The sequence below is a fragment of the Crocuta crocuta genome, unplaced genomic scaffold (genome assembly GCF_008692635.1).
Source record: "Crocuta crocuta isolate KB4526 unplaced genomic scaffold, BGI_CrCroc_1.0 scaffold322, whole genome shotgun sequence".
Lineage (NCBI taxonomy): Eukaryota > Metazoa > Chordata > Mammalia > Carnivora > Hyaenidae > Crocuta > Crocuta crocuta.
The window spans coordinates 5,538,183-5,610,271 of record NW_027532592.1 but is presented as its reverse complement, the minus strand read 5'-3'; positions in this window follow the sequence as shown (position 1 = coordinate 5,610,271).

Here is a 72,089-nt window from a genome sequence, read left to right as displayed (position 1 = left end):
CAGCTAATAGCTGAGACCTGTAAAATACCGAACCATGTCCTCAAAGCTAAATGGTGGAGAAATTGGACTGACCATGAACACTTCAAATTGATTGCTTAGTAGTGGGCTATTTTTCCTGGAAAGACAACAGAGTAAATCTGAACTATTGATTCTGCCATGGGTGCAGGCTCCCATGTAGAGGAAAATAAAGCAAGTGTGATGAATTTTTCATTTGGCCTTCTGCCTGCTTGCTTGCTTTTGGCTGTGCACTACCTGCTCACATTTTTATTCTATAAACCCTGACTAAATGATCCAACAACATTGCCCACATGGCAGAAAATCTGCCATCTTAACCTATTTGTTACCAAAATTTCAGCAAGTATGAGGTGGCCAATAGCTTTTTTGAGAGGATGCCCTGGATCTTAGCTTGGGTTTCAATCATTTTAGGAAACATGAAAAATTCAGTGAGAAGAGGCCATACACCATCTGCAAAGGCATTGGGGCCAGCATTCAGGCGACTGGACACACACACACTAAGCAGTGACAATCAAGTGTTTTCTGAGGTATTTATTCCTCCCCTGGTACCGTTATGTAAAATAGAAACTGCAAACACATTGTGCTGCCTTGCGTTTTGAGACCTGCCTTTTTTGGGGAAGCACGGACTTTTGTATACTGCTGACACCAAACATTTGAAAATAAAACTTTTTCCCCTCTTCTCTCTCTCTCCCTCCTCCACTTTTGGCTCAGTGTATCCTACGAAAACATACTTCATAAGACTTCTTTATAGAAAGAATGTTTCAAAAATATAATATTTCCATCTGTTATTTCAATAATACATGCCCTGGGACTCTCTTTATGAACCATTTTCCTTTCTTTGCTCTCATTTAGATGTATAAATATTTGATTCAAAAGCCCTAAGGAATAGTCAGCCAATCGGGTCACGGAATTGCGCACATTCCTAACCCTATAATTGTGTCTGTAGCAGGGGCCTCCCGCCGTGGAACTAAGTGCTAGGGGATTACAGCAATGTAATCCTCAGACTGCCCCCTCTCAAGGTTACTCTCCAGTGGAGAGAAGGAAGCAGTTCTAATTTTGATAAAATAAACTTTATTTTGTAACTTTATTATTTGTTTTTCTTTCTCTTTTCAACACTTCATAATAGACGTGGCTGGTAATTTGAAGTGAGCCTCCCTGGTTGAAGCACCCTAGGCCACCCCGTATTCCTGTAGCTTCTTAAAGAGAGAGCCGCACAACATTTGGTCCTGTCACTCCAACGTGCAGAACTCGAGCTTTTTGAGCTTTTTCCCTCCCTCGGCTGCACCATACTCTGGCTTCTATTAAACATGCCCAAATGATGTCTTACCGATGGGTGACAACACAAGATGCAGAAGCACGGTTATGCCACTGAAATACATTGGAAATGTCACACCTTGGGCACAATTTTAAGTTACTTTTCTACTTGTTAGACTTTTCTCACCAGAGCTCTCCTTCAGCAATTACTGAAGCATTACAACATGAATTTCATGGGAACTCCATCTTTGATATAAACTCAAACATGTTGCTAGGAATAAAAGATCGTTATGGATGAAATTTAATATATTTTGAACCAAGCTCAAAGAGATTTTTGCTGTGTGTGAAGAATAAAATAAAAATTCCTTTTATAAATTTTATGGCTGGTTGATGGGTGGGGAAAAGTATTTTCCAGGATACAAATATTTTCCTGATACTTCTTAAATTTTTTTTAAAAACCCACAAAGTTATAGATACACTTTATATAAAGTTAAAAAATTAAGCCTAATTATTAGCATGTAAATAGCTAGATTTTTCTGGAGACAGTAGAGCAAAAGTGTGGCAGTACTTTAAAATGTCTACAACTTTGACCAAATGACTACAACTTCCCTTCAGAAGTCTACTCAGGAAATAATCAAGAAATCATGACACAGAAGTGTACATCCAAAGATGTTTATCATTGCATTATTTGAAAAAGTAGGCTATGTGAAGAATTTAAATTTAAAAGCCCATTAGCAGTCTAATAACAAATCACATATATTTAATGTCATTTTAAAAAGATCATTTCCCAGTATTATTCCTAAGTATTAATTTTAAGTTTGTCATTGCTTAGTGTTAATGAAGTACACACTGTCAAAGAGTGTTCAGTTCAATCTAGATTTCACATGTTAGGATGATAATCTTTAGAGGAGTAGTTAACTTTCACCTCCAGTCATGCCAGAATAGTTTGGATGTGATCAACATTTCAATAATAATTTGAACAGCTGGATAAACTTAAAAATGTTTGATGACACTGGAGCTAGAAATGGGGGGCTTAAGATCTTCAAGATAATAGAAAAAGAAAGAGATGAGCCTAATATTTGATGCTGTTTTTCCCATTAAGGTATTTCCCAATTTAGAAGCAGACAAAAAATTGAGACAATGAAGCAGTTTTATGGGACCGAAGGAACAAAAATTAGATATTGGAGTCTGTGAAGGTGTTAAGGATCTGGTAAATAACCAAGCTTCAGTTGGGACCCCTAAAGGGCTACAAACCTGGAGTGAAACTGAACAGAATCAGCCCTTACAGAGACTAAAACTCTAAAGTTCATTTAATCCCAAATTAGAATAAAGTGATCTACTTAGGCTAATGGCCCACCAAAAGCAAAGTAAATGCTTTAGCCAGGAAATAACATCATTGAAAGCTTCAAACTATCTTTAAAATATTTTATACACAATCTAGTATTACATAAAATATTATCAGATATTCCAATAGGCAAGACCAAATGAGTAAAAGTGCAGAGAAAAACAACACTCAGAGGGAAAAAAATGAAAAAGACCTACAGGAAAAACACTTATTAGAGTTATCAGACATGGGCTTTTAAATTTCTATGATTAATATTTTCAAGAAAATGGAGGACATGTTGGAAAGTTTCAGCAGAGAAATGAAGTCTATAAATATAATTGAATTGAAATCTTAAAAACCACAATAATGGAATTTAAAAATCGGTAGAGTTTAAAAACAGATTATACATAGCATTTTAAAATAGAATTAATAAATTGGAAGCTTAGTGAGTAAAAAAAAGCCAGAATAAAAAATATAGAAAGACAAAGGAAAATACAGAATAGAAGAGTCATATAGCACATAGTACGAAAGTCTAACACATGGGTAATTGTTGTCCTAGATAAGAAAAAAGAGTATGTGGAGTAGAAGCAATATTTGAAGAAATAATGGCTGGTAATTTCCCTAAACTGTTGAAAAACATCAAGCCACTGATTAAAGAAGTACTATGAATGCCAAATAGGAGAATATGAAGAAAAGTACACCAGGGAAATTCATGACAAAACTACTAAAAGCCAAAAAGAATTTTTCAAAGCAGTCAAATAAAAGATTTCAGTTTCAAAAAAGAAACAAGAGCAACTTCTCAGTAGAGATGATAGAAGGCAGTAGATAGTAGAGAGAAAGCTGAGAGAAAAAAATTTCCTACCTCAAATTTTGTACCTGGTGAAATTATCTTTCAAAATTAAGTTAAAATAAAGATATGTCAAGGCAATGAAATACTGTGAGTCTTCATTATTAGCAGAAGTTCACTAAAGGTAATTCTAATGGGAATTATTTAGGCAGAAGAAAAATGATCCTAGATGGAAGCATGGAAATGCAGGAAGAAATAAAGAGAAATTAAAATGGAATAAAAATAAATGGAAAGATTTAAATAAATTTTAATAATGATGATGATGATGATGATGTCTCCTGAGGTTAAGGGATACATAAAAATCAAAACACATGACTTTAAAAGTGCAAAGAATAGATAGAGGCAAAGTAGTTAAAGTTCTAAAGTACTTGCATTTGGAGGCACCAGGGTGGTTCGGTCAGTTAAACATCCAATTCTTGGTTCAGCTCAGGTCATGATCTCATGGTTCATGGTATGGAGTGCTTTTCCAGTTGAGCCATGCTGACAGTGCAAAGCCTGCTTGGAATTCTCTCTCTCCCTCTCTTTCTGCCTCTCCCCCACGTTCTCTCTCTCTCTCTCTCTCTCTCTCTTTCTCTCTCTTTCTCTCTCTCTCACTCCTCTCTCTCTCTCCCCCCCCAAAAATATTTTAAATAAATAAATAAATAAATGAAAGTACTTGCATTTGTAGGAAATTGCAAAAGTATTCATTTGTATCAATCTTGACACAGTCTAATACCAGAGTAACCACTAAAAATAACGGAAGCATGCATAACTAATAACAAGAAAAAGAAAAGAACAAATGGTAAGTTTAAACTCAAATGTACCAGAAATTGCATTAAATATAAATGGACTAAATAGTTTATTTAAAAGACTAAAATAATCAGATTTGTATTAAAAGCACACACAACTTCATGTTGCTTATAAGAGGCACACATTAAGTATGCAAAAGATTGAAAGTAATCCAAAGATATATATCATGCAAGTTACTTTATATGTATCTTTAAATTCTATCTTTACTTGAAAAAGACCAGAAGTAAAAATCATACATAATACTTTGTGTGGTTTGTGGTGTGGTTAATGCAAGAGAGAAAAGTTTAAATTGCAATCAGTGGATCCTAATTCAAAATAAAGGCCTTGGCCTTCTGTCAAAAGATTGCAAAACAAATGAAATTATTGCAATCAGTGGATCCTAATTCAAAATAAAGGCCTTGGCCTTCCGTCAAAAGATTGCCAAACAAATGAAATTCACACATGTGCACGCGCGCGCGCGCACACACACACACACACACATACACACACATACACAGAAAGTGAAGAGAGCCATTATCAGTATTTAAAAAAAACTCAATGCTATTTTTAAAGTGTAAAAATTAGTTAAAAGTTTAGACAGATATATAGTGGTATTGTTCATGTAAGTGTTTGTAATTGTTACAAAATTTATGCATATTTTAATTTTTTTAGTTATTGTTATCCATGGTGTTAACAAAATAATTGTGTGTATATTTTAGTTTCTGATGTCTTTGTTATAACCAAGTCTTAAAAATAACATATATACTTGAATAGGAAAGACACTGGGTACTGCTACCATGATGCTGTTGACTTCATAGCTTATTAGTTGTGATTTCTCTTGTGTAAAATCTGGCTTTAATTGTTGTACAAAGATTCTTAATGTCCTATGTTATGATGGCTGTATCTTTTATTGCAGACTTGTTGGGTACTATAACAGATTAAACTAAAGCTGATTCTATTATATCATATATATTAGCTGATGTTTACCTATAAGTGGAGTTGATTTTCATTTGCCTGCAGTGTTATAATTTCAGTCATGGCTGGAGATGGAAAATTGAACTGAGTAAACTTTTTGTTTCCCCTTACACTGTGATTGTGAGTCAGATCTTTGTTATTTCATGAAAAACATACATGGATTAAGTAAAACAAGACTACTTCCTTTATAAGTATATTTCCCCCAACTTCCTCATCCTTTTGAAAGCAAATGGAATATAAATAAATACTAGTTTATTTGCTTTTTGGCTAAAAAAGTATTTTTTACTTAAAATAAAATATATGTATTTGTTAGGGCTGCCATAACAAAGGTTTGTGGTGATGATGGATCTGTGATCTCTGCAAGTATGTTTGCATGGATTAATATATATAAGGAGGCAGAGAGAAGAGATCTAAGAGTGAAAATAAAGTGGGCAAGAATGGCAAGGAGAATGGTAAATCTTCCTTCTTATCTGTCTTCATGAACTAGATTTTGGTTTTCTTGTAGAGAAATGGACCAAATTTATAGGATTTGTTTTTCAGAAAGATTGGAAAGGACTCTGGGCACAAGCACAACTACTATGGGTTACAGTAACAAATTGTAACCCAAAATAGGGTAGAAGAACTCTCTCTGTCCCTCATCTTACAGTGTAGGTCCAGTGCTCTGAGACTTAAAATGTTCATCAGTTTATATCACTTGGCCCAATAGGGCAGGGTACTGTCAAAGACAGTCAACTACAGAATGCCTTGACATCTTGCCCTCAAGATGTATGAGCCTAATTGTTCCTCACACATGTAAAAGCCTCCCATGGGGGCCCACAGAGATAACTGGGAGAAATTGTGAAGCTTAAGGTATCTCAAAGAAGAAAGAGACAAGTTCTAAGAAAATTGGTAAGATTCCTAGTTGTCTCCTCGACATTTTTTTTTTTTTTTGGCCATTGTATGATGAAGAAATGTGTCTTTATAATTTGGGATATTAACTTAAGAATTTTCTTGGAAAACTTCTTGTATATATGTGAAAAAGATTTGTAATGCATGCTGTGGTATGTGGCCCAGCATCCACTTCCCCATGTCCTCTTTTAGGTGGGAAGGACTTCTTTTCCTAGCTGCTGAGAATGCCGCTAACTGAAAACTTTTATGTGTCCTTTCTTGGAATCCCTTCACTAATGATCACACTCCTTTTCCAGGGCAGCCCTTTGTCCAATGAGTATAAAGGTCCTGCTCTCATCTCAAGTTGGACAACACTAAAGGAACATTCCAATTTCAGAGCTGCTGAGTTCAGATGAGTTCTTTGTTGTGATAGCACTGCAGTGTATCTCCATCTGCTGTTATGTTTCCTGTTCTTCTGTCACAAGTACTGATCCCAAAAGCATTCCCTGATGAACTTCCTACACACTGTCTACCTCAGACTCTAATTCTTAGGGAAATTGTAACAGGTTTGTTCACTAACTTCCATCTTTATTTATGTTTTTTCAAGGCATCAAAATGGACTTAGCTTTATTGAGGGAAGGCACTGTGGCTCACTGTCATAGACCAATCTTCCAGACCAAGTGGCAAAGTATCCTAGGGTTTGCCAGGGGGCATTACAGAACAGAGGAAAATGTTACCCATAATTTTATCTCATTCTTGACTAATAAACTGCACTTGTTTTTGTGTTTTTATCTCTAACATTTGTCCAAATTTATATTAACTACACATGCTTAGATAAAGTAAGAGAAAACCATTTAAATTAGATAGAAAATAGGGATTATTGTAGAATGTAAGACTGCATCACACAAGCCAAGGGGGGGAGAAAATGACTAAAATCCAAGAATGTGAAATAGGGGCATTTCTAGGAATATTATTGATCTTGAGAGAAGATAGAGGTTCTAATTAATTTACAAACTTGGATGTTTTTGCCTGTAAGTATGTTTGGTTGGATATAAACCTCCTCTCTCTTTTCTGCTCAAGAAACTTTTCTGTGGCAAAATTGGAGACTTCCTATGTGTTTTTTGAATTCTTAGTGAAGATTTGCATTGGCTGGATGTGAAGTTACATTGTGACTCCAGCAACTTGAGATGTAGAATCTTTGACCCTCAACTTGCTTTGTCCTTTCTAAGAGCCTGGGCTGCTTTCAGGTCAGGGAGAGACTCATAGAATGAATGTTTTTGTCACTTTTGGGAAGTCCAATTAGCTCTTGGATTTAAAAACTCAAATGCAATTTTGAATATATACTATACATCTGGAGTATTCATTCATTACAGATTTTATCAGCATATGTAGAAACTAGAGCTTAGAACAGGATCAAGAACCAATTTTGAAGGTTAAAATGAAAAATTCTGTCCATCAAGAGTTACTATCAAAGAAAGTGAAAAGACACATCATAGAATGGAAAACATGTATCTGTCAAAAGACTCACCCAGAATGTATACAGATTACCTATAAATTAAAAAGACAGAATACCTAATTAAATATGACCAAAAGGTTTGAACAGCCATGTTGAAGAGACTCAAATGACCACCAAACATCTCAAAAGTGCTCAAAATTAATAGTCCTACAGGGAAATGCAAATTAAAACCTCAATATGAGCCCATTACACAGCCACCAGAATGTATTGGCAAAGAAAATGAAATTCTCATACAATGCTGCTGGACTTATAAATTGGTAAAACAGTTAGAAAACTGACACCATGTATTAAAGATGGACATATGTATATCCTACAACCTAGCAATAAAACCTTAGATTTATACTACTAGAAGTGCATTTATTTGATGACAAAAGACATGTACAAAATGTTTTAGTAGAACTATTCAAGCAAAAATTAAAAATAACCCAAGTGTCCATCAATAACAGAATGGATGAGTAAATTGTGTTCTATATATATAATGAAGTACTAAAATAACCATGACAATAATCTAACTACAGTTACATGCATCAACAAGAATGAATCTCATGTAACATTATGTTGAATGAAAGAAGGAAGACACGAAGAATATATATTGAACATGGATATGTTTAAAAAATAGACAAAACATACATATGATGTTTTAGTAACTTAGTAACTGGAAAGAAGCACAAGGGGGGTTCTTGGGGTTGTGATGGTTTCTTGCTTTTGATCTGGCTCCCCATTACATAGGCATGTTGATTTTGAGAATATTCATTAAGTTGTGATGATTCATGTGTACTTCAATAAAGTGAGGGGGGAAAACTCCAGAGGGAGTTTTGTTCACATTATGGGAAAAATACATTTTTTCCCCAGTAAAGGAATGAGAAAGGAATACAGAAATAGCTCATTTGAGTTTGACTTCCTTAAAAGGTATTTTTTAATAATTTGAAGGATACTCCATGGAGTTTGGGGATTTTTAAAAAAATCAAAGCCTAAGGATTATAACCCTTTTTATGATTTCTATAACTAGTATTTAATCATGACATCTGATTCTTGAGACTGTTAGCATGGATACTTTTCTTAAATGAAGCATTCATCTTGACCAATAAAGAAAAATTTAGCCGTTTACATGTGTCTCATTGTAGACTGTGATTTAAAGCAATGGAGAGTCTCAAGGATGGATTATTATTTGAAAAACGGGATAGTTATTTAACCCTACCTCTGCCTCATGATGCATAGACCCAGAAGGCAAAGATGCAGGTAGCAGGTAGACACTAAACTTTCTCAGAAACTAAAAAAGTTTAAAACTCTGAATACAAACCTTGGGACACTCTGGCTTACTGTGAGGATGAAAGGGGTCAGGGAAATAAGCCTCTAGAAGGAGACCCCAGAGAGGGAAAGCTGAACTCAAAGCAATCCATACCTAGGAGACCCATTCCAATAAGAATGAGCCCATAACAGAACATTTCTCCCTACCTCCCTTTTTTGCTTTGAACATGTATCTAAAAGCTAGGACTCTATTTCAGTTGGCAATCTTCTTCTTAAAGCATAATTAAAGGTGGAATTCTCTTTTTAGAGTTACAGGTTACTATCTAAAGCCAAGAAGCAAGGTAACTGACATTGGAAGGGCTCTATGCTACAGTTATGGTACTTTTCCAAAGCAGAATGAGTCTCCAATGGAATGCAAGACAGAGTTTCTTAATTGTTTTTTCAGTGACTTTTGTATATTCTTAGAAGCTAATTAACATGGTCAAATGCTTATTTTTCAGATAGAAATTTCAATGATGCACCACAAATATTTTAATCTCAACAATGGTCTTTAATAAATCTGGCATTGTTTTTATCTTTGCACAAAAAAATTTTACAAACAGTAGAGCTACCTGAATACTTTTTAAAAAAATTTTTATAGCTTATTTATTTTTGAGACAGAGAGAGACAGAGCATGAGTGGAGGAAGGGCAGAGAGAGAGGCAGACACAGAATCTGAAACGGGCTCCAGGCTCGGAGCAGTCAGCACAGAGCCCGCTGTGGGGCTCAAACCCACGTACTGTGAGATCATGACCTGAGCTGAAGTCAGACGCTTAACGGACTGAGCCACCCAAGCACCCCATGAATATTTTTGAAGCAATTTATATTTTCTCTATAATTTTTCCCATCTTTTAATGTAATGGTGGCAAAACAAGTCCTTCAGGAAATGAGAACAAAGAAAAATAAGACTGCGTCAGATTTACCTTTACACGTTCACCAGTAGACATGAAATCAGTGTGACAACTCAAAGGGAATGATGCATTTGTGATACTGTTTCCTTGATGCTTTTCATGAGACCCATGGGTCAGTTCCATAGGACTTACAGCATCTTCAGAGTAATTAATACATTTCTTTCTGGAGCCATCCTAATAACCAACAATTGGCAGGCATCACTGACAGAATTATTCCATCTTCTTTCTTAAGAGACATGAATTCCAGGGGTTCAGGAAAGATTAAAACTCACTTGGCTCACAGAATCATGGGAAATTTAATAGCCTTCAAAACGAAAGTGGCATCCTACTGAGTGACATGCATTTTGATAAAGGCCTATATAACTAAAAATTCTTTCTTCATTTCAACAATTTTATAATTCCTTCAAAATTTGGACTTTCTTGCCCATCATTCCACAATACAGGCCACATTATTACTGGACTGTGAAGTTATTTTTGTGGGTTTTTTAAAAATAAACTTTCTGTTCCTTCTCTACGTTACAAACCTTGTCCCCTGACCACAGGGTTGAAAGTTAGGTATCTCAGGTGCACATCCATTCATCTCAGTGATTGGATCAAGGGTGGGCACATAATCCAAGAAAAGTCAATCACAATTTTTTTCTAGAAATAGTATATTTTCTGAGGTATCCAACACAGGAGGATATGAACCTAGGGCTGCTAGCAGATGTGGAAAGGATGTCTTCAATGAATGCAGCCAATTTAGAGGCAATCATCATAGAGAGCCAGAAGGAATTTTGTTGCTCTGAGTCTCTGGCTGGCCTTTAGTTAGCTGACTTTTTTTATATCTTCTCTCAGGTCTATAAATTGCTCAAATATGCTCAAGAGCTTTGTGAATAAAGGAATTCTGTTTTTTGCACAAGCCAGTTAGAGTTGGTTTCTATCACTAGAAATCAACAAAGTCCTAATGAATAAAAGGACATTATCAGGAGTAATAGGAGGGCCCCAAACTGCCAATTGCTTTCTTAGAACTATTTATTCCCATCATGTTATACAAATATATTCTCTTCTTTGTATGGGGCCTTGGTGATTGGACATTGAATACCAGCTGTGTATGTAGCGAAAATTTCCAAATAGTGCAGGCACTCTTCTCCAAGGCCAGTGCTTCTCAAAATTCAGTGTGCTCTCAGGAGTTAAAAATTTGCTTTGCAACAGAAAGTGCCTTTCTGTTGTCTAATACTTTAATACCATGATGTTTTTCAGTAGATTTAGAGGCTTCTCAGGATTAATTCTTTATTTACCAGTTTCATAGGTGTTTCTATGATTACAAAAGTAATATATCTTCTCTATAAAATGCCTATAACTTACTGAAAAGCATAAAATAAATCCCCTGTAAAATTCTGTCATTCAGAGATAACAACTGATAATGTTTCGGGTGTAGACTTTCAGATTTGTTTCATGCATGCATACATTTATGTATATTTAAAAATTGAATCATGGGGCACATAGGTGGCTCAGTCAGTTGAGCATCTGACTTCAGCTCAGGTCATGATCTCATGGTTTGTGAGTTCGAGACCCATGTTGGTCTTCTGTGCTGACAGCTCAGAGCCGGGAGCCTGCAGAAGCTTTTTATTTTGATGAGATCCCAATAGTTCATTTTTGCTTTTGTTTTCCTTCTCTCTGGAGAAATGTTGAGTAAGAAGTTGCTGCAGCCAAGGTCAAAGAGGTTTTTGCCTGCTTTCTCCTCAAGGATTTTGATGGCTTCCTATCTTATGTTCAGGCCTTTCATTCATTTTGAGTTTATTTTTGTGTATGCTGTAAGAAAGTAGTCCAGGTTAATTTTTCTGCATGTCACTGTCCAGTTTTCCCAGCACCATTTGCTGAAGAGATGGTCTTTATTCCATTGGATAGTCTTTCCTGATTTGTCAAAGATTAGTTGGCCATACATTTGTGGGTCTATTTCTGGGTTCTCTTTTCTGTTCTGTTGATCTGAGAACCTGTTTTTGTGCCAGTATCATACTGTCTTGATGATTACAGCTTTGTAATACAGTTTGAAGTCCAGGATTGTGATGCCTCCAGCTTTGGTTTTCTTTTTCAAGATTGCTTTGGCTATTCGGGGTCTTTTCCAGTTCCATACAAATTTTAAGATTGTTTGTTCTAGCTCTGTGAAGAATGCTGGTGTTATCTTGATAGGGATTTAATTGAATATGTAGATTACTTTGGGTAGTATTGACATTTTAACAATATTTGTTCTTCCTATCAAGGAACATGGAATATTTTTACTTTTTTGTGTGTGTCTTCTTCAATTTCTTTCATAAGCTTTCTATAGTTTTCAGTGTATAGGTTTATCACCTTTTTTGTTAGATTTCTATCTAGGTATTTTATGATTTTTGGTGTGATTGTAAATGGGATCAATTCCCTGATTTCTCTTTCTGTTGCTTCATTATTGTATAGGAATGCAACCAATTTATGTGCATTGGTTTTATATCCTGCAGCTTTGCTGAATGCATGGATCAGTTCTAGCAGTTTTTTTGTGGAATCTTTTGGGTTTTCCATGTAGAGTATCATGTCATCTGCAAAGAGTGAAAGTTTGACCTTCTCCTGGCTAATTTGGATGCCTTTTATTTCTTTGGGTTGTCTGATCGCTGAGGCTATGACTTCCAATACTATGTTGAGTAACAGTTCCAAGAGTGGACACCCCTGTCTTTTTCCTGACTTTAGGGGGAAAGTTCTCAGTTTTTCCCCATTGAGAATGATATTAGTATTGGGTCTTTCATATAGGGCTTTATGATTTCGAGATATGATCCTTCTATCCCTACCTTCTTGAGTGTTTTTATCAAGAAAGGATGCTGTATTTTGTCAAATGCTTTCTCTGCATCTGTTGAGATCATGTGGTTCTTGTCTTTTCTTTTACTGATGTGATGTATCACATTGATTGTTTTGTGAATATTAAATCAGCCCTGCATTCCAGGTATAAATCCCACTTGATCATGGCAAACATTTTTTTTAATGCATTGTTGGATCCAGTTAGCTAGCATCTTGTTAAGGATTTTCGCATCCATGTTCATCAGGGAAATTGGTCTATAATTTTCCTTTTTAGTGGGGTCTTTGTCTGTTTTTGGAATCAAGGTAATGCTCGCTTCACAGAAAGAGTTTGGAAGTTTTCCTCCCATTTCTATTTTTTGGAAGAGCTTCAAGAGAATAGGTGTTAACTCTTCTTTAAATGTTTGGTAGAATTCCCCTGGGAAGCCATCTAGCCCTGGACTCATGTTTTTTTGGGAGACTTTTTATTACTAATTTGATTTCTTTACTGATTATGGGTCTGTTAAAATTTTCTATTTGTTCCTGTTTCAGTTTTGGTAGTTTATATGTTTCTGGGAAATCTGTCCATTTCTTCCAGATTGCCATTTTATTGGTGTATAATTGCTAATATTCTGTTATTATTGTTTGTATTTCTGCTGTATTGGTTGTGATCTCTCCTCTTTCATTCTTGATTTTATTTATTTGGGTCCTTTCCTTTTTATTTTTGATCAAACTGGCTAAGGGTTTATCAATTTTGTTAATTCTTTCAAAGAACCAGCTTCTGGTTTCATTGATCTGTTCTACTGTTTATTGAGTTTCAATAGTATTGATTTCTGCCCTAATATTTATTATTTCCTGCCTTCTGCTGGTTTTGGTTTTATTTGCTTTCTTTTTCCAGTGTTTTAAGGTGTAAGGTTAGGCTGTGTATCTGAGACCTTTTTGCCTACTTTAGGAAGGCCTGGATTGCTATATACTCCCATCTTATGGCTGCCTTTGCTGCATTCCAGAAGTTTTGGGCTGTGTTGTTATTGCTTTCACTAGCTTCTATGTACTTTTTAATTTACTCTTTAACTTTGTGGTTAGCCCATTCATTCTTTAATAGGATGGTCTTTAGTCTCCAAGTATTTGTTATCTTTCCACACTTTTTCTTATGGTTGATTTTGAGTTTCATAGTGTTGTGGTCTGAAAATATGCCCAGTATGATCTCTATCTTTTTGTATTTGTTGAGGGCTGATTTGTGTCCCAGTACGTGATCTTTCTGGAGAACTTTCCATGTGCACTGGAGAAGAATGTGTGTTCTGCTGCTTTAGTATGAAATGTTCTGAATATATCTGTTAAGTCCATCTGGTTCAGTGTATTATTCAAACCCATGTTTCCTTGTTGATTTTCTGTTTAGATCATCTGTCCATTGATGCAAGTGGGTTGTTGAAGTCCCCTGCTCTTATGGTATTATTATCAATGAGTTTCTTTGTGTTTATGATTAACTGATTTATATATTTAGGTGCTTTCACATTTGGAGCATAAATATTCACAATTGTTAGATCTTCTTGGTGGATAGACCCCTTATGATATAATTCTTCATCTCTTGTTACAGTCTTTATTTTAAATTCTAGACTGTCTGATTTAAGTATGGCTACTCCAGCTTTCTTTTGGCGACCATTAGCATGATAGATGGTTCTTCATCCCCTTATTTTCAATCTGAAGGTGTCTTTAGGTCTAAAGTTGGTCTCTTATAAACAGCATATAGATGGATCTTGTTTTCTTATCCATTCTATCAACCTATGTCTTTTGATTGGAGCTTTTAGTCCATTGACATTTAGAGTGAGTACAGAAAAATATGGATTTATTGCCATTTTATTGCTTATAGAGTTGGAGTTTCTGGTGGTGTTCTCTGGTCCTTTCTAGTCTTTGTTGCTTTTGCTCCTTTTTGTTTGTTTATTCTTCTTTCCCCCATCTTTTATCCCCTCAGAGAGTCCCCCTTAAAATTTCTTGCAGGGCTGGTTTAGTGGTCACAAACTCCTTTAATTTCTATTTGTCTGGGAAACTTTTTCTCTCTCCTTCTATTTTGAATGACAGCCTTGCTGGATAAAGAATTCTTGACTGCATATTTTTCTGACTCAGCACATTGAATATATCCTGCCACTCCTTTCTGGCCTGCTAAGTTTCTGTGGATAAGTCTACTGCAAACCTGACCTATCTTCCCTTGTAGGTTAAGAACTTTTTTCCCCTTGCTGCTTTCATGATTCTTTCCTTGCCTGACTATTTTGTGAATTTGACTGTGATGTGCCTTGTTGATGAGTGGTTTTTATTGAATCTAATGGGAATCCTCTGTGCTTCCTGGATTTTGATGTCTGTGTCTTTCCCCAGGTTAGGAAAGTTTTCTGCTATGATTTGCTCACTTAAACCTTCTACCCCCTTTTCTCTCTCTTCATCTTCTAGGACCCCTATGATTCTGATATTGTTCTTTTTTAATGAATCACTGATTTCTCTAGTTCTTAAATCATACTTTTTTGCCTTAGTCTCCCTCTTTTTTTTTCTGCTTCATTATTCTCCATAAGTTTGTCTTCTATATCACTGATTCACTGCTCTGCTTCATCCATCCTTGCCGCTGTAGCATCTATTTGAGATTGCAGCTCACTTATAGCATTTTTTATTTCATCCCAACTAGCTTTTACTTTTATCTCTGCAGAAAGGGATTCTAATCGATTTTCAACACCAGCTAGTATTCTTATTATCGTGATTCTAAATCAGACATTTTGCTTGTATCTGTGTTAAGTCCCTGGCTGTCATTTCTTCCTGTTCTTTCTTTTGGGGTGGATTCCTTTGTTTTGTCATTTTGAAGGAAGAAAAGGAATTAATAAGGTAAAAAAATTAGAATTAAAAAATTAAGAACAACACACACACTAAAAAATCAAATAAATGATGCTAGATCCTATGTGTATTTTGGTCTGGTTGTTGTAAGGAGCTTAATAGATTAGGAGGGAAAAAAGGGAAAGATAAGAAAAAGAAAAAAAGGAAATGTTTGAAAATTAGAAAAAGTGAATACAGTGAAATAGAATAAAATAAAATGGTGGAAGTAAAATAGAATATGAAAAATTTACATAAAAGTAAAACATTAGTAGCAAAAGTTAAAGAAAAATATTTTTAATAAAAATGGGAAATAAAATTGTTTTCTCCGTCTGTATTCAAGAATAATAAAAGTAAAATTAAAAAAATTAAACAGATAGACCAGTGAATAGACTGAAATAAGATTGAAATTAAATCAGTTTCCCCTGCAAGTCAAACTATGAAGCGCTTCATAGTCCATAAACTAAGCAGGCTGAGAGACTTGTGGTGTTCCCAAAAAGCGAGGTTAGCCCAGTTTGGTGGGGCTTAGTGTAATGGCTCCATTGTCCACCAAATGGCATAGGTTAGCTTACTGAAGTGGATTGTTGTAGTGCATGTAGGTGTGTAGATGCCTGCCCAGGAGGGGTGAAACTAGCATCACCCAGCTATTCAGTCTCTAGTATCAGAAATCCGTTTTCACGACCAGCAATCGGACACCCCTCTTTTGTCTCCCATTTCCATTCACTCCCCGCTTCTATACTGCCTGTGACCAAGCTGTTAGGTGGCCAGGCAGTGTCTCCCTCCTGGGGGTTTTATCTCAGATGCAGCTGTGTTTCCCCACCCCTCACTTCTAAGGGACTGTGGCTTTGACCCATTCTGTCCCTCTAGGGGAGGATCCCACTGATCAATGGCCAGGTGCCAGCCACAACCAGGAATCTTCACGGGACCATGCTGTTGCCGATGCCCAGAGACTGTGCAGTACTTTTTAAATATCAGATACTTCAAGATACATACAAATGACCTTGATTGGCAGAAATAAAATAGTCATAACATCTGCTATATTCTAGACACTGTGCTAGGCAGAATTTTAATGAATTTTAAAATGATTTCAGATCTCAAGTTGCTGGTAGGCAGAAGTTTATCTGTAAAAGAAATCATATACTGAATTTATTATTAATTAAAGTAGGTATAGCTGATACAAACAGTAATTTGGAAATTAAGAAAGGAACAATCATTATGGGCTGAGAATTCTAAAGAGATGTGGAATTTGAGCAGAGTCCTTAAGAATAGAAAGGCTCAGGTGAAGGATAAGGCTTTTCAGAGAGAAGAAATAGAGACAAAGACTCAGAAAAGAAAGAATGTAGATCTGTGTGCCTGAAATGGAAGCTTGATGAAAATATTAATCCTATTCCATTAACCATTTGTTACTGTCTGTCTTTGTTGATCATACTTTCCAATTGTGATTTCTTAATGGATTTGGATGTGAGTGAAAAGAGAAAGCTAACCATCCCATCTGGAATTCTCCTTGACACATGGTCCCTAAAAGCATTTTTGTATGCTCCTTTTCTCTATGGCATCCATGGGCTTCCTTTCTGATCATTCATCAAAGTAAGAGGCCATCTGCTCTGTGCTCCGTCTGCTCCATGAATGAAATGAAGGCATGTGTTATGTGGCTCTATTCCAGCTTCCCCTTCTTTACATCTGCTGTGCCCCTTTGAACAGCCCATGGGGCATAACTGATGTCTCACCTTACTACAAGGTACATGACCCCTTTGCTTCCAGTCCTATTTTACTTTGAAAAACACCTACACTTCATGCTGTTCAGGTGTTATTGTAGAAACCCTTACCATACACCAAATCACTAGTTGTTTAGATATCTTTGGCAGTAACCCATTTTACCAATGAAAGGTACTAAAACATTTCATTAAAGGAAATTCAACATTTCAACCAATTCTTCTATTACAGGAAGAATAACAACTTTCAATTTATGTATCCCAATCCTTTTGAAGTACAGTATTGACATTTGCTAACCAATCTCCTGTATATCCTTGGGCTCCTCACCTCACAGGAGAAGATTTGAATCTAGAACAACCTTGAAACTACAGAGTCTAAAATGAATGAATATAGTCCTGGGAATGAAGTCACAGAACTAGAAAGAATATTGCAAAGGCCTTCCAAAAACTGTGGTGTGCATATGTGTATATATATTTGAATATGTAATTGATAAATGCTCTTTTTTCCCAAACTAGGTAGCCAGAAAAAGACCTGTAGATGAATAAGAGGAAGAAATTTTAAAATTTTATACTTTTGTAGACAAAAATCACTTTTCCAATAGTTTTTGTGTTCTAGCTAAATAAAATTGAGGAAGTATTTAACTTCTCTGATCCTCACATTGCTAATCTGTAAATTGATGATAATAAACATCTGCATAAAAGAATGTTTATAAAGGACTAAATATGGAGCTTAGTGCCTATTATGTAGTAGGCTCTCAAATAGTAATCACATTGCCTAGAATATAGTAGGAACTCAATAATTATCCCTTGTTTAGAAGAATAAATGAGTGAAGGAAAATAATACATAGAAAACTTCTTGTCTTCCAGGCACAGAGTTGGTATAATTTGGTGACTCTTATGCTCCTAAAAAGATATACTTCCACCATAATTTCATTAGTGATTAATAGCTCTTTTCTTAGCCTTTATAAAACATAAAAGCTAGGCTATAGAAATTGTCTTAACCAACAAATAAATGACACTGGTAACATTCCTAAGGCCTTTATAGGCTAGAGTCATTCTTTTTTAGAATTTCAAACAAAAAGTAAGTCTGAGAGAAATTAGTGAACAGAAAGCAAAGGTTTATTTTTTTTAAATTTTTTTACAAATAGTTTATTGTCAAATTAGTTTCCACATAACACCCAGTGCTCATCCCCACAAGTGCCCTCCTCCATGCCCATCCCCCCTCCCCCCTACATCCATCAGTTCTCAGTTTTTGTCAGCATTCAAGAGTCTCTCATGGTTTGCCTCTCTCCCTTTCCCCCACCATTTCCCCCCTTCTTCTCCCCCTTGGTCCTCTGTTAAGTTCCTTCTAATCCTCCTATACGTGCAAACACATGGTATTTGTCCTTCTCTGCCTGACTTATTTCGCTCAGCATAACACCCTCAAAGTCCATCCATGTTGCTACACATGGCCAGATTTCATTGTTTCTCATTGCCATGTAGTATTCCGTGGTAGAGATAAACCACATCTTCTTGATCCATTCGTCCGTTGATGGACACTTAGGCTCAGAAAGCAAAGGTTTAATAAAGAATCTACTTGGGGGCAGTGAAAAGGCAGGTAAACTGAATTGAAAGAGATAGATGATATTTTAATAGCTTTATTGAGATGTTATTGATATCAACAAGCTGCATATATTTAAAGAGCATAATTTGATAAGTTTTGGCATATGTATATATGCACAAAATCATCAGCATAATCAAGAGAGTTGAATCCAGCATATGAGTCATTCACGGGGTATCCTCTTGCCCCTTTATAGTCCCTCTTCTCCCTGCTCCCTCTCTCTCTGGCAGCCCAGGGGGCTTTTTTCCTATGATTACAAGTTAGTTTAAATTTTCTAGAGTTTTATACAAATAGATTTATACTGCACACATTCTTCTTATTTTGAGATTCCCCCTTATTGTTGCATTTATCAAGTTCATTCCTTTCTATTTCTGAGTATTATTCCATTGTATGGCTATAACATATATTGTTTATCCACTCTCCTGGGTTGTCAGTTTTGACTATTATAAACAAAGCTGTTATGAGCATTTGTATAAAAGACTCTGTGTGATATATGCTCTCATTTCTTCTTAGGAGTAGAATGGCTGGATAGTCATAGATATATGTTTAGCTTTTTAACAAGCTTCCAAACTCTTCTGAAATGGTTCCATGTTTTGTATATCCATCAGTAGTTCCCAGTTCCTCCACGTCCTCACCAGTCTTTGCTATGGTCACTCTTTTTAGTATTAGCCATTCTAATAGGTGTGTAGTGATATGATGTTAATTTGAATTTCATGACTAATGATGTTGACCATCTCTTCATGTACTTACATGGTGGATGTATATTTTGGTAAAGTATCTGTTCAAATCTTTTGCTCTCTTTTTTTTTATTTCTGAGAGAGAAAGAGAGAGAGAGCAAGAAAGAGTGAGCGAGCGAGAGAGAGAGAGAGAGCGAGAGCGAGAGCTAAAATGAGCAGGGGAAGGTCAGAGAGAGAGGGAGATACAGAATCTGAATCAGGCTCCAGGCTCTGAGCTGGCTGTCAGCACAGAGTTCGATGCGGGGCTCAAACCACGAACCATGAGATCATGACCTGAGCTGAAGTCCAACGTTTAACCGACTGAGCCACCCAGGTGCCCCTCTTTTGCTCATTTTTAATGGGGTTGTTTGTTTTCTCATTACTGAATTTTAAGTGTAGTTCATAGGTTCTGGATACAAGTTTTTTATGAGACTTATTATTTGCAAATATTTTCTTCTAGTTGGTGGCTTGTCTTTGCATGTTTTTAACATTGTTTTTCAAAGAGCAGAAATATTCCATTTTAATGGACTACAATTTATCAGTTTTTTTTGTTTGCTGGTTTGATTTTTGTGTCCTAAGAAATTTTTTTCTTTAGAGATTTCAATGGTTTTAGAATTTACATTTAGGTCTATGATTCTTTTTAAGTTTATACATATGCCTGTGTGGGTCACAGGAATGCTTGGCATTTGGGTATCCAGTTGCTATAGCTGCACTTATTGAATACTATCCTCTCTCCACAGCATTGTCTTGGCATCTTCATAGAAAGTCTTTTGTCTGTAAATATGTGGATATTCTTCTGGATTCTATTCTTTTCCATTGATCTATTTTTCTATCTTTATGCCAATACCATGCTGTCATGATTAATCTAACTGTAAAGTAAGTCTTTGGTTTAAAGACTTTATTCTTCTTTTCCAAAGATGTATTGGTTATTTTATGTTCTTTGAAATTCCATATGAATTTTGCAACCAACTTGTCCTTTAAAATAAATCTGGGATTCTGAATCTGTTGAATCTATAGACCAGTTTGAGAAGAATTGACAACTTGACTATATTGAATATCTCTGCCCACAAACACAATGTGTTTCTTCACTTATTTGGGTCTTCTTTTATTTTTCTTAGCAATGTTTTACAATTCTTAGTGTGCAGATTTCATAAATCTTTTGTCAGTTTTATCCCTAAGGATTTCATATTTTCTTATGCTATTATAAATTGCATATTTTAAAATTTTCAACTTCTAATTTTTTCTTTCTCTACATAGAAATAACACTGANAGAAAAAGAAATAACACTGATTTTTGATATTGGTTTGTATCCTATAATCTTGCCAGACTCACTTGTTAGTTCTAGTAGGTTTTCATAGATTTCACTGGATTGTCTACATAGAGAATATATTATCTGTGAATACAGTTTTATTTTTTCTATCCTGTAAAGATGCTTTTACTTATTTTTCTGGCTAGAACCTCCGGTATAATGATGAATAGGAGTAACAGAGCAGGAATTTTTGCCTTATTCTTGAACTTAGTCTTTCATCATTAAGGATGATGTTAGCTATAGGATTTCATAGATGTCCTTCATTAAATTAAGAGATTAATCCTCTGTTACTGAGAGTTTTGATCAGGAATGAATTGCATTTTGTCAAGTGCTTTTCTGGCAGCTGAGATGATTGTTTGATTTTTCTCTAATTTAATATGAATTACGTTGATTGATTTTATGTGTAAAACCAACCTTGTTTTGATGAAACAAACTCCAGTTGTTAATGATATATTACCCTTCTTTAGTATTGTATTTACCTAGATAGAATAATATTTTGAATTTTTACATCTTGGTTCATAAATGATATTAGCCTATGATTTGCTTTTCTTATAAAGTATATATCTGATTTGGTGTTCAAGAAATACTGGAACCAAATAATAATTTGGGAAATAGTCTCTCTTCAAATTTCTATAAGAGTTTGTGCAGAATAGGCATTATTTCTTCCTTTAATGTTTCATAGAATTCACCAAATCAACAACTTAAATGAAATGGACCAATTCCTTGGAAAACACAAACTAGTTCATTTGGGAAGAAATAAACAATATGATTAGCCTTAAATCTTATGAAAACATTGAATTTGTAGTTAAAAATCTTTCTGTAAAGATTATTACTGACTCCGTAAATATAGTTTTTTTTCACATTTCTTGTGCTTAGAATTAATTGAGCTCCTTGGACCTTCAGGTTTATAGTTTTCATCATGTTTTTTTAAATGGCCATGATTTCTTCAAGAGCTGTTTCTGTCCCCTATAATCCTTACTTCAAATATGCCCATATTAGGCTGAAGTTATCCCACAGCTCACTGATACTACTTTATGTATGCTTTCTTTTTTCTGTGTGCTTTATCTTGGACAGCTTCTATTACTTTATTTTCAAGTTTGCTTATCTTTCCTTCTGCAAGATCCTATCTGCTGTTAATTGTATCTGTATATTTTTCATCTTAGACTCTGTTTTCATCAGTAGAAGCTTGATTTGATTTTTAAAGATTTCTTTTATGTTCCTACATAACTTTTTGAACATATAGAATGCAGTGACAATAACCATTTTATATCCTTTTCAGCTAATTCAAATATCTGTGTCAGTTCTTTGCCAATTTCAATAGATTGCCTTCTCTTAACATTATGGATCTTATTTTCCTGCTCCTTGGTTTGCCTGGTAATTTTTTTATTATGAGCCAGAAATTTTGAATTTTATATTTTGGGGTGTTGGATATTTTTGTATTTCCATAATAGTTTTAACTTTCTTTTGGGATGCAGTTAATTTACTTATAAATAGTTTGATGTTTGGGGGTACCACTTATAAGATTTGTTAAATGGGACCAGGGTGTTTCATGTAGGACTAGTTATCCCCACTACTGAAGCAAATCTCTTCTAAGTACTCTTCCCAATTCACTGCAAGTTATGAAGCTTTCTAAAGTGATGAGAACAGATTCTCTTCCTGGTCCTATGTGATTGATAGGTATTATTGTTTATTTATTTATTTTTTTAATAGTTTATTGTCAAATTAGTTTCCACATAACACTCAGTGCTCATCATAGGTATTATTGCCACTAAACTTTTCAGGTAGTTCCTTCCTTGGCTCAAGTGGTTTTATTATATGCATGCATGTAATCGTTGCACTGATCAGTATTCCAATGAGTATCCAAGGGGTACATTTTGAACTTCTTTGGAATTCTTTCTCTGTGTAGCTCTGTATTGTTTGTTTCACTGTCTTGTGACCATGAGCTGCTTTGATCTCCCTTGAATTCTCAACTCTATCACCTCAACTCAGGGAGTCTCCTGGACTCTACCTGGATTCTCTGCCTGTGTGCTATGGTCTGACAACCTCTACAAGGTGGAAATCTGAGATAATTGTAGGGTTCACCTTTTTTCATTTTCTGTTTCTCAAGAATCATTGTCCTCTGCTGCCTAATAATCATTGTATTGAAAATCATTGTTTTGTATGTTTTACCTGGATTTTTTTGCTTGTTCCATAGAGGAGGGTAAATACTATCCCCATTATTCCACCGAGGCAAGAAGTGCACATCTGGAGACAGATGATATTTAAAAGCAATAAAAGCTGAAGGGTCTGAACAATCCATATTGACTCTAAACCCTTTTCCATTCCAGCATATATCCCAGATTTGACATCATCTTTTAAACACAGAAGCTCACTACAGCAATGATTCTCAAAAATAACACGTGATTCTCATTCATCACCCTCACCTTCTGCAACAAATTCTTTAGAAAAGGGAAACTTGTTAAAGAGATACTGGGAAGAATTGTGGAACCCCCACTAGCCCCTCACCAAAATGTCAGGCCACCACTCCTTTAGTTCTTATAGTTTCTACAGAATTGCAGAATATCCATAACCTGATGTGGAGTTGACATGGATACAAATTTTTACAAGTTCCCATCTCTTTTGGTTCTTATCTCGTCATGATGGGCCACAGGCATCTAATTCCCTTGATGGAAATTTTTCTCTTTTCCTTCTCTCAGGGTTCTCTTCCAAGTTTCTGCCTACCATTGTAGGACCTCAGCATATGAAAAAGCTAAACATCATTTTAAAGTTATTATCTTCCATATAGAACTTGATGAGCCATCATATGGAGCTCAGACCTCAGAAACACAAGTGTCCATGTATTTAAGAAGCTCCCTGAGGTGCTTCCGGTTCATTCCAAAGTTTGAAAACCCACTGCTGTGGTCAATTACGGGCATAATGGCGCACAGAAAGTTTCCAAGTGCCCTAGTTACCCTCTGTTGACACTGGCTGATGGGGTGAAATTGTTCAGCATTCAGGCATAGGACTATTTCCATTCAAGACTCTTAACATTGCAACTTGAAGTTTTTCCATGTATTGTTAAGACCATTTTTAGGTGTTGAAACATGAGCTTCATTCTTTAAGTGCATGAGCCGATAGGGGGAGATATATATATATATATATCGGCTACAGATAACTCCTCTGATTTATGTTAGGTAAGCATTTTGCCCCATTATACTCCTGTTATGTTTATATTAAGAATAAATAGCATACATCATTGGCAATTTAATGCATACATTTCAGTTATTCAGCTCATAGAAACAAAGCACAATCATTTTTGTACTAAAGTAATAGCATCCCAGCTCATCTCCCTACTTCTGTCTCCACTACTGCCCCCAAATCATTCTCTACATTTTTAATAATATGATATCTTTTTGTTAATTTTGTTAATTTTGATTAGCAGTGTAAGTATTTTCTTTTTAACTTAGAAGTACAGAAATATGTTTTAGATAGAAAAATAGCTGAAAAGGTTGAAAGTAGTTCTTTGGAGTAGAAATCAGTATGAAGATGTTATTTTTTCTTATTATTATAATAGCTTATGTAAATATTTTTTCTCAAGGCACAAAGCTGTAAATATTTCATCCCTGAGGAACATATCCAGTACCATCCTGCCGCCTCTACCTTGAGGTTGCTCTGGAATTACCCTTCTGCCCAAGGATATACAGGAGATTGGTCATGCACCGTGTAGTAAGGCCTGTTTCTTTGCCTTTTCCTTCAATTCTATAAGCCTCTAATGTTTTGCCACAAAATTCCTTGTAGTTGGTATTGATTTCAAACTTGCTTATAACTAAAGAGCTCTGAATGATACATCTACTGAGATGAGCATCTTTTCCCTTACTTGCATCTCCCAGTGAATCTCTATTGCCTACACAATAGAAGAGCCTTGGCTGTCATACAAGGCTTCCATGGCCAGGTTCCTCTCTCTCCTCACATTTCTGTCACTACTGTTATTTCTAGGGTTGCCCATCTGCTGATGGTTAGCAGGAATCCATGTGGATTTGCTGGACTCTTCCCTTTTCCTGAGCGTATCCCCCTCCTTTGGTCATTTGGCCAATTGTTATTTACTTTCCATCCTTGGCTCAGGCATTATCTCCTCCAAAAAACATCATTGGATCCTTCAGCATGCTGCTTTAGAGCTCTCTGTATACCTTTCATTACTAGTCACTGTTGAAGACTGATATTCTCTCATGTATCTGTCTTCTCTATCAGACTATAAATTCATCAAGGGCAGAATCATATTCATTACTTTTCTACCTTAATGTTGCACACATCGACTCACATTCAAACCAATAAATATTTTGTGAACTGAAATGGATATTTCTGAATCGTAAAAGGAGTTAAATTATATACCACATAATTGATTTCATTCAGCATTTGAAAATTGGCAGATTATCATTTGAAAACTTGTATCCACAAAAGTTGCCTTTAAAGATCAAGAACGCTAAATGTCAGGGCTGAAAAGTGTAGAAAACTATCCTGTATATGATGGTTGCTCTCTAATGGCTGTGTAAAGTTGGATTGTGCTTCCTTTGTGGAGATCACCAAGCTCCTCTTGGTTGTACTGCCATGACCAGATGGTAGCATCAATACAATCTTTTTAAGGATGTTCATTAGATCATGCTTAAAGCCTGTCAGTGTCTTCTCACCTCACTTCCACTAAAATCTAAATATCTAGGGCATCTGTCCCTGCCTGTATTTGTTTCCTAGGGCAGCTGTAGAAGAGTACCACAAATTGAGTGGCTAAACCAAAAGAAATTTATTGCTGGACACTTCTGGAGACTAGAAGTCTAAAAGGTCAGCAGGTTTGGTCCCTTCTGGCAGCTATGAAGGAGACTATGTTCCATGACTCTCCCCTAACTTCTGTGGTTTGCTGGCAACCTTTGGTGTTTCTTGACTTGTAGTTGCATTACCCCAACCTCTGCCTTCATCTTCACATGATGTTCTCTCTGTGTGTGTCAGTTTCCACTTCCAAATTTACCCTTTTTATAAGAACATGGTCATTTTGGATTAGGGCCCACCACAATGACCTCATGTTAACGAATCATCTGCAAAAACTCTATTTCCAAATAAGCCACATTCCCAGATACTGAGGATTAGGACTTCAAAATCATCTTGGGGAACACAGTTCCACTCACAGCAACGTCTACCTTTCTGATATCATCTCTTGTCGCTCTCCTTCTTACTCTAGCCATACTGGCCTTTATACTGTTCCTAGAACAAGTCAATGGCATCCTCTCCACAGAGATTTTGTGCCTCTTGTTTATGCTGAGAAACCCCTTCACATGTCCACTATAATCTTCTCATTTAGATCTCAGATCAAAGTCAGAGATTCTGGTTCTGACCACCCTGTCTCTGTACCCATATCTTATTGCCCTATTTATTTCTGCATAACCCTTACCGCAATCGGAAATCATTTTGTTCTTTTGTGTATTTTTTGACCCTCCTATCTAGAATGGATACTTCAAGATTACAGAGATCCTGACTTCCTTCTTAATGATATATCCCTAGTGCTTAAAACAGTGCCTATTACATAGAAGGGCCTCAATGAAAATTATTGTATTACAATGAATTAAATGTGCTGTAAGGTATAATCATTTAAAGTCACATCTCCAAACAGCATAAATAATTTACCAAAGAAACAGAAAGAACAGGTCATTACCCAGAATCATATTTTTTTTTAAATTGGAAACACCACTAGCGCCCCTTCTCCCAAGATTCAAAATAGTCTCCGATCACATCCCTTTTAAACATAGCCTCACTGACCACCCTATTTAAAATCACAGCCCTCCACCCCAACAAGTATTTCCATATATCGCCTTCTTGTTCTACTGTTCCACAATACTTATTACCTTCTAAAAAACTGTAAAATACACTTCTTGATACTACTTTAAAGAAGTGACTTTCTCCTTTTCAGTAGACATTTGTCTGTTTTGTTCATTGAGGGAGCCCAGGAATCTGGAACTATGCCCCACACAAGATATGTGTTCAATGAATACTTCCAGTTGGTGGAATAAACTGTGCTACCTTCCTCTTTGCATCATTACAGTAATAGAGTTTTATTTGTAAAATAAAATGCAGAAGAAAACTCCAGATTAGAGAAGAAAGACTCAGAATCATTGAGGTGTGCACACTTCATAGTGTTTTTATATGGGGTCCGCCTATCCTTGCTTGACCTTGGGCATTTATTGGCACTCACATATTAAAACTGTGGGGGTTGAGTGAATCTTGCAGGGGCTGTGTCGGTCTTGGTCTCTAGGCTTCACTTTTTCCTTAACTAGAATAGGGTCTTGTCACCCTTTAGGCCGAGTGGTTGTTAGTCAGAGCATGATCAGTAGCTGGGTTCAATGCATTTATTTTTCCTAAAGAAACTGTTTTTTAACCATACCAACATGAAAGGCCTCCCAACAATGCAGACCAACCTTTGTCTTAATGGACTCTGAAGTTCACTCTTCTGTTTATGATGTGTAACAATTGAAGTGGGAGATATAAAGTTTGCAGCTATTATGTAATCAAAACCATTTGTGTTTTCCCAAAGAGGAAGGAGGAGGCAAGAAGGGGATGGGGAGGCAGAGAGGAGGAAGGAAAGGAAAAATCTCAGGATTGGAAGCTTAGAGCCTGTGCAGTGAGCAGGAAGCTGAAACCCATCCAGCTGTCACATACAACAGAAGAAAAACGCTTTATGTATTCAATCATTATTAAGTGTTCTGCATGTCTACTTCCCCGTTGTTTGCCAGTATATATTGCTTTTCAAATGTTAGCATTTTAAGAGCAGGAAAAATATTTGCTTTTAAGACAAAAATTGATTTTTGAAGGCCATAAAGAAAAATTCCGTGTGGTAAAAGAGGGGGGAAAAAGTGATACCCTCACTTTAAAGCATTCTATACTGAAATCAAAAAGGCCTCTATTGCCTTTAACTTTGAAAGGCACTTTCTAAATGAGGGGCCACTCCAGGCTGAGCCAATAGTGTTCCCCTTCCACAAATAAATTTTAGGAATAAAGTGTTTAGTGTCCCATGATGGTATAGAGGTAGACACGACTTCAAAGCAAGGAGGCGATTGCCCAGTAAGCTGCCAGCACATGGCTTTCCTGTAGAAAGCAGGTACCTCCAAGCTAAATTGGGAAATGGAAAATTGGGGGAAGTAAAAGTCTCTGTGGACACTTTTCTCTTTTAGTTTCTAGAAAATGGTCTGAACAGAGCAACTGTAGTTAGAATTGGATCATTGAGTTTATGAATCCTAGCATTTGTGCAATATTACAACTAGAAAATGTTGAAGAAAGCAGAGGCTCAACTACTTTACAGGTGAGGAAACTGGAGCACAGAGATGGTGTGACTTCTCAAAGCCCTATATCTATTCATTGAAAATAAATATTAAATGTGGAGATTCTGATGGTGATTTAATCATTTTTTCCCTCTTTGGTCATCTTTTTTTTTTTTTTTAATTTATTTCTAGGAGAGAGAGAGAGAGACAGCGTGAGCAGGGGAGGGTCAGAGAGAGAGAGGGAGACACAGACTCTGAAATAGGCTCCAGGCTCTGAGCTGGCAGTCAGCACAGAGCCCGACGCGGGGCTCGAACCCACAAACCGTGAGATCATGACCCAAGCGAAAGTCGGACGCTCAACCGACTAAGCCACCCAGGCGCCCCCCTCTTTGGTCATCTTATAGGTGCATCTCTGCTGTCCTTGAAAACCTTACAAAGGATTGTCTTCCTGCTTCCGGAGGAAGAAGCTCACATAACAGGCCTTATTCCGTTCACTTCATCCCTATAAAGGCCATCTTGAGAATACATCTTGTGCACTCCGGGTCTGCATATACATAAAATATGATCCCTTATGAATAGAAACGTTTATGGTGGATTCTTAAAGAGAATCTTTAAGATGCCACCTTTCTCCTGGAATTAAGGCATGGTTTACTTCACCCTTACCCATTCACTCCACCTCTGGTCTAAGGCCAGTTGTCTTCTTTAGCTGTCTCTTTTGGTATTTCTGTTCTGGCCCCATGCTGGATATAGCATGTTTTTGGCTTCAAATCAAAGTTACTCTCCAAAGAGCCCAAATAATCTTGGACATGTTCTTGTCACCTTTTTATTGCCTTTGGCCTCTGGATTGGCATGTTTTTATTTATGCAATCCCTGTGCATAGTACTCAGCTAAACTTCTGTGAGCTTGATGTCTTCTTTCTATTAATACAACTTAAATTCTTGACACTTCTTCCCTTTCTCTTACTTTCTATATTTATTACATTTGGAATAAATAGACACAAAATTACATGTCAACTAACCTAATTCATTCCTATAACTCTTGAATATACACATTGCACGCATTTATTTTTTTAAAAATTTGTAATGATTTTATTTACTTTTTGAGAGAGAGACAGAGACAGAGTATGAGCTGGGGAAGGGTAGAGAAAAAGGGAGACACAGAATCCGAAGCAGGTTCCAGGCCTGTCAGCACAGAGCCCAATGTGGGGCTTGAATTCATGAACTTCAAGATCATGACCTGAGCCAAAGCTGGATGCTTAACCGACTGAGCCACCCAGGTGCCCTATGTTGCATGCATTTAAATAATTATATTAATATTAATGTGTGCCTACTATTAAGTTCAAAAAATAGAATATTGTTAATTTCATTGGAGCCCTGTAGACTCCTTCTGATTGCATTTGCCATGTTATTTAATTCCTCTAAAATGCTTAGTATCCCAGTGTTTTTCTTTCTAATTTTATCACTTATGCATATGACCCCAAAAGATGTTTAGTTTTGCTTTTATTGAAGGTTACAAACATGGAATCACAAATATATAGCCTCTGTGACTTGCTGTTCTGACTTACTATTTTTGGAATTAATCCTTAATAATACATGGTATTTAATTAATTTTTGCTTAAAGGAATTCCATTATGTAGCTATAGCACCATTTATTCATTCTTTCTACTTTTGATTGACAGGCATTTGGATTATTTCAGTTATTTGCTGTCACATACACTGCTTTTATGAACACATTTATGCATATCTCCTCATTTATTTTATTAAAAACTTTCTGTAGGTTGTAAATTAAGAGGAAAATTACTAGGTCACAGTCTATAAGTATTTTCAATGTAGCTAAGTAATATTATTTCCTAAAATTGTTGTATTAATTTATATTCCTATTTGTTTTATATTTTCACCAATTTGGCTTTTTGTCCAAATTTCTGTTTTGCTAATTTGTGTGTGTGTAAAACTATCTCATTTATGGTTTTAGGAAATATGCACTTCCCTAGTCACTAATGAAATTACAAGCATTTGTTTAAACTTTTTTATTCAAGTATAATTAACATACAGTGCTATATTAGTTTCAGGTGTACAGTATATGATTCAACAGTTGTATATATTATTCAGTGTTCCTCATGAACACTGAATAGTACATTAAGTGTACATTAAGTGTCATCTTAATTCCCATCACCTGTTTCACCCATCCCCCCACCTGCCTCCCTTCTGGCAACCACCAGTTTTTTTATATTTAAAGAGTTTTCTATATTTTTCTATATTTAAAGAGTCGGGGTTTTTTGTCTCTTTTTTTCCTTTGTTCATTTGTTTTGTTTCTTAAGTTCTACATATACGTGGAATCATGGTATTTGTCTTTCTCTGACTAGCTTATTTCACTTAGCATTAAACCCTCTAGATCCATCTATGTTGCCACAAATGGCAAGATTTCATTCTTTTTGTGGCTAAGTAATATTCCATTGTGTATATATACTGCATCTTCTTTATCCATTCATCTGTCTGTGGACACTATGGTTGCTTCCATATTTTGGCTATTATTAATAATACTACAGTAAACATCACGGTACAAATATCTTTTTGAATTAGTGTTTTCATTTTTTTAAGGTAAATAACAGGCAATGGAATTACTGGAATATATGGTAATTCCATTTTTCACTTGTTGAAGAACCTCCATACTGTTTTCCTCAGTGGCTACACCAACTTGCATTTCCCACCAACAGTGCGTGAGTGTTCTTTTTTCTCCACATCCTTGCAACACTTGTTATTTCTTGTGTTTTTGATTTTGATAGGTGTCAGGTGATAGCTCATTGTTTTTTTTAATTCTAGTTATTTTTTATTATTTAATTTAAAAAATTAATTCCAGTAGAGTTAGTATATAGTGTTATATTAGTGTCATGTGTACAATATAGTATTGTATGAATTCAACAATTCCATACATCACCCGGTGCTCTTCATGACAAGTGCACTCCTTAATCCCTATCACCTATTTCACCCATTCCCCCTACTTCCCCTCTAGTAAACATCAGTTTGTTCTCTATAGTTAAAAGTCTGTTTCTTGGCTTGTCTCTCTCTCTTTTTCCTTTATTCATTTGTTTTGTTTCTTAAATTCCACGTGTGAGTGAAATATGGTATTTGTCTTTCACTGACTGACTTATTTCACCTAACATTATACCCTCTAGCTCCATCCATACTGTTGCAAATGGTACAATTTCATTCTTTTTATGGTTGAATAATATTTCATTGCATTTATATACTACTTCTTCTTTATCCATTCATCAATCAATAGACACCTGGGCTATTTCTATATCTTGGTTATTGTAAATAATGCTGCTATAAACATAAGGGGGTATATATCTCTTTGAATTAGTGGGGTTTTTTTTTAATTTTTAGGGTAAATACCCAGTAATATGATTACTGAATCACAGTGTAGTTGTATTTTTCACTTTTCGAGGAACCTCCATATAGTTTTCCACAGTGGCTGCCCCAGCTTGCATTCCCAACAACAGTGCACAAGGCTCCCTTTTACTCCATATCTTTGCCAACACTTACTGTTTCTTGTGTTTTTTATGTTAGCCATTCTGACAGATGTGAGGTGATATCTCATTGTGGTTTTGATTTACATTTCTCTTGACAATGAGTGATGTTGAGCATCTTTTCGTGTCATTGGCCATCTGTCTTTCTTCTTTGGAAAAATGTATATTAATGTTCTCTGCTCATTTTTAATTGGATTATTTGTTTTGTATGTGTGTGTTGACTTGTATTTATTTATATATTTTGAATATGAGCCCCTTATCAGAGATACCATATGCAGATATCTTCTCCCATTCAGTAGGTTACCTTTTTGTTTTGTTGACTGCTTCTTTCACTGTGCAAAGCTTTTTATTTTGGTGTAGTCCTAAGAGTTTAATTTTGCTTTGGTGTCCCTTGCCAACAAAGACATATCTAGAAAAATATTTCTACAACTGATGTCAAAGAAATTACTGCCTATGTTTTCTTCTAGGAGTTCTATGGCGTCAAGTCTCACATTTAGGTGTTTAATCCACCTGAGTTTATGGTGTAAGAAAGTCGTCCGCTTTCATTCTTTTGCATGTAGCTGTCCAGTTTTCTCAACATCTTTTGTTAAAGAGACTGCTCTTTCCCCATTGTATATTTTTGCCTCCTTTGCTGTAGATTAATTAATCGTATATTTGTTGATTTATTTCTGCTCTCCCTATTCTGCTCCATTGATCTATGTGTTTATTTTTGTGCCTGTGCCATTCTGTTTTTATTACTACAGCTGTTTTGATTACAATAGCTTAGTAGTGTATCTTGAAATATGGGATTATGATATCTCCAGTTTTTTTCTTATTTTTCAAGATTGCTTTGGCTATTAAGGGTCTTTTGTGGTTCCATACAAATTTTAAGATTATTTGTTCTAGTTCTGTGAATAATGCTGTTGTTGTTGTTTTTAAAGGGATTTCATTAAATCTGTAGATTGCTTTGGGTAGTATGGACATTTAATTAATTCTCCCAGTCCATGAGCATGGAGTATCTTTCCATTTGTTTGTGCCATCTTCAATTTCTTTCATCAATGTTTTATGGTTTTATGAATATTGGCCTTTTACCTCCTTGGCTAAAAGTTTATTCCTAGGTATTTTATTCTTTTTCGTACAATTATAAATGGGGCTGTTTCTTAATTCCTCTTTTTGCTAGTTCATTACTGGTATATAAAAGTGTAGGTTTCTGTATATTGGTTTTGTATTCTGAAACGTTTCTGAATTCATTTATCAGGTCTAGTATTTGCTTGGTGGTCTTTAGGGTTCTCTCTAAACAGTAGCCTGTCATGTGCAAATAGTGAAAGTTTTACTTCTTCCTTATTGGGTTGGATGCCTCTTATTTCTTTTTGTTTGCTGTGTTGAGGACTTCCAGTACTATGTTGAACAACAGTGGTTAGAGTGGACCACCTTTTCTTGTTCCTGTTCTTAGGGGAAAATCTCTCAGTTTTTCACCATTGAGTATGTTGTGGGTTTTTCATATATGGCCTTTATTATGTTGAAATATATATCCTATAAATCTACTTTGTTGAGAATTTTTATCATGAATGAATGTGGTACTTTGTCACATGCTTTCTCTGCATTTATTGAAATGATATATAATTTTTATTATTTCTCTTGTTAATGTGATATAGCACATTGATTGATTTGTGAATATTGAACTACTTTTGGATCCCTGAGATAAATTCCACTGGATCATGGTGAATGATTTATTAATGTATTCCATTTGCTAATGTTTTGTTGAGGATTTTTATATCTATGAAATTGCAAGCATTTTTAAATAAGAATATGGACCATGTCTGTGTCTTCCTCTGATATATTTTCATGTATTTTGACAACTTTAAAAAACTGGATTATCTGTACTTTTAACATTTATTTATAGGAGTTCTATACATATTCTAGTTTCCATGATTTTGTTCATAATTTATCTTTTTTATGTTTTTTATTTATTTCTGAGAGAGAGACACACACACACAGAACATGAGTGGGGGAGGGTCAGATAGAGAGAGAGACACAGAATCTGAAGCAGGCTCCAGGTTCTGAGCTAGCTGTCAGCACAGAGCCAGACGTGGGGCTCCAACCCATGAACCGTGAGATCATGACCTGAGCTGAAGCCGGACGTTTGACCAACTGAGTCACCCAGGTGCCCCCATAATTTATTATATATAACTCCTCCCAACTTGTGACTTGCCTTTTTACTTTTCTAATGGTGTTTTTTGATTATCTTAATTTTTTAACGATCTCTAATTTTAAAGTAGCCAAATCTATGTTTCTATGATTTGCAATTATTTTTTGTATTTTAAAAAATACTTCCCTAACCTGAGGTAATAAGTATATTCTTTTCTTCCCAGAAAATTTCACTCTTTGTCTATATGGATTTTGTGTGTATATTATAAAATGGAATCTTATTTTAATTTTTTTATGAAAACAAAATACCAGTTTCTGTTTACTGATCACCATTTGCTGGAATACTAGTACCATTTCCTGAAAAGTCTCATCTTTTTTTCGAATTAATCTGCAATAACAATTCTGTTACATATCAGGTTTCCATATTTGGGTTTATCTTGGTCTCTCTACTTGATTCCAATGTACTATATCCACCAATATCATACTCACTTAATTATTAGTTTTTATATTAAGAATAAGAGAGTTGATAGGATGAGTTTTTTCAACATGTCTTTTAAGAATGTCTTGGTTGCAACTTGCTTCAAAAAATACCATATGTTTGCACATATAGGTGGATTAGGAGGAAGTTAACGGAGGACCAAGGGGTAGATAAGGGGGGAAACAGTTGGGGAGAGGGAGGGAGGCAAACCATGAGAGGCTCTTGAATGCTGAGAACAAACTGAGGGCTGAGAGGGTTTGGGGGAGAGGGGAAGGGGGGTGGGCATGAAGGAGGGCACTTGTTGGGATGAGCACTCGGTGTTATATGTAAACCAACTTGACAATAACCTATAAGAAAAGAAAGAAAGAAAGAAAGAAAGAAAGAAAGAAATAAAGAAAAAAAGAAAGAAAGAAAGAAAAAAAGAAAGAAAGAAAGAAACACCTGCCTGTATATGATTAAAAAAATGAGTTCGGCATTTTTTCCTTTTTTTTTTCCTATCTGAAAAAGTTTTATGTAAGACTGAAATGATTTGTTTCTTGAATATTTGATACTCTTATTTGTAAAATATCTTTACCTGGTGCTTTATTTGTAGGCAGATTTCTAACCATGGATTCAATTTCTTTAATAGTAAAAGATTAGTCATGATTTTTATTTTTCTAAGTTACTTTTGTTAAGTTATATTTTTCTAATAATGCATGCATCTCAGCAAACTCCTCAAAGTTATCATCATTTAGCTTCTTTTTTAAAACGATTTTGATTTTTTTAAATGTTTATTTTTGAGAGAAAGACAGAGCATTAGCATTAGCAGGGGAGGGGCAGAGAGAGAGGGAGACACAGAATCCGAAGCAGGCTCCAGGCTCTGAGCTGTCAGCACAGAGCCTCACGAACTGTGCAGTATGACCTAAGCTGAAGTCATATGCTTAACCAGCTGAGCCACTCAGATGCCCATCACCATTTAGGTTTTTAATGATACTTTTTCTTGTCATTTTCAACTGAGATGCTTCTCTACTTATGTCTCCTTTTCTATACTTAATATTACTTATGTGTGGCTTCTATTTTTTCCTTGACTAATCTTGACAAAGGTGGGCAGGTTTTATTTGACTTTTAGAAAACAACTTTTTGGCTTTTTAAATTCTATTTGTGTCTTTGCTGTTTTCTTTAATTAACAAATCACTGTCCTTGAATGATACAGTTCTTTCAGATATTGACCTAACCCTTTAGCAAAGAACTTTGTATATGAGTGCATCATTTGTTGGCTTAATCTTATACAGCTTAAAGGGGCAGAATGACAGGGTTGGGGACTTCTACCCATTCCCCTCCTCCCACCCCCACCCCTTCACTATAGCAGAAATTGGCTATCGGCCAATTGGGTGGAAAGGCTTTGGATTTCAGAGAGTGGTATGTAGTGTTACCCATAACTTCAGAGGAAGAATCTGAGGAGGACAGAGTTACCTCCCTGACAGCTCTAATCACATTTACCATACACTTGATATCAGGACTTTCCTGCTTGCTTCTTCAAATTACATACACGCCATTCGTCACCTGTGTGAGAGACCACCTTTCCCACTGATGAATTATTTTGAGAGGGTGGGATATTGGTGAAGGAGATAGAGTTGCTGAGGATTAAATGGACTCATGACAAGTGGACATTTGACTATGCAATAAAATGAAAGAATAGCAAGGGGAAGAAATATTGGCAACCACTGACCATTTATATAAGAGCTTACAGTTTTCTTTCTAAAGCATCTTCATAAACAAATCGTCATTTGATCCTCTAACAGCCCCAGTCTCAATAAAGTGGGCAGCACAGGCATTCTGGACAGTATAAAATGAGAAGCAAGAGCATGGAGGCATTTCCTTGGGAAAGGAAGTCCTCAGCCTGACTGAAGACAGCCTTCATAATGAAATAACTGATAATAGATTCTTAAAACTTTTTCTTGAATTCCTGTGATGCATAGAGCATCTTGAATAGATTTTGAGATGAACCTGATTAAGAAACATGTTGTTTCCATTGGCATGGCCTTCTCGAGAGTTGTCGCTATTCTTTACACCCATTTCCTTTTCAGGACCCAAGACAGAATATACATCTTTAATTTATCTCATCACTCTTAGGGGGCATTTTCCAGCATATGCTATTGAATTTGTTAAGTGAAGGCATATCTCTATTTTGTAATCCATGAAAGCTGATATTAAAGACAAAATAAATACACTTCAGGAAAGATAACATTTTTCACAACGGATGTGAGAGCAAAGAAACTGCTGACGTGTTTATTAGCAATGGATAAACTGAATATTTCAGTTTGGCCCCACACCCAGAAAATGCAGATGTGTATCCAGATGCAAACCCCTAGAGTCTGCAAAAGAAAATTTGTATTAGACATTCTACAAGATTTCTGACACTTTCTGCTTGACAAGAAGTACCCCTGAGAGCCACCTATGTCATGATATTTTGGCAGGTTTTTTTTCCCCTTGCTGTGGTAAAAGCCGAGCACTAAGGCAGGGCACAGTATTGGGGGCAGTGGGGGAGGGGGGAGGCGGTGGAAAGAGGAAGTTTACTATTTTTGACTTTCAGCTTAGAATTTCAAAAGTAGGTAGGTCTGGCTTAGAACTTCAGATGCCTAGGTCATCTTTCTTCACTTTAGGTTATTTTTACTAGTTGTGAAGAAATTGAGTAGCCTTTAGCTTGTGTGAACATTTAAACTAATAAGGCCTCAGTTTCATTCCATGAGTATCTTTTTCTGGTGGGAAAGTACTTTGACTAAAGTCTTAGCAAATTTCACCATTTAATTACATTTTTTACATATGGCCAAATCTCAATCAGTAAGACAGTCTTGGGCGCCTGGGCAGCTCAGTCTGTTGAGCGTCTGAATTCAGCTCAGGTCATGATCTCACAGTTCATGGGTTCCAGCCCCGTGTTGGGCTTTGCGCTAACAACACAGAGCGGGGAGCCCACTTCGAGTTCTGTATCTTCCTCTCTCTCTGCCTCTCCCTTGCTCATGTTCTGTTTGTCTATCTCTCTTAAAAACAAGTAAACATTAAAAAAAAATTTTTTAAAGAAAAGAAAGTCAGGCTCAACATAGGAGTCCACACTTTTAGTAATAATATTTAGTTAAAATTTAGTTAGAATTTAGCACATCCGCTGAGTGCCTGGATGGCTCAGCGGTTAAGGATCTGACTTAAGCTCAGGTCATGATCTCACAGTTCATGAGTTTGAGTCTCACATCGGGTGAACTTGAGCCACACTTCCTTCTCTCTCTCTCTCTGTCTCTCTCTCGTCCCTTTATCACTTGCCCCCCTCACCCTCTCTCTCAAAAAATTTACACATTTAAAAAAATTAGTCAGAATAAAAAATACATTAGGCAGTGTCCAAAAGTAAGAATTTGGAATTGTTTCTACTCTGGGGATATATGGTCATTAAGTTGAATTTGTGATTAATGTGTCTTCCTATTTCATCAGTAAGTTTTTTTAAATAATATTAATTAGCTGTTTATTCAACTGCATATGTCAAGTACTGTGCCAGTTGTTTACATGATAATAGTGACAACAGCTAACTCTTTTGAGAACCGAGTGTATTCCGCAGTATGCTAAACTTCTATTGTTCAATTCCTCCAAGAACTCTCTGAAATGAATCTCAGTATTATATCTGTTTTACAGAGGACAAAACTAAGGCTTAGGAAATTTAAGTGATTCTCAGTAAGATTTTTTACAGTGCATTTAGCTGGGGGAAAACTATTTTGAGATTTTTTGAATTGTTTTTGTAATTGAGTTTTTAATTTTAATTGTTTTTTAATTGTTGTGATTGTTTTATAAACTTGGTTAAAATGCAAAATGCCTTAAAAGTTGCAATGACACTTAATCTATAAATCTATCAAAGTATACCAATTTGCTGATGACTGGCCATTGCTACTTTCTCCTTAGGGCCAGGAAAATGTGATTCTGTGGTGAGTTGCTCAAATATCTAACCTTATTGGAGGCAGCAGGACTCAGATACCAAGCACCTAGGCAGAACAGAAATCTGGGGTCAAAACAGAAATCAGGACAAAAAGGTAGATGTTTAAAATAATAGGTTTACACCTAATCAAGCAATAGGCAGTAAAAGCATTATTCAGAATTTGAGAATGCAACCCTTGTGGTTCCTTTCCTGTCTGGCTTTTAGCTGTCCTGATTTCATCCTCTTAAAAGTTGATCTGAAAACATCTGTGCTAAAAAGTCATCCACATGGTGAAATTTGAGGCATCATGTTGAGTTACTGTCCATGTGTACATGTTTCTGGTACAACACTAACTCATAAATGTATTTTCAGGATTGTTTAGAAATAGAACATTTTGAGTATTTGTTTCCACAAGCGAAATGTAATATTTTAGCAATTTTTATTGCAAATAAATAATAGTGATTGTAAAAATATGCATAGGGTTTCTGATACTTACTCATCTTTATATTTTAGGAGAGCTGCTCAAGAAAACTCGTTTAATTTACTCATAATCACACCCTGTTTAGGACCCCAACCATATTACCCTGCTCGGGCATTTACCTCATTCACATGCTTCTAAATGGTTGTAACTGTTGCTAACATTCAAATGCACTCTTTAAAAGTGCAGATTTATAGCACTGAGTAGATACCAAAGAATGTTTTAGAGGCCGTTATGGCAACACAAAAGGCGTAGTCACATAAAATGTTTGGACTGAGAAATAGCAACGTCATTGGAATAAATATGTTGTTTCCTAAGGCAACTGTAAAGTGAGAAGCATTTCCTTTGAACATGCCAAATCTTATATACTTAGAGCAGTTGTTCTCAAACTTCAGTGTGCATAAAATGATTTAGGGATTTTATTAAAATAAATTTGCAGATACCCTGGGATCCTCATCCCGAATAGTCCAGTGGATCTGCAGCAGGGCTCAAGGACATGCATTTTAACAAACTCTCCCAAGGAAATCTCATACACGTGATCAACAGGCCATTTTGCACACTCATCTGGAGACATTACTACATAGCCACATGCTATACACCCAGGAATGTAATTTGATGATGCCATGTTTTCTTTTCTTAAGCCATCTTGACATAGCATAATACTATGTTTGGGCTCTTGTAGTTATTTTCCATTTCAACTCAACTATGATACTTAAACTTTTCACTATGACCTTAAGCTAGAAATTCTTACTGGATTACCAATGAAATCCCTCAGATTCAGAATTGTAATCTTTCCATACTGTTCAGGACTAGAAGTTGATAGCTTTGTCTATATCTGGACTTTTCTTAGTAGCGTTTGAGAAGGAAGCATGCTTTCATGGGGACACCAAAGTATACAGGACAAAGTCCCAGCTTTGTGGGTATTTCTCTTCTAGAAAGGAAGAAAAGGTGTGTATGTGAGCAACTAAAATTTGATACAGCATAAGAGTCAAATAAACAATTGAGTATCATTTCTTAAATTGGGTTTGACACACCATTCATGTCTTCTGAGATGTTAACAGTATTACAAGTAAAAAGGATTTCATGCCAAAAACATTTAAGAAATACCAGACTAAACTTAACTTTCTTTACTATGGGACTTATCAGAACCTTTAACATATCTTATCACTCTGCATGAGGAGATATAATGTAGAATTTTCCGATCTTAGTTGGTGCTGGCAATTTTCACAGACTGACTTACAGAGTTTGTCTGGATACTAGCGTAATGTGTATCACAGCTTACACATTACCTGAGTATGGCTCAGGTAAATGCATAGGCATTCTAAGGAAAGTGAGAGAATTCCCAGATAGGGTGATCAGGTAAAGGTCCTATGTAAATGTTATCACTTAGCATGCTCAGTGATTATTAGCAATCCTTCCCCAGCAAAGACAAAATATTCATTAAAAAGAGGGTTGATAACAGAATTATAAGTAATTATCATTCTTTTTTTTAATTTTAGAAAAAGAAAGCATATGCAGGTGGGGGCAGGAGGGGAGTGAGAGATTCTTATGCAGACTCCATGCTCTGCATGAAGCCTGATGCGGTGCTCGATCCCATGACCCTGGGATCGTGAACTGAACTGAAATCAAGAGTCAGATGCTCAACTGACTGAGCCACCAAGGAACCCCAGTAGTTATCTTTTTAAAAAAATGTTAATGTTTATTTTTGAGAGAGAGAGAGAGACTGAGTATGAACAGAGGAGGAGCAGAGAGAGAGGGAGACACAGAATCTGAAACAGGTTCAAGGCTCTCAGCTGTCAGCACAGAGCCTGATGCGGGGCTCAAACTCGGTAGTTACCATTCTTGATAAAGGATTCTATCATCAAGGAAAAAGCGTTCAATTTGAAAGCTCGGAGACCTTTAGCCTTTGACACCAGTGGCTGGAGAAATAGAGGGCATGGGAGCTAAATTTCACAAGCCAAAGAATGAAGAGTTAGTGAGGAAATCTATTCTTAGGTGAGTATTTGTAAAAGAAGATGTCAACTTGGTGTGGTGGACAATTAAAGAAGGAAGTCATTTTTTTTAATGGAAAGAGGCCTGAACATTTTATCTTAATGAGTAAAGTTTTTAGGAGTCTATTTAGAGGTTCTTTCTAAGTTTCAGGGACTCAAGAAAATGACAAGTTCTTTTATTCATGCAATCACTATTACCCCATGGTCCTACTGTGGTAGCTCTGTAGGTTCTGTCTGTCAATAAAGAACCAAACCACATTAACAAAAATGAAAGTCGCCTTTGTCTCCTCCTTTCCTCAAACTTTATTACCATTTCAGATTTAGCTCAGTAATTCAGATAAGATTAACAAAAAGGAACTTCCAACCCCAACTCATTTTCATTATTAATAGGTAACATTCTTAAGAGATGTCATTGACATATTTATTAGACTAAAAATGGGCAAAATCTTTGTGGACCTTTATTGATCACTTTTGCACTTATCTGTTACCAACAGATGTTTGTCTACTGTTGTGCCCAACATCCTGCTTCTTGAAGGAAGTGGTATACGATTAAAATACAAGAGGGGACCAAGGAGACATTTCTGAATAATAAGAATGTGGAGGAACCTGCTTTACCATACATCCAGATTTATCATAAAGGCAGTAATTAAGGCAATGTAGTTTTTGGGCACCTGGGTGGCACAGTCAATTAAGCATGTGACTCTTGATTTTGGTTCAGATCCATGATCTCACGGTTCTCGGGACCAAACCCTGCATTGGGTTCTGACAGCACAGACCCTGCTCGGTATTCTCTCTTTCCGTCTCTCTGCCCCTTCCCTGCTCTCTCCCTTTCTCTCTCTCAAAATAAATAAATAGACATTTAAAAAAAGACAATGTGAAAAAAAGACAATGTGATTTTACACAAGGATAAATAAGTACATAGATCAGTGAAACAGAACAAAGAGGTTCAGAAACAGATGCACTCAGAGATTGGCACCTTATATATGAGAAAGTGGCATGAAAGATTAGTGGGGATAATAAATTTTCAATCAACAACAGTAGGATAATTAGATCTCCATGTGGGAAATAAGTGAAAGTGAATTCTTACACTAGGCCATACATAAAAATAAATTTTGGATAGGGTTAAAACCAAATCTAAAAGTAGAAACTCTAAGGCTTTTAAGAGCATAAACAAAAATAACTTCAAGTAAACAAAACTTAAGTGAACATAACTTCAGGATGGAAAGGAATTTCTTAAGATAACCATAAAGTAAATGACTGATAGATTTGACTCTGTTAAGTTAAATATTTCTGTTCATCAAAAAACCATAGAAAGACTGAGAAGATTTGCAGCATGTATAATTGGCAAAGAAAGTGTATTTAGAGTATATAAAGTTTTTATGTATCAGTAAGAAAAAGACAACTTGAATAGAGAAAATGGACAAAAGACTTGACCACACAGGAGCATCTGGATGGCTCAGTTGGTAGACAGTATGACTCTTGATCTCAGGGTTGTGAGTTCGACCCCCCATGCAGGGTGGAGAGATTACTTAAAAATAAAACCTTAAAAAGAAAAAAAGCCTTGAACATGTAGTCCATAAAAGGGAAGTCTGAAAGGCCATACCTATGAAAAGGGACACCATCTTACTAATAATCAAAACATGTACAACCAAATTATAATGAGGTACATTGATGCTCTACCAGATTTGAAAACAGAAATCGGGCAAGACCCAGTTGTTAATAAGTATATGAAGCAGTGGAAACTCTCATATGCTGCTGGTGAGGGAGAAAAAAACATATCTTTAGAAAGCAGTTTGGTGTTTTCTATTGCATCTTAAGACCCAAAGCTGTGTTGTCCAACGTTTTGGTCTCAGCACTGCTTTGTACTCTTAAAAAATATTAAGAGCTTTGTTTATGTGATTTTTATCTATAGGTATATACTGTATTTGAAATTAAAACTTAGAGAAATGTAAAGTATGTATTAATTCACTTAAAAATAACAACATTGTGGCCCACCTGGGTGGCTCAATAGGTTAAGCGTTCAACTCTTGGTTTTGGCTCAGGTCCTGATTTCACAGGTTCGAGCTCCATGTTGGGCTTCGCACTAACAGCACAGAGCCTGGTTGGGATTCTCTCTTCCTCTGCCCCTCCCATATTCTCTTTCCCTTTCTCTCAAAATAAACAAACATTTGAGAATAAATAAAAATAATAAAATTGTTAAAATAACGTTAAAAATAAATGCTAACGTAAAAACATCTATTTTAATCAAAATAATTATTTCCAAGAAAATTTTAGAAAAATGTTAGTGACATTGTTTTACATTTTAACAAATCCCTTTAGTGTCTGGGTTACTAGAAAACATCCAGATTCTCATATCTGCTTCTGCTTTTGGTTTGGTACTGCATTGCGTGTGATATAGCCTCTGGAAAATTCCACTCTAACATACATGAGAGACCGAGAGTGGAAAGGAAAAATAAAGTCCCAGTATTATCATGAAAATCATTTTGTACTCATGGACCCCCTGTAAGCATCCTGAGGACCCCAGGGGTTTCTGGATCACCCTTTGAGAATTGCTGATGCAGAGAAACTCATGCACCAGGACACAAATATAAAGATGTTCATAGCAGCATGTCCATAAAGATGCTCCTAGCAGCATGTCCATAACCGCAGTTGCCCATAGAAACAACTCACATGCTCACTTAGAGTGGAATGGATAAATAAACTGTGTTATGTTAGCACAGTGGACTGGTATGCAGCAGTAGCAATGAATTAACTATCACTACGTGTACCAACATGGATGAAAATCGCAAACCTAAGTCCAGCAAATGAAATAAGTCATAAAAGAATGCATGCAGAGTGACTCCCTTCATAGAAAGTTCAACATGGGCAAAATGTACCATAATGCTTAAGAATGAATGCATTGGTGGCAAAACTATAAAGAAAAGTTTGGCAATTAATGTCACAAATATAAAGACCATGGTTCCTGTGGGGACCAGTTTAGATGAGGGGAGAATTCCGGGTGGGTCTAGGTGCTAGCAATGTTCTGTTTCTTGACCTGTAGTGGTTACATCAGTGTTTGCTTTAAAATTATTTGTTAATTCTGTTTAAATGTGCAAACAAAGTTTATTTACTTTGTCTTACTTATTAAATATTCTATAATTAAGCAAATAAAAGCAAAAATGTAAGAGCAAAGTTGGGGAATTTCTTTAGAAGTCATGTACAGACACACGTTTGTTTCAGTTAACTCTTACAGTTTAATGAACCACTTACCCAAACTTAGTAGCTTCAGACAACAGCATTTTATTTTTCATCTGATTCTGATTCTGTGGGTTTATCGTGCTTGGCTAGACAGGGGCTAACTCTTTATGAATGCTTCTTCACTCAACATGATGACTGGTACAGAGAGGGCTGACTAGGCATCTTTCTCTCTCCAGGGGTCTTCCTGGCAGACTAGGCTGCTTTACACTGTGGCTCCGGTCTCCAACAGCAAACATTCCAAGATACTAAATCCAGTGGTTATTAAACTCCTGTCTGCATCACGCTTGATTATCTCTCAATGAACCCAAAATCAATGTGGGTGGAGCCTATCCATGAGCATGAATACAAGAGGGGAGGCATGCTTCATTAGAAGCTACCAATCTGACAATCTACCACACTGTATAAACATGCAGAGTGTACATTATGTAATATAATTGTCCACCCCAATTGTATACACATGCACCACACACACACACACAGATATATACATAATATAAAAAATGTGTAAAGAGATGTGTGTGTGTATATATATAGTAAGGAGAGAAGTCTCACCAATTGAAGATAAGAGTATGGTTCAAATAATTATGATGTCCCACCCAAATGTAAGATTCTCGGACTCATGCTGTGAGTCACAAGTTTCTTTCTTTTGCACAGTCACAGCCTTTTCTATTCTCTTTAGTCCAAATTAACTTGACTTAAGTAACCAGCAAATGAATTGGGTGTTAAAAAACAAGGGAGAAAAAAAAAAAATCAGTGCTGAAAAACTGCCATTCCATCTGCACACTGACATGGCTGTGGTCATCTGCAAATAATTAGAAAGCGCAATCATCAGAAATGCTGGGTTGGTTTCCAAGCTCAGTTAGGAGTTAACAGCAACTTCATTTGACTTCCTCCAGATCCTTACAATGGCAGTGCAATAATGATTTCTACCAGCCAGGAAGATAGCATAAATATCCAGTAAGGAACACATCAGCTTTGGGCCCTGCTCTGCCAGCGCACGGGTATGTCCTATGGGTGGCGCCCTGGAACAAATGGCTCCTGAGTGTCCCACGTGAAATGTGGTGGAAGACAGAGCAGGCAGGGAGGGATCCTTGAAAGGAAAGAGTCTGCCAGCAAGCGTGCCGACCAAATAGCTTTGGAAATGTTTTTTAGCAATTTGGCTGAAAACCTGCTCTAGTTTAGCATTTCTTGTAAGCAATTATGTGGTAGTCTGTTTTTTATTGGGCCATAAGCTCTCAAGGGACGAGGGCTAGATATTTGCTTTCTTTCTAACTCCTCCTAGAACCCTGAACTCATTAGTAAACTGTACTCCGTAGGTACTTAATCACTGCTGTTGATGGCCTGGCAGACCCAGTCTCAAAATCCAGAGTCTTTAAGAGCATGTTTAGCCAAATATTTTGGAGTTTGAAAGAGATCATGTTTTGAGTTTGAGGTAGAGGCCCAGCTCCTCCTCCTTTATTCTAAATAGTCCCGTGTTTCCAACAGAAATTCGGCATAGTAAATATATATTTCCAAAGGATTCTGTTCAGCTCCTGGCATATCACAGCCCCTCCTGTTTATACTCCTTCTCCAAGCCCTGGAGAGCTATCTGCACCAAAGGGGGGCGGGCGGGGGCAACCCAGTCTATTGATATGATGCTGATTTGCACCAAGCTTGTAGAAGAGGAAGCTCCTTTGTGGCTCCAGAAATGGTCTAGACTGCAAAGAACAAAATTCTAGAGAAGATCTTCTTTTGTTTCTTCCTTCCGAAATGTATTGACTAAACTCTGGGTCCATATGTTTAAGGTCATCTAATGGGATTTCCAATTTCTTTGTTTGTTTCTTTCTTTCTTTTCATCATTCCTTTTCCTAAAGAAGGCCTCAATTAATGACTTCTGTCCAGACTTTTCATTTGAGAACCCTGTTGGAAATGTAATTAATGATCCACCAATAAACAATACTGAAACAGCTATTTGTTGAGTGACTGGTGGATGATTCACTTCAGAGAGCCGGGCCGTCGTTTTGTGTGCCTGCCATGGGTCAGATACTGTTGTTCTCAGCATCTGAGAAGGCTGCCTAGAATAGAATCATCTATTATCATAAAGCTGGTCATTTCCTGGCACATGACTGCCTTCAAGTACTTCACATTTTCCTATCCCTTTCTCTCTCTCTCTCTCTCTTCTTATTTTTTAAGAGGGATGGAGTGATGAGACTAAAAACTTTTGCCCTTGGATTAAACATTTTCAGGATAGGTCTGACTCCTCTGTGCTCTCTGTTCCCAGCTATATCTTTCTCCTGAAGACTGGATTTTGTATCAAGTATGTCCAAGTATGGATCTCATACTAATGTGATTAATCTCTTCTCAGCTATTTCCCTTCTTAAATCTAACCCCTTATACCTCTTTTTAAAAGTTTTAAAGGAGCCTCTCTATGGAAACATGAAAACAACTACCAAGAGTAAAGGCAACCCAGACTCCAGCACTATTTAACAATAGTGATAAGATTTCGATTGTTCTGCCAGGAGGATTATCATGGCAACCATGCCAGATTTCCCATGGGAAATAGCCCTCTGGGTAGTCACTGCTTTACATGACATGACCAATGTTGGATGATAAATTAAGTACTTTTGCCTACAAGCATGGCAGTTTGGGCCAGTTAGGGGATGTTCTCCAGTGATATAGTCTTAGAAGTGGGCTCTATGCTATTCACCTGGTTGGGAATTTCTAGAAATGGATTCTACTTTCCCCAACATCAGAGCTACGCTTCCTCAAATTTCTTCTAACTACCTTTATTTTCAAGTCTTTAAAAGCTGCCTCTTACTTTTCTTCCAGGTATTTAGATGTTTGAGAGAAGTTTGTTTCCAAAAGTCTTAGGTTCAAAGCATATACTAGTTTCAGGAAAATACTGCCTGGCTCTAAACGGACACGTGTGGGACACCTGGATGGCTCAGCTGGTTACGTGTCCGACTTCAGCTCAGGTCATGATCTTGCAGTCCATGAGTTGGAGCCCCACGTTGGACTCTGTGCTGACAGCTCAGAGCCTGAAGCCTGCTTCAGATTCTGTGTCTCCCTCTCATTCTGCCCCTCCCCCACTCATAATTTGTCTCTCTCTGTCTCTCAAAAATGAATCAATGTTTAAAAAAATAAATAAACAGACAAGTATGAATGGAAAGATAAGTGACTTGTGTATGATAACTGAATGGCCAGCAATAGTAAGCCTACCTCTCTCAAAACTACTATGTTTGTTAACTTTCTAATTCTGAGAAATGATGAACTTCCATATCCTCAAGTCCTAATGTAAAAACAACCCCCTCCCCGTGTTTAAAGGTGCTTTAAAAATGTAAACAATAATGGAAAAAGAAATCAGTCTACCTTAACCAATATGAAATCTTAATTAAATTCATTCCATTTGCCCAAGTTGCTCACTTCTTTCTAGACACCTCAATATTAACCAGTATTTGCCTAGATTAAGAATGTGTACCTGTTAGAGGTAAAATTAGATCCCTAAGTATCCGGTATGAGACTCTTACAAATGTGCATTTGCCATTCCTCAGACAGGGTGAAGCATCACTTAACCCATCCCACAGGAGCTATGAGGGTGAATTTCTTCTAGAAAGTTACTCCTTTTAAATAAGATGTTATCAGCAGACTTTGAGCAACAGACAGTGATTTCCAAAACACCTCTAAAGATGCATACTATGGCAATGAGAAACAATGAAATCTGGCCATGGGTAGCAACATGGATGGACCTTGAGGGTGTTATGCTGAGCGAAATAAGTCAGGCAGAGAAGGACAAATATCATATGTTTGCACGTATAGGAGGATTAGGAGGAACTTAACTGAGGACCAAGGGGGAGAAGAAGGGGGGAAATGGTGGGGGAAAGGGAGAGAGGCAAACCATGAGAGACTCTTGAATACTGAGAAACAAACTGAGGACTGATGGATGTGGGGGGAAGGGGGGTGATGGGCGTGGAGGAGGGCACTTCTGGGGATGAGCACTGGGTGTTATATGGAAACCAACTTGACAATAAACTATTTGTAAAAAAAAAATCACCTTTCTCCTTAAAAAAAAAAAATAAAGATGCATGCTAAGCCAGGACAGATCCTATTTCTATCTTCTTTACATTTTAGAGGCTTTGAAAATATTCAACTCCTTGACAGTTGGGAAAGAACACGGATTTTTTTGCTTTAAAAAATTAAATGGCGTTTATTTTTCTTTAATTTAAAGGCAGGTGAAAAAAACAACATTTTGTGGTAATCCAGACTGAGGAACAGAGAAGGAAATTTCTAGGGAAAATGAAACAGTTTTCCATGGCTGTGAGAATATTTCATGAATATTGATTTCAAACAGAGGAGATTTTGATATGAGAATTATCGAAGTAAAACAAAATCCTGGGTACGCAATGGAGCAGAGAAGGGTTTATGAATCTGTTCAAGATCAGCAAAGTGCCTATGAGAATGAGCTATCCTTTAGTGATAAGAGCATGAGGGATTAGACAGACGTGCATTCAGACGTAGCCTTCACCACTGGTTATCTATGAAACTTTGGACAAATTATTTAACCTCTCTGTTTTCACTTCCCCATTTGTAACATGTGCAGAGTAATAGGAAATCTACATCACTTTTAGAATTGAATGAGATCACGCAGAAAGCATTTAACACAGAGCCTGGCGTAGCTTAAAGCTGCTGTTGGAGTTTTTATTTTTCTCTGCTGGCAACAGATTTTTGTGGTTGTTTCAACAGTTTAACCCCACATCTCTACCAAGTTGCCAAAAGAGAATTTTTCCATCCCTGACCCTCTTAACCACACCCTGCTTTAATCATGAACCAGATTTCAACACTACCCCTGAAAGGTTACCACCCACTACAGATTTTCTCTGTGTAGTTCTAAATTTCAATGTACCCGTAAATGCTAAAAACAATCTATCAGCCAAAGTGATATTTAACACCTCTTATTAAGAGGTTGTACTGTTACAGTATTCCACTATAATCTAGAAAGGAAAAACATGTGATTTAGACATCATGAGAATGAAAGCATTCACAATACCCTCAATGCCAATGGCTTCAAGACAATACTCCATGTTTTATAAAGAAAAAGAGAGTTTATACCATATGAAGCCATTTCTCCAAACAAACCGAAACACTAGCATCACTTACCACCTCCAAGTAATCTCTATCTATCTATCTATCTATCTATCTATCTACCATCTATCATCTATCTATCCATCCATCTATCATACAAAATAGTTCCAATAGTGGAGCAACTGTAGGTTTTTAAAAATGTATCCTCTTTGGAAAAGTATCTATTCATGTGTTCTGCCCATTTCTTCACTGTATTATTTGTTTGGAGAGTGTTGAGTTTGATAAGTACTTTATAGATTTGGGATACTAACCCTTTATCTAATCTGTCATTTGCCATGTCAACCAAAAAGAATGAAATCTTGCCATGTACAACAAAGCGGATGGAACTAGAGGGTATTATGCTAAACGAAATAAGTCAGTCAGAGAAAGACAAATATCATATGATTTCACTACCATGTGGAATTTAAGAAACACAACAGATGAACATAGTGGAAGGGAAAGAAAAATAAGATAAACACAGAAAGGGAGTTAAACCATAAGCGACTCTTAATACAGAGAACAAACTCAGAGTTGCTGGAGCAGAGGTGCATGGTGGGATGGACTAAATGGGTGATGGGTATTAAGGAAGGCACTTGTTGGGATGAGCACTAGGTGTTATAAGTGAGTGATGAATCACTAGTTTCCACTCCTGAAACCAAGACTACATGTATGTAAACTAACTTGAATTAAAATAAATAAATTTGAAAAAAAGCTTAACAAATGCATTTTAGGAGATAAAAAAGCTTTCAGAAAAATGGGGTACATTGGGAAAAGGCAACAAAAAATTGTGCAAAAAATGTATCCTCAAATTTAATTGATGCCTTAGGTTATTTTAGATGCCTCAGATTTCAATTTTGCTTGTGAAACACACCACACCCAGTTTATAATGTAATTATTCTCAGAACATTGGGAACTTTAATTTTGGAATAGGTCTCAACAATTCACTTATTCCCCATCTGTATCAGCTCCGTCTTTTGCAATGATGGAAAACCTAACTATATTTGGCTTAAGCCAAAAAAAAAAAAAAAAAGGTTAGGGGAGGGAGTAGTGGGAATTTTTTGCTTCTCCTAAATAAAAAGAGTAGGGGTAGAAGCAAGCTTTAGAGACCGCAGCTCCCAAGGACTCAACAGATGTTAGTAGACCTACATTGTCTTGCATCTTCCAGTTTTACCTTTTAAGGAGCGGCTTCACTGTTAGGTTCCATAAGATGACAAGCAGACACATAGCTCCAAGTCTGGTTGGCTCCAGATTTATATCCAACAACAAAGAGAATCTCTTTTTCTCTCCCTTGCTCTTTTTCTCAAGTCCTACCAAAAGACTCATTCCGTGTGAAAATACTGTGAACAGAGGTGGTTGAATGGATGCTAGGTATGAAAGCAAGCTATGTGGTCGAATGACTCCTCTTCAAGTGGCTCCAGGCAAGAGCGAAATGATTATTTGTACTGTCCACCCTGCAACTCTCACACTTTTATAACTACTGGTATATTTGGAAGCAACTCAGCCCTATATGATCATCTCAGAGTGTCTCATCACATACTAAACAGCTTCTCATTATGTGTTAGGCAAGCTGTAGGGTTTGAAGGAACAGACATTTGTCCCACCAAGTTCCATGATACCCACTTTTTCATGTAATCCATCAATTTCAGCCTAGTCTTAAGGGAAAAAGAGCAAGGAGATAATGAAAACTCCTTTGGGTTTTGTGTGTATGTGTGTATGTTATGCATACACAGAGTTTAAAAAACAAAACAAACATGGGGCACCTGAGTGGCTCAGTCAGTTGAGCGTCCGACTTTGGCTCAGGTCATGATCTCACGGTTGATGTGGATGAGTGCAAGCCCCGCATTGGGCTCTGTACTGGCAGCTCAGAGCCTGGAGCCTGCTTCAGATTCTGTGCCTCCCTCTCTCTCTGCCTCTCCCCTGCTCATGCTGTCTCTCTCTGTCTCAAAATTAAAGGTAAACATTAAAAAAAAATTTTAAGCACAGATTGCCGCTAACATCTTTGAGATATATTACATCCATAAAGATTATTCTCTCTTAACTCCAAACTTATGTACACCCAAGGGCACACAAAACAACTTGGAACATTACTCCTCCCTTTTATAGAGAAAGCTCAGAGGGTGTGGAACTGGCATTGACTGACTACTCAGCAGTTTTCTGAAAATGTTTCCTGTGACTTTAGGAAACCTCACAGAACACAGAGATCTCCCTGAGATAGTCCATTTTTAATCTTCTATTATTTTCAGCCAGAATTAATTATTCCATTATTTGTTTAAAGTAGGCTTCATGCCCAATGTGCAGCCCAATGCGGATCTGGATCTGAGATCAAGACCTGAGCTTAGATCGGACCCCTAATCAACTGGGTCTCCCAAGCACCCCTCTTCCATTATTTTAATTAAGGTGAATAGCTGCTGCATTTTTTTCTATTCTTATATATACTTAAAACCCTAGATTATTGACTCAAATTTTTATCCCTCACAGGTTTTTCTTTTGTTTGGTATAGGACAGGATAATAGTATCATTTAATCAGTTCCACAATTTAAGCAAACATTGAAAGTTCTCATTCTTCTAAAGTATGAACCTCAAATATTTTCCTCTCTGATCTTTTTTGAGTGACCCATGGCAAAGAAGTTCCCCAAAGTCCCCACAATCAAGAAAATACAGAATTGGTATCCTTCCAAATACCTATGGAGAGGATGTGGGCCAGTGAAATCTGGCCTGGAATTAGAAATTATGCCGTGTTCTTATTTTTAGCAAAAAAAAAATGGTTGCTTTCCGGTTACCTAGAGAATTCCCTTCAAAAAGTTTTTTTATGAAACATGATCACAGTGATTAATACTAACAAAAGGCACACAGGCTCCATGACTTTGGTTTTCACAGGCTAGACAAAGTTCCTCGCCATGGGCTAGAACCTATTGTCATGGTTAGCAGAACAGGCTCCTTCAGCAAGCATAGGTTTATCGTGAGGCTGCTTGTATCAACTTTGTTTTTCCAAGACAATTCAGATTGGAGGAAAGTAGTCTGTCTGTTGTCTCTCTTGTTTATCATTTAAAGCAGTGTGGTACCTTTTCAGTTTAGTGAAGTTTTATCACATTGGAAACCAAAGAGGGAGGGGAAAACTTCTCATCTTCACAAAAGTAATAGAAAAGCTCTTTTTACAAAAATCAAACTTTCAGATTTGCAGGGAGAAAGCAATCTGCTATTTTTATTTGTTAAAAATGTCAAAGAATTTATTACAAAAACCTTGGAATTCTGTGCATGAATGTGTGCTCACAGTTAACTGGAGGAGGCAATTGCATTATGGGGGACTGGTTTGGGAAAGAAATGATCAAGGTAACTAAATTATGGGATAAGATTAAGGGTGGGATGACCAAATTTTAGGCTGGTAGTGGGGCAGTTGATTGAATAAAATTTGAAAAGCTACATAACCCCCAACTATTTCTAATGGTGTCTCCTGAACTGCCTCTACATGGAATGTTGTCATGCAAGCAAAGAATCCTGTCCTCATGGAGCTTATAGTCTAGGGTGGGAGACAAACAATAAACAAACGAGAAAAATAAATGATATGGCTTGTTAGATAATGATAACCGTTAAAGAGAAAAGTAGCTGTGGGAAAGGGGACGAGAAGTGTTGAAGATAGGCAGGTTTTAAAATTTTACAGGAAGTGACCATGAAAGACTACATTAGATATCCTCTTTTATGACAAGATTTAATTAAAGTACATGGAGCACGATATTTAAGGAAATTTTAGAATACCCTAATTTATGATTGATGACTCATTGGACAGAACCTTACATAGTGTAAGTTTCATGAGGTGAGAAGGAAGAGCTTGTTAAATAAATCCTTTGCTTTTATAAAGATTGCAAACACAATTTTTAAGCTATTTCAGAGAAAGGACTTCCAAACAATTTACAGCTGCAATCTAAATATAAATATTTGGCATGCATAATTAAAAATCTTTTCTGCATTCACTAAATTGGTCCCCTGAGTGGCACTTTAGCAAGCAACATATTGTTAGTCTAACTTCAAATATGTGAAGTATAGAAAAGTTATGAAAACTCCACTTCAAAAATAAATTTAATTCAGGTATTTCACTAATTCAAAGCTTTTCTACCAAGGTCAATTAGTGTTATTTAAGCATATTTAAATTGGAACAAAACATACATTTTTAAAAGTTTATTTTGAGAGAAAGAGGGAGTGCAAGCAGGGGAAGGGCAGAAGGAGAGGGAGAGAGAGAGTCCCAAGCTCCGTGCTGACAGTGCAGAACCTGATGTGGGACTGGAACTCACAAACCGTGAGAACCTAGCTAGCCAGAGTTTTGTGGATATAAGGAGGTAAGAGAAATTCACAAATGAGGCTTTGCTAGAAATCAAAATATTCCCAATCTCCTGTCCCCTGATGATGAGACATACCTGTTGAAACAAGAAGGGGAAGTCATTTCTCAGCTTTGCTTCAACAAGACTGCATTTCAGTTTATTCCTGTTTCTAGTAGCAATCATTGGCTATCAATCATTACCTATTAGGCCTTAGTAGCAATTGAATCTCCCTGGTAGGTATTATACTTCCCAGCTGACCCTGGAACAATGAGGAAGTTAGGGCTGACCCCCATGAAGTCAAAAATCCACGTACAACTTTTGACTTCTCCCATACTTGACGGTAATAATAGCCTAATAAATAGTTGATTAACCTGTATTTTGTGTGTTATATGTATTATGTACTGTATCCTTATAATAAAATAAGCTAGAGAAAGGAGTTACTAAGAATATCACAGGCAAGAAAAATACACTTACAGTCTTGTATTGTATTTATGGAAAACAAATCTGCATATAAGCGGGCCTGCCCAGCTCAAACCTTTGTTGTTCTGGGGCCTACTGTATATGTAATTTGAGAACCCTTTCCTCTTTTTTTTTTTCATTTTAATTAGTCATTTCTCACTAGGCAACTGAAAGCCAAAATTGCTCCTTCAACCTCATTTATACTTTGCCTTCTTTCCTTGGCACTGTGTGACATACTCAGCCTCGGGCTCTCTCTTACAATAATACACAGGTCTGACTTCCGTAATATCTTCTCCTAGGGACACTGAATAACTGAGGTATTGGCTGGAACAGTCTCAGCTGGTCTGCAGGCTCCTAGGATAGCACTTGTCTTTTGAGGAGAGGTTACAATCCGGATCTCTCTTCACTTGTGCTTTTTCTTCTTTAAAGGGAATTTGAAAGAAGGTTGTGTGGAATGCAAAGGACTTTTCCAAAGTTGAGTATATGGGTCTCTCTCCAGACTGAATGTATGGAACAAAGAGAAACACAGGAAATATATGTTGCTGTTTAGAGAAAACTTTAGGTGGAGTAACCCACATGGGTTAGTTGATATTTTTGTTCCACTTTCATAGGAATGGATCCAATTCTTAATTGTTCAAAAGTAAATTTCCCAAGCAAGTGTCAGTTTTTCCCAGAAATCTATTTTTTTCCTTTCTCCTTCTGTTGGACACTTTTTAAAATAGTTTTATTAATGTTTGTTTATTTTTGAGGGACAGAGAGACAGCACGAGTGGGGGAGGCACAGAGAGAGAAGAAGACGCAGAATCAGAAGCAGGCCCCAGCTTCTGAGCTGTCAGCATTCGGCCCAACCCAGGGCTCGAACCCATGAATGGTGAGATCATGACCTGAGCTGATCTGATGCTTAACCGACTAAGCCACCCAGTCACTCCTGGACACTTTTTAATTTAAAGAATAAATATTTACAACACTTTCTTCTATAAGACTACATGGAAAATGGTAGGAATTTACCAATAAAATGAGAACTTGGGATTGTGGAAGGATTTGAATTATCAATGCTTGTATTAGATCTAATGAATACAGTTCATTAAGTTAATATGCTCCATCACTTTTTCATGTATTACTAGCTGTCATCTCCTTGTAGTCCAAATATACCTACTTCTGGAAAAAAGAGTTCCAGAGATCTCAAGAATTCACTGTGACACCACCAGCCCAGTTGTGAGCCCAATCTTGGACGTATATAAAGACTGAACTCTGAAATAAAATTTGAAGGCATATTTACAAGCACCAACTTCCAGTTCAGCATTCTCAATTTAGCCTTACCTTTTCCCACTTTTCACTGGCCGCTTTCTGGAAAGCTCTGAGGATCAGGATAACTCCTCAAGTTACACTCTATATGGAAGCTCTGGTACTCTTTTAGGAAGGTTTTGTTAAGTCTGTGCCAAATAGCTTCTCTTCACTGGATGAGCTAAAATTGAAAGATTTTTGCTCAAGTGACAACTTTGTACCAAAAGAAGTTTGTGTGTGTGTGTGTGTGTGTGTGTGTGTGTGTTCAAAGACTGAACGCTGCCCATGCCAGATACTGGGTTTTCATCCTAACACACATCAAAGGAAAAGCTTGCTTCAAAACTGGTTCTCATGTTTGTTTGTTTTTTTTCTTGTTGGCTTCTCCTCAAAATGATTCAGAAAATGCTGCTGAACTGTGGTGTCCCAGCCAGGACATGGGGTACTGGTGACTCAAACCTTGTCATATAAGCTGGGGTTTATCCACAGGGCCAGGGAGTCAGTGTCCACTTGGAAAGATTCCCTCCTGTCAAGATACATAGAAAGAAAAATGGAGAAGATGGGTTATAAAAAGAGGAACAGATTCATAAATATGGAAAAAAACTGGTGGTTGTCAAAGGGGAAAGGAGGTGGGGTGGGCAAAATGGTGAAGAGTATTAAGAGGGACAAGCTTCCAGTTATAAAATCAATAAGTCATGGGGATGAAAAGTACAGCATAAGGAATACCATCAGTAATAGTATAATATACTATCGTGGCAAGCATTTCATGATGTATGTAACTTTTGAATCATGATGTTGTACACCTGAAACTAATCTAATATTATATGTCAACTACACTTCAATTAAAAAACAGAAAAATAAACTAAATGGAGTTTGCATTTGTTTGGAGGCTCGCCCTCCACCCCCACAGCCCGCAGTGAAGTAAGGCTTTAATCAACGTTCTTGCAAGAGTAGGTGTCTGGTGGACGGCCATACTCAGGGCAGTTACAGCAGGCAATTTATCTCCTAGTGTGAAGCCCATCCCCTGATTCCTCATTGACTGAGTACTACAGAGGTTACAGCCTTACCTGGAAGTCGCCTATGCCCATGTAAGACCAAAAAGTAGTCTGATTAGAACAAAAGTACATTCCCTGAGGTGACACAGAGACTTCAGTTCTTTGGCGCATGCTCATTGCAAGGCTCGTGAAAAATAAGCTTGCAAAATGGAGAGGGGAAGAAATTTCGGGGAGTGAAGTGTCTAAGGGTTTGGGACTCCATTGGGGAAGGGGGGAGGGTTGTGCATATCTCCAATAGGTTTGTAAACCTATTGTTAACTAGATAGCCCAAATTTTATTTGGTATTTCTGAAAAATGTATCGTCCCACTTACTTCTCACAACCCCTCCTCTTTTCTAAATTGATTCGATTTTCATTTAAAGGTTATTTTGGGCACAAGTCACCGACATTTGTTTCTAAAGAGAAATCTTACCCCCAGAGGGATTCACTGTTGTCAGAAGCTCTCAGCATTGTTCCAAAACGTGTGTGTGTGTGTGTGTGTNGGGGGGGGGGGGGGGGGTTCCCACACAGGACCTCAAGTCCTAAACCTTCCCTTTCTGCCTACTGAATCCCACCTTTTCCAATTATATTCCCCGCCCCCTTTGAACACGTGACTCCTAACTGCCATTAGGAATTGGAAGGAGGACTGATCTTAACTGCTTCCTGCTGGAAGGGGGTGATGACAGGGGTACAGCAGTCAGGGTAGGTTCAGAGGTCGATCCAGAGGTCTGAAATAGTGGGAGCATATTTGGAATGTCTGGGCTAGCAACATTTTCTTATTTTTCTAGCATATGCAATAGCTTCTACAAATGACATACAAATAGAATATTAGACCAACAAACATTAATATTCCAAATGCAATGCCTCCTGGAGAGAAGGTCACACCATGGGAAGTAAAGATGTATTGTAGCCATCCAGAAAGTCCCTGACCTGTCTGGTCATTTATTTCTTTTTAATTTAACTATAGTTTTTCTTCCCTCTTCCAATTTTATTTGGATCTTGTGATATTGTTGCTTAGAATAATTAAGCTTTTGAACTAGTTTTTGGTTCTCAATCCTCGAGTCTTCCTTTGGCCATCCAGTTTCCGTCCGAACAACTTCGTGAGTCATATTTAATTTTACTTTGAGGAAAGATTGATCTTTGATATAGAGATTACTATAAATTTAGGCAATTGTTTATCAGTCCTGGAGCTAGTAGCACTACAGTCCCTAATTCAGTCCTAATGTCTTTTTCTAGCAAGGGAGTGGGGCTCTCTGGCATTATCAAAAAAAGAATGTGAAAAAAAAGTCTCCCCATGCGCATGCATCCTGGTGGCTGAGAGAAAAATAAGTTTTCTGGAGATGCCTCTAATTTTTGTGCTGCATTTGGACAGATGGCCAGGAGTGGAGGGGACAGAAAAGGTGGCTCCAATGTCAAGAAGGAAATCAACCAGTTTTCCTCCTATTTCCAGAGTTACCGAAGGCTCTGGGTTTCCAATAGACAGTTCAGGGGAGCTACCGGGTCCCATGAAGAGCCCCGGGTCCCATTCATTCCTTTCAGGGACACTGGTTATCTGAACCCTCAAAGATTGAGGTCCCCGAAGGCATTCAGATCTTCCGGGGATTGTCTCCACACAAGGGGTATGGCTTCTGGGGTTTTGACTTTGGTTGTCCCCTCTGAGGACATTCTCATTTCCAGTGCCCTGAATGGCCACATAAATGGCATTTGGTGCCAGGACCTCGGGAAATCTGGTCTGACATGGAAGGCCTTAGATTTTTTTATAAGCCTCCTTTCTTGTTCTTTTTTCTTCTCTTGTTCTTGGTTGTAATATACCCAGTTGGTAGCTCACGAGAGCTCTGGAGTCCTTTTTTAAAGTTGCTTTTAGCATTATGCTATGTGTGTATTTGGCAGTTACTAAGAGTGAAACCCATGGAGCTTCATTCTTCTCCCCTTTATGAGAGAGGTACAAATGGACCCTTAGAGGAGTGTCTTTTAAGTTTTAGTAAAAATCAAAACTTTTTAATTGGCAATTAAGACATCTGGCTATGACTATAAAAGTTGAGAAAAACATGTGATTATAGGCTTTCCAAACAGGTCTGAACGTGTTTGTTTGTTTTTCAAAATTAGGTCTGATTAAAAAAATTTCTAGTTGATACAAATTTGAGTTGTTTCCAGTTTGGGGCTATTATAAATAAACTACTATAAACATTTGAGTAAAAGTTTTGTTGTGGACTTATGTTTTTATTTCTCTTGAGTGAAGACAAAGGTGGATATCTGGCAATGTATATGAGCACCAATTGCTTGTGTACATATCCTTGCCAACATTTGGTATGGTCAGTTTTTTAAATTTTTGCCATACTAATGCATATGTGTTGATATCTTATTATGGTTTTATTTATGTTACCCCAATGACTAATGATCTTTAGCACATTTTTTCTGTGCTATTTATCTGTGCTATTATATATCTACTTTAGTGCATGTGCATTAAAATATTTTACTTATATTTTTATGTTGTCCATCTTTTCAGTACTGAGATGTAAATATTCTTTTGTTTTGTATAGATTCTTTGTCAGATACATTTTTGGGCAATATTTCCCCCTAGTCTGTGACTTTCTATTTCATTTTTTTAATATTGTTTTTAATAAGCAAAATTAATTTTGTTGGACTCCAATGTATCCATTGTTTTTTATCATTTTCAGATTATTTTGGTCCAATCAAGGATATCTTTGTTTAGCTGAAGGTCACAAAGATTTTCTCCTATGTTCTTCCAAAAGGATTTTAGTTTTAGTATTGTTAAATCTATAGTCAATTTTGAGTTAATTTTTCTGTATGGCAAAAATAAGGTCAAGTTTCATCCTTTTAAAGGTAAATATCTAATTGTTGTAGCACTATTTTTTTTATTAAAATATACTTTACCCATTGAAATACCTTGGCACCATTATCGTAAAACATTGACCAAATATGAGTGTGTCTATTTCTGGATTCTCAGTTCTATCCTATTGATCTATATGTCTTTCCTTTTGCCAACACCATTATATCTTGATTGACATAACTTTATAGGATTAAAAACAGGGCATCTAAGTCTCCAACTTGATTTTTCTACTTCAAATACTTATTTGGGGAGCTATTTTAGGTTCTCTGAACTTCTATATACATGTTATAATTAGCTTTTCAATTTCTACCAAAAAAAAGCTATTTTGACTGAGTTTGCAATTGATTTTTTAGGCTCAATTTGGGAAGAGTTGACATCTTATTAACAAGTCTTCTAATCCATGAAAATGGTATATCTCCTATTTATTTAGGTCTTTTTAATAATAATTTTAAGCTTTTAACTTTTAGTACTATAGCTCCCAATGTACAAGTCTTGTACATATTTTGTTAAATTTATCCTTCAGTATTTGAGGCTTTTAATGTTATTGTAATAAGGATTTAAAATATCACTTTTAATTACATATATAGCTCCCAATGTACAAGTCGTGCACATATTTTGTTAAATTTATCCTTCAGTATTTGAGGCTTTTAATGTTATTGTAATAAGGATTTAAAATATCACTTTTAATTACATATTTCTAGTATATAGAAATAAAACTGATGATTTTTTAATATTGACTTTGTTTTCTACGGCTTTACTAAGCTCACTATTATCTTTTACCTCTTTTTTGGCAATTTCTGAGTATTTTCTTCACAAACAATCATGTGTTGGCTTCTAATAAATACAGTTTTACTTCTTTCTTTCCAATCTGTTTTCTCTTTCTTTTTTTTCTTCCTTCCTTCCCTCCTTTCACTTCCATATACATTTATCTAGAATGATGATTCTCAAATTGGGGGGAACTTTGTTCCTACCTCAGAGGACATTTGGCAATGTCTGGAGACATTTTTGGTTGACAAAACTCTAGTTTTGGCTCTAGCACATGCCAGTGGTGTCTATTAGGTAAAAGGCAAGTGCTGCTGTTAAACATCCTACAATGTACAGGATATTCAGCCAACAAAGGGTTCCTAGGCCCCAAATGTCAGTAGTACTGATGTTAAGAGACCCTGTAGTTTTAGAATCTATAGTAGTACAATATTGAGTGTAAGGATGACAGTAGACACTTGTTTCATTATTGATCTTAGGGGGAAAGTATTTACCATACTTTTACCATTTTTAAATGTTTTTTATTTCTATTTTGAGAGAGACAGTATGAGCAGGGGAGGGCTCAACCTCATGAACTGCGAGATCATGACCTGAGCCAAAGTCAGATGCTCAACTGACTGAGCTATTTAGGGACCCCACTACCAAAAATTTTCCTAAGCCCCATTATAATCGCTCCCTTCTGGTCTTCTTCACTCCACTCTCACTCCTCCAGGCAACCACTGATCTGTTTTCTGTCACCATAGATTAGTTTGCTTTCTTTACCTTTAAATAAGTAGACTCATACAATATGTACTTTTCTTCTGTCTGACTTCCTTCACTAAGTATAATTATTTGTGATTCGTATGTTGTAGTGTGTATCAACAGTTCATTCCTTTTTTATTCCTTAGTAGTATTCCATTGTGTGGATAAGTCACAACTTGTTTATCCATCCACTTGTTGATGAACTTTTGGGTTGTTGCCAGTTTAACATTGTTACATATAAGATTTCTATGATTACTGGTATACATATATTTTTATGAACACATGCTTTCCTGTTTCTTGGATAAATATCTAGGAGTGAAAAAATTAGATTTTATGATACATATATTTTTAACTTTTTAAGAAACTGCAAATCTGGGTTTCCCAAGTGGTTGTGCCACTTTACATTCTTTCCTGAAGTATATGAGGTTTTTATTTGCCTTATTACTGTATTATTACTGACATTCATATTTTATTTGGACAAGTTAACTGAAAAAAATCTCTTCTATTGTTTAAAATACTCAGGATTTCTGTGTTGACGTCTAATCTATGGACTAAGGTCTTTTAAGATGCAATCACTCTTAGGGGGAGTTGAACATGGTGTTATGTTTTTCCTACAAATATAGAAATTACTATTTGACTCAATTCTGCTCTGATGTCAAAGCTGAGATGTGAGCCTGGAAGCTGCAGATGCCATGTTTAAAGCTAGCATAGGACTGGCTTGCTGGGAAAGAAGCAAAGACAGAAAAGGAGAGAAGAAAAGGTAGAGGGGAGGGAGGCTGACAGAATTCAAACATCTGGCCTCAGCATTCAGTTACACGAGATGATGTATTTCACTTTTTGCCCAAAAGTGGTATTATATGTCATCCCTGCCCACAAGCCACATATTCTAGTTGATGAGACCACAATAACACAGGAATAATAATATACCACACAATAAAAGAATAAGACAGGACATAACATATTGCTAAGTGACACTTTTCTACTTCTACTCTGTTACTTCTAAAGCTGGGTCTCCTGCTCAACATGACCAGTATCAGGCAGCTGTGAAAGAGAATCCACTGTGAGCCCCAGGGATATAGGAAAGCCGTAGAGATTTCTGTTATTCTGAGAGCCTCTGTTTAAAGAAAGTTCTGAAGCTCATCTACCTTTTAGACTTCCACTGGTACCATCATCACCTCCTGTGTCTCTTGTGTGTTTCTAGAGCACAAAGCTTGTCCTTTTCCTTTCTGAGAACCCGCAGGAGATTCTGTGAGAAATATGTATAGGTGTATTTGGGCAATGGTATGCCTGCTGGGAAAATATTTGTACAATTCTGTAATTTTATGCATCATTTACTTATTTTAAACCCTTCACTTTATTTTGGTTGAAGTGACCTATAATAAATGTATACATTTAAAATGTATGATTTTGTAGAAGGCTTTGTCATCATTTATAAGTTCTCATATATTTTTTGAGTTTTTAAAAATTTTTTAAATGTTTACTTATTTTTTTAATAACTTATTGTCACGTTGGTTTCCATACAACACCCAGTGCTCATCCCCACAAGTGCCCTCCTCCATGCCCATCACCGCCCCCCCTCTCCCCCATACCCATCAGTCCTGAGTGTTTTAAACATTCAAGAGTCTCTCATGGTTTGCCTCCCTCCCTCTCTCCCCCTATTTCCCACCTTCTTCTCCCCCATGGTCCTCCGTTAAGTTCCTCCTAATCTTCCTATATGGTAGCTCTCCTTCTCTGCCTGACTTATTTTGCTCAGCATAACACCCTCAAGATCCATCCATGTTGCTACACATGGCCAGATTTCATTCTTTCTCATTGCCATGTAGTATTCTATTGTATAGATAAACCACGTCTTTTAGATCCATTCATCAGTTAATGGACACTTAGGCTCTTTCCATGTTTTGGCTATTGTTGAGAGTGCTGCTATGAACACTGGGGTACATGTGTGCTTATTTTTGACAAAGAAGGAGTTGGGGAGGAGCAGAGAGAGAGGGAGACACAGAACCCAAACAGACTCCAGGCTCTGAGCTGTCAGCACAAGGCCCAACTCGGGGCTCGAACTCATGAGCCATTAGATCATGATCTGAGCCAAAGTTCAATGCTTACTTAACCAACTGAGCCACCCCAGCACCCCAATCATTTTTGAGTTTTTTAAGTTGAAAGGTATTGAGTTAGACATGTTCATAGACCATTTTAAGTGTCTGAAAGTTGTTCAGAGATAAAAGATAGGAAAACATTAAGTCTTTCTCTTTTGGTGAATAAACAAATTAATTCAAATTAATCTTTGTCCACTTATCCATGAAGAAAGTTCCATGAAGAAGTGACACGGTCAAAAATCTATTAACAAAACATTGTTGTGGTATATACAAATGCAGACTTAAAAATTGTACATGCTTTGAAATCTGATTAAGAAATTACCTCTATTTATGCTAGTCCTGACAAAAACAACAACAAACAAACAAACAAACAAACAAAAAACACACCAAAGTCACACTTAGCTGTTTGATAAGCAAGGGCTGACACTTTTCTCTAAAGCTCTTTCTCCCATTCAAGGCTAGACAGATCCCTGTTAGATGGATATCACAATGCATTTTTACAATCTGGAGAAGATGGCCATTTTGATACATATTTTTTCATCTCAGGAAAGAGTTTAGTCAGATAATTAACTATAAATGTATTTATAGTTCATAAATCCCAGGGTCCATTGGTGTGATTTAATTTGATAAATATTCCACACAAAATCCAAGTAGCTAAAAACTGACTAAGGTAATGTGAGCTATGGAAAAGTAAGGGTAATTTTCAAGGCGATTGAATTTACAAAGTGGATAAACTTCAAGGCAATAACAGAGAAGCCATGCCTAGAAGAGCAATATCTGGGTCTACTTCTATCCAATCTGACCAAGGCAATCAAACCAGAGCTTTACCAGATGCCTACATATTCTGAATGAATTGGCAGCTACCCGGTGTTTCAGGGAATGAGAAGGAGACTAGGGCATTTTTCGATAAAAACCCATCAGAGAATTCTACCCCAGCTGCATTATATCTCGTGCAAGGGAGACATCTTGTGTTCCATTAAGCCCAGAGGTTTAATTTGTAGATGGAAACTTTTCCTCCATTACCCTAGGTGATCTTTTAGAAGGCAAATTTATCTTGAAGATCCAAACATAAATCTATATGCAGGCAACAGATGAGGCGGTACACATTTTTATCTTGGAATTAAAACACTTTGAACCCTTTGGCTATGGATGAAATTCTTCAGTTCCTGGTTTTTAAAAGTCTCAGACTTGAAAAATACAGAGTACCCTAAAATAGAAAATTTAAAGAGAAGAGCTGTCAATTAATCAGGCTGTGTTTGAAGACCAAATTAAATCTAACGAGTTCATGTAACTGGTTTTAAATTCAAGCCAACACACACTAATTGAGAGTCCACCAAGAGAACAGGCAAGGTGTGATTGAAAACTGTGGTCACTGTTACTTTAAGAGAGTTTTCCTCCGGAGGAGAACAAAAGTGTATTTTTTTAAAAATGTTCAAAGTTTATTTATTTTTTTTTTAAATTTTTAATGATTTTTTTTTATTTATTTCTAGGAGAGAGAGAGAGAGAGAGAGACAGCGTGAGCAGGGGAGGGTCAGAGAGAGAGGGAGTCACAGACTGAAACAGGCTCCAGGCTCTGAGCTGGCAGTCAGCACAGAGCCGACTCGGGGCTCGAACCCACGAACCGCGAGATCATGACCTAAGCGAAAGTCGGACGCTTAACCGACTAAGCCACCCAGGCGCCCCTATTTATTTATTTATTTTGAGAGAGAGAGACAGAACAAGAGCATGAGTGGGGTAGGGACAGAGAGAGGGAGAGAGAATTCCAAGCAGGCTCCATGCTGTAAGTGCAGAGTCCAATGTGGGGCTGGAACTCACAAACCATCACGAGTTGGACACTCAACCACTGAGCCACCCAGGCACCCACAAAGGTATTTTAAATAGGATGCTTAGCATGATAGAAATGAGAAGACAGCACAACAAGTACTGGAGGATTATTTTACAGGGCATATTTCTGACTTTCCCATGCTTTGTCTATCAGCTTCAGCAGGATGTGAAAGCCAATAAGTACTCCCCCGAGCACAGTTGTATAGGAGAGTATGAAGGGTGTTCTGGCAGTGCTGAAGTCACTCTCCCTCTCACTAATTCCATGGAATGTGAAATGAAAAGGCAACTTGGATCCCTATTTACAATTTTATTTCAACATGTTCTGGAAGGGAAAGGTAGTATACAAGTCAGGATAAACACACTTAAGGCTAAGAAGTCAATAGGACAGAAACATAATTGGAAAGTAACGGGCCCAAGGTTCCAGAAGAAACCCTTGGGGAGTATCCAACCCTAAACGGCAAGGGGGAAAATCAACGGCAATGGAATTTAACCTGAAGCTTTTGGAGCTCAAATTTTAAGCAAAATGTAAATCTTGAAGACAAAGTTCTGCTTGCAGAAATCTTATCTTGTGGTGAAGCACTGTGTTGGACCCAAAAAGCTTTAACCACTCACTGACACGCTAGGGAGACTTTCTGGCAAGGTGTGACAGTTTAAAGGTGTCACCCAATGCCCTGGTATGTTTTATAGTCATGTCCAGTTTACCTGTGCCAGACAAGACTTTGACAGGCTTAAGAGAAGGAACTACAAGGGGTCGCCAGTTATCCATGCTGCTGGAAACACCACTAGCCCAGCCAGCCAAAGGAAAACACATGTGCCTGCCAGAAGTAACAAAGTAATGGACTTTCCATGAAAGCTATCAGTTCTGGATGATTTGGTATTTTTAGAGGAAAGTCTTATGTATCGTGGGCACCATGAACATTAAGACTTGATGTGGGGGTTGCTAGTGAAGAAATGAAGCGTCGATGCAGAGAATCTGTGTTCTCAAAGGAGCAGTAAGGCACAAATATTGGGGAAATATACAATACCCTACACTTTAAAGCATGGAATGCCCAAGTCTAGGATTCCTCATGCCACCCGGATCTGAATGCATAGTTTGGAATTGGAAACACAAGTTTAAGAAATGTAAATATACATTACCTACAATCTATACTTGTAGTTGTTGTGCCTTAGAAATGGAAAGACAAAAAGTATAAAAGATTTTCACACACATTAATAAAACCCAGGGGTCTTTGGCCAAACAATCTTGAGCTGGGATCTACAGTTCACCATGGCCCCATACATTTCCAGAAATTTCTTGGGGCCAATTTAACACTTAGATCCTAGAGTTTCAGATTTTTATTAAAGTAGGTTTATTGCAACTTATCACATAAGGTCATAAAATTTCTCAGAGACACAAGTAGAATCAGTATTTTGAATAGTACCTGGGGCTTGAAAACAAAACTTTCTTTAAAAAAAAAAAAACAACTAGTGAATATCAGGTACAAGGTTATAAATATGAAACTTCATTTTTCTCTAGACCTTAGCACATCCTGTACAAGGTTATTACCTAGAAAAAACTCACTGGACTGATAATGTATTTTTTTCATTAGTAAGTGAACTCTGTATAAAAAACAGTATTCTTATTAGTAACCTATTTTACTTCTCCTAGGACTAGAAGCATCACTTAATCCAGGAGTGCCATATGTCATTATTCAATAAAGTATTCAGCACTCTACCTGTCTGAATATTCATGAACCCAGATGCTTGGGAAATGGCAGATTACGGATATTCCTGTAAAATCATGTGGCGGAAACTGTTCAATGTACATTTTCAGGAAAACTAGTTCCAGGCTTGAGTCTGTGATTTTACTCACTATTTCACTGCAAGTGCATCGCCTTACTTAACACAGAGTTTCTTAGTAACTTGGACTTAACACTTAGAAAGTTTGAGTTGGAATCTCACTTTTTTCCTCTCACATAAAACTGTTCATTTGGATCTAACAGCAGACCAAGAGAGATATCACCTGCCCCTTTTCAGAAAGACACCCTTTATAGCTTTCCCATCATCGATAACTGACAAAAGTAAAATCTGTCTCCAAAAGCCATTTTTTTGAATTAATGTCTATTTTCTGCCAAAGCAGGATGGTAAATTATGAGAAGGTATTAGGGGGGACATGCCAAATGAGAGAACAGATCCTTGCCATAAAAAACTTAATAGGATGAGCTAGTAGCAAATGGTGTGCAATACTATATACTTACAGTTCAATGCTATATACTTATAATTCATTTTGATGTTGGCCAAAGATTAGGATTGGATATCCCTAATGTAGCTATCAAACTGTCAATGCAAACTTAGGAGAATGGACTACTGAGTTGAAGAGAATAAAGCAAAATGTGTTTGGAATAAAATCTTAACTCTTTTCCGTGGCCCACAGTCCTACATGATGTAGCTTTTCTCGGCCTCCCCAACCTCCTGTGGTCCGCTCTCTTTTCTCTTCAGGATGCCTCAGTCACATGGCTTTTTTAAGGACACACAGACCCTGAGTTCCTGCCTTAAGACTGTCTCCTGTAGTTCTCTCCCCCTCCCTCCAAATGTTTTCTGTGAGCTCCCTGCCCCCAGATCTTCCTGTCACTGGCTTGGTCTCTTCTCACGATTTCCTCCACTTTCCACCATGGAAGGCATTTCTTGAACACTTAAAAGCGGCTTTTTAGTATCCCAGTTACTCCTTAACATCTCCCTGTTTTAGTTCCTTTATTTTTCCTCACAGAACTTATTGTGACCCAAAGGAACCTTGTTTACTTGTCCATTTTCTGCTTCCACCAATGGGATGCAAACCAGGCAGAGACCTTATCTGTTTTGTTCATCTCTTATTTCTGGCATATAGTACCTGGCACATAGAAGGTGCTCAATAAATATCTGTGGTCAGATAGAAACAAAATAGATCAACTGAAGCTCTGTTGTGAGGAATTGGGACCTAACATTGAACCTATGAAGATAGGACTTCAGGAATCCAAGCAAAGGCAGCCTATATTCAAGCCATATAGGGCACAATGCCCAGCTTTAGTGTCTATGAGTAACCTTCTCAGAAGTTCATCTAACCCAACTAGTCTCCACTTTTCTCGCCCCTATTTATCACTCATACCAAGCCTTTCATCTGGCCTCTCCTATAATTCCTCTTGGAGAGTCTGGAAATGACACATGGAAACATGGACTCTGCCCATGGGAACCAACACACAATTAACCACCTTCCACCAAAGCTCCATTTAGTCTCCAGTGTGTTTGGACTGGCTGTTTGTCAGGGCACAGGATTTTGGTCACTCTCAGAACAGGAGCTTTGCATCCAATTGTTATAGCTGTGTCTCAATCAGTGGCTCCGTTTTAAGTGGTTAGAGCTGAATGGTATTTGGCTTAAACCACAGGCGTCCCTGGAAGGAAAATGGGAGGATGGGAGGTCAGTCAATCTGTGATTGTAATCAAAATACTTAGGCCCAGTGGACACTGATCTAAATGAAGCTGGAGAGGTGGGTGGTTCTGATACTGTGGTGACAACCAAGGGAAAAAGAAAAGTGTGAGAATGGACAGGAGAAACTGACTGAAAAAAATCACATGATTTGATGAATGTATCACTCAATTTTATTGGAAAGTATTTTAGGGCAGACGAGGCTTGAAGGGAGAGCTGTTGATTTTTTATTCTCCTTAATCAAAACATTTTGACAGTATACCCACTAAGGCTGTGGAATCCATGACCCCAGTTGCTGTGGAACACCATCTGTCAGAATCATGAAGGTTACCCTTCATGTCTTTCAGAGTTAATATATGCATGTAACTTGATGATCCAGCTATGATGAGACCATGGGAACAAAGAACAAAATATTGTTGTTGGTCTTTGTTCTAATACTTTCTTTCATTTTTTAACCCTCTCTCTAACCTCTTTAAGATAATTTGATGATAAGACCCTAAGAGTGCTTTTTCAATTATTGTGATGTGTTTTGTGTTTCCCCTAAGCAGAAGAGGAGGGTCGTAATTGCTAGACATGCCAGGAAACTGGTTTTCCAATACCCAAGTGGACTCTGCATTCTCTTCACTGCATAGTGTAGTAAGGGAAGATGAAAGCCATCTGTTCCCCATCCAATACTCATGTCTTCTTGATCTGCCTCTTAAAATTACACAGTTATTAGACGGCACTGTCATCCATTTCCTGTTTGCCCAAACACCTGTCACACGAGCTTTACATTCAGAATCAATAACTGTTTGTGGGAACACACACAGCTTTTCTGGGCCACTGTTAAATAGAGAATGTTGATTATTGGATTATTGTCTTTGTCACTAATCTTCCATGATCTGTAAACTGGTAATATTATCATCTACCTTGTGAGGTTGTTGTGTCGCTCAGGTTAATTTACATGCATAAAGCACTTGGGAAATAGTAAACAATAATATGAATATAAACAGGATTTAAAGAAGCTTCTGAGTGATATATGGGAGTGTTTTCTTCCAGAACTTCCCAAAAGGTTTCGTACAGCCATGTTTATTAATTAGGAAGCTTCTTCATGTGGTGGTAAGGCACTACACACATTTTATATGGGCTATATAACCAACCCCTAGGTCAAAAATTATATATGGCTTTTCTTTTTTTTTATCTTTATTTTTGAGAGAGAGAGAGAAAGCAGGGGAAGAACAAAGAGAGAAAGGGAGACCGAGAATCTGAAACAGGCTCCAGCTTCTGAGCTGTCAGCAAGAGCCCGACACCGGGCTCGAACTCATGAACTGCGAGATCATGACCTGAGCTGAAGTCGGACATTTAACTGACTGAGCCACCCAGGAGCCCCTATATATGGCTTTTCTAACAAGTATGAACTTTAATTCTTAATGCAATGGAAATAAGTGGCACATACATTTATTTCTTTAAATCTAATTTCATATGTTCTGATCAGGATGGTAGAAAATTAAAATCCAGTTCTTTGCCATGTTGGTAGTGAGAGAGGAAATCTCCCACTTCTCTGGTATCATTCAAGAACTATTCTTTCTGTAACATGCAGAATATCTGGTTGTCATTGGTCAACATTAGTCATCATTGATATGTTTGTTGTTCAAGCACATAGGTGGCCTTAAAGGTGGGCAGTCCTGCTACTTCCACATTAGTCTTAGATTCTAGGTTTTTTGCTGAAGCTGGGCACCTTCAGATGGCTCAAGTCTAACTATCTCAAACCCTCTCCTTAGGTTTACCAGGCAACCAGTGCCCTCTAAGTTACCACCACCTCCCCTAGGCCACTGGAAAAGAAGAGACCACTGATTGTGGCAACAATTGTGTAAATTGAACCAGAAACATGGAAATCTTGTATTTGAATGTAAAGCAGTTCACCCATTTCACAAATTTATTGAGGACTTTCCCAGGTATTTGGCAGTTTACAAAGATAGAAGACAATGTCTCTGACCTTAACAATCTAGCAGATTTCAAATTATTTCATGAAGCTCATCTAACTTAATCCTTGAACTAAGACCATTCTCTTTAGCAAAAGCCCAGGTGATGTGACATATTCCTGTCTGACTGCTGAACAAACTGAAAGTCAGAAAGGTAACCTGAATGAGATCGTATCCTATCCAGTTCAGGGAAATGCTAGAAGTACATTCAAAGACTCCATTTTGATAACCTTTTACATTACACTGCTCTGATTCTGAGTCCAAGGGATTCCTTCAGAAAAGAACTTAGAAGGGATTTGGTCTATCAGCCAACACGTGGGAACAATTTGAGTTTTGGGGACCTTCTTCTATAATGATACAATAACGGATGTTGCCCAGCTTCACAACTTGTAAGTATGGCGCTGTCTAACCATTTTCTGGGAGGATATAATCAGTAAATCTTCATCAGCACGGTATGGAAGGAGGTCAGTCTTTGTAGTGGATGGTTCTCGATTCAAATACCAGCCCCCAACAGTTCAAATATGACATTAATTTCCACGTGCGTCCATTTCCTGAGAAGTTCTAATGACCTTGTTTGTCAAACTGGTAAAAGAGGTGAGTGAGACCACTCACGTAAAATGTATGTCCCTGGGCCTGGCACCCTGGCCCAGGGGATGTGCTCCAAAAACCTTAACCAGCACCCCCACCCCCGCCATACACGCACAGTGAACAAAGAAGTAAAGCTACAGATATAAATAGCATCTAATCTCTTACTCTACGTATTGGCTTCTATGCCACTTGGTAGGGGAGGAGAGACTTTGTTCCACCTAAAGTTTTCCATTTGGAAGGACAAAAGGAAGACTGGGAGATGGAGAATGGGAAGCCATCCTTCTCCACTGCCACTTCAAGAGGTCAGAGGAAATGGGGCCCAATTCCCTTTTGGATTTCATCCCCTTCAGCTGAGTGGTGGGCTTGTGGCTGGGAACGGGATGTTGCTGAGAGAGCTGCATCCACAGGGAACTTTTATTTCCTATGTCTTTTGTTCCCTGACATTTTCAATTTCCATCAAAGGAGCCTTTGCCAGTCATCTGCTTTGCTTTTATCCCGAAATTAATTTCCTGGGAAGGTGCAAGATGCTGTGAACATCTGGCCCAAATGCTCAGGGCTGTTCTTCCCAATTGGGTGTTCCTTATGTTACACAGTTGAGTGGCAGCACTGTCTCTGCTTTGAGACACGGTAAGACACCAGGTCCAGAGTTGGCCTATGTCTGCCCATATCTCCTCCAAATACCAGGAGCATATTTCTTACTTCAATTGCTGTTTTGACCTCAAAACTAACCTGGCTTATGGTAGAAAAATGTGCTGAGATTCACTGAGGCATGTTTCTTCCTTTCCTCCAGAGAGTTTGGGCAGAGAGCTTCAAATGGACCTAAGAAGGACTCTTTCCAATTCTTTCTGTGCCCCCAAATATAGTGGCAATAATAATCCATCAAAGAGTAAATCCTGGTTAGTGTGTGCTTAAGAGAAAGAGAGACAGAGACAGAGAGACAGAGAATTAACAGCTGTCATGATTGCTGTTTTAGAACACAGGCATTTTACCTCAGAAATGTCAAAAAGTACTCCATAATAAATGCGAACGCATACACTTAGAGCAACTGAGAGTATTTTCTCAGACTACATGTCTCCTGAGGAAAATGTAGAGCTTTTGCTTCTGGCCAGACTGGAACCTGTCCCCATGCCCATCTCATTCTGCCAAAGCTTTGATGCTAAAGAAACACTTTAGGATTCCAGACTCAAACCCACAATAGCAGACCTTGTGGTGGATGTATTTCACATTCATGATATTCCTAATTCACACCAACTCTCTCAAACCACACTCAGTACGAGGTACATACCACATGTCCATTCCGATTTTCCCAATCACCAGCCCCAGCCCCTACCATGCCCTTCATAAGCTATTTTTTAAATCAAATTTCCTCCACATTCACCATGCTTCAGGAGCTCCTAAAATTTCAGATCTCCTCTAAACTATTTCCCATGTAGACTGGAAGTGAGGTGGAATTTTCTCCAGCTTCAGAGTTCCAAGAAGAAACTCACCCCTTTAACCACACAGCACATGACAACAACAACAATATTTTGGGTGTAAGTGTTACCTTCCCTAAAGCGCAAAGCATTTTTAAAGATCACATTCTGTGTTTTCATAGAACTGTTCTGGGTAAAGAGAGGGAAAAAAATGTTTTCTCATTTGGCAAATAGCAAAACCAGGGTAAGAATTAAGCAGCATACCTGAAACTCCTCGGCATGATCCAGGAGGAGGTAGGGCAGGGAGAGAAACTGATGATTCTCAAAAATAATGATCTATGTGTTCAGGCCCACTGTTTCCATGGACTCTATTTTTATCTCAGTTGTTACTGTTCTTTTTGACTATGAATTTTGTTGTTGTTGTTGCTATTCTGATTCTCAGATGGATATTTAAATTATCTTAAAA